This window comes from Diospyros lotus, chromosome 1 (assembly GCF_014633365.1).
Source record: "Diospyros lotus cultivar Yz01 chromosome 1, ASM1463336v1, whole genome shotgun sequence".
Classification (NCBI taxonomy): Eukaryota; Viridiplantae; Streptophyta; class Magnoliopsida; order Ericales; family Ebenaceae; genus Diospyros; species Diospyros lotus.
Window position 1 is genome coordinate 22742536 of NC_068338.1, and position 60948 is coordinate 22803483.

Genomic DNA, 60948 nt, shown 5'->3' on the forward strand with positions numbered 1-60948 from the left:
TGGATGGTTTAAGTTCCTATGACCCATTCTTTTCTGCCCCTATGAACATATTTTCTTAATGTTTTAAAGAGGGGCTATGTAATCTTAGAAAAGTAATAGATGTCTATTAATGACCATTCTTGGCTCAATTTCAATGATACAAATCCAAGATAAGTCAATAATTGGGCACTGGATCTCTTCAGACTTGGAGAACATGTGGTGTTAGGTCAGGGTTTCGATAGTGGGTTCTGAAACCAAAAATTATTTACATATTTTGTGCATTCAAATTCAAGAAGAAAAAAACCATAACCCCTAATTTCTCTATGATTTTTTTCTTCATTTCTCCAACTTTTCTTTAATATCTCAGGCAACTTTTTTTTCTTCCTTTAAAATCTTGGGAGACTATTTTCCATGTTCTTTTTTTACTCCTCCAATTTATTTGCTCTAAGAACCCATCAATCCAATTCCTTTACTCCAATAATCAATTGCCAAATAATTGGAGAAAGAAGAAGAAGAGAAAAAAAAAAATGTAACATCGGTGCCTATCGTCAGGTTGGGCAGCTTATTGGAATTTATCATCAATAATGGGTTTCGATGATATTTTTTTTTGTTTTCTTTTTCATTAAATTTAGATTTAATATATATTATTTTTTAATTAACTTCATTTAATTAAAGTTTAAGTAATTGAGTTATTATCAAAAGAAAAAAAAAATTATGGCGATTGACTATAAAATTAAAAAAAAAAAACTTGTGGTGGGTAGATATAACTATTGATTGAACCTCACTAATGCTAGGGTTTAATGGCCGACCACCATAAATTTGTTTTTATAGATTTTAATTTTTATATTATTACGAATAAAAAGAAAGAAGACTGAAGGATTAAAAAAAATAGACTAGTCATTTCACTATTTTTCTTTTAACAACAAAGGAGACTGTTCTAATTTTTCAAAGTAAAAGGAAAAGTTTCTTGAATTTCATCAAACCTCAAAAAGATATAAATGTAATTTATCCTTTTATAAATAATAAAAAAAAAGTAAATTACATACACACCCCTATGATTTAATGCATTTTCCCCTATATTTTAAAATTAGCCCTATTTCTGTGGTTTCAATTATTTTCATGTATATCCCTTTATTAGTTTTAACAACTAACACTAAACAATATATCCAGCTTTTATCCCACTATGTGGGGTCGGCTACATGAATTATGTATTTTCATGTATTTATGTCTTTTGTCATATTTTCATTTAGGCTCATATACTTCATATTAAACTTTAATGTCTCTCCCAAAATTTTCTTGGGTCTGCCTCTACCTCTTTTTTTAACTAATTGTTCTATTTTACCAAGTCTCATCACAGAAACATCTCTTGGTTTTCTTCTCACATGACCAAACCATCTTAGTCTAGCTTCTCTCATCTTTTCTTCAATTGGCACTACTCATACCTTATTACGAATAACCTCATTTCTAATTTTATTTTTTTTTTGTGTGGCCGCATATCCATTTTAGCATTCTCATCTCCGCTACGCTCATCTTTTGTTTATGCTGGTATTTGACTGCCCAATATTCTGAGTCATACAACAAAACTGGTCTTATAACTATCATATAGAATTTTCTTTCAATTTTAATGGGATTTTACCATCACATAACACCCTTGATGCATTTCTCTATTTTAACCAACCTGCCTTAATTTTATGTGTGATATCCTCATGAATTTCTCCATCTTTTTGAATCACTGCTCCCAAATATTGAAAATGGTCTTTTCTTTGTATGATTTGGTCTTCCAATTTTATTATAACATCCTTCACAGTTGCATTCTTACTAAATTTACATTCCATATATTCTGTTTTCCTTCTACTTAATTTAAATTCCTTAGATTCTAAATTATTTCTCCACAACTCAATCTTAGTGTTCACTCTCTCTTTTGTTTCATCCACCAACACTATGTCATCTGCAAATAGCATACACCATGGCACCTCTGTCTAAATGTGTTTAGTGAGTTCATCCATTACTAAAGCAAATAAGTATGGACTTAATGCAGAACTTTGATGCAGTCTCATTACAATTTTAAATGGTTCAGTATCTCATCCGCATGTTCTGACCCTTGTCTGTGCACTGTAATACATGTCCTTAAAAGTTTGTATATAGGCTATTCAGACTCATTTCTTCTCTAAAATCCTCCATAATACTTCTCTAGGAACCCTATCATAGGCCTTTTCTAGATCTATAAACACCATATGTAGGTCATTCTGATGATCCCGATACCTTTTCATTAGGTGCCTTAGTAGGTATATAGCTTTCATTGTTGACCTGCCAGGCATGAAACCAAACTGATTTTTTGAGACATCTGTTTCTTTTTTGAGCCTCTATTCTATTACTCTATCTCAGAGTTTTATGGTATGGTTCATTAACTTAATTCCTTTATAATTTTCACAGTTTTGAACATCTCTTTTGTTCATGTATATAGGAACTAAAGTACTTTTCCTCCACTCATTTAGCATATTTTTTTATTTAAGCATCGTGTTAAATAATTTCATCAGCCAGGAGATGCCCTCTTCTCCCATGCATTTTCATGTTTCTATTGGTATATTATATAGTCCCACTGCCTGATGATTTTTCAACTTTTTTAATGCTTGCCTTATTTCTTTTGAACTTATGGGTCGATAAAATGTATAGCTTGCATTCCTTTCGGAGTTATTAAGATATCACAACCTAACTCTTGTGTCCCCACCATCATTGAATAATTTTGTGAAATAATCATTCCATCTCTCCTTAATCTCTCCTTAATCGCTCCCTCATTCACTAATACATTTTAATTTTCATCTTTTATGCATTTCACTTGGTTTAGATCCCTTGTTTTTCTTTCTTTTGCTTTAGCTAATTTATATATATTTCTTTCTCCATCTTTTGTATCAAGTCGTTTGTATAAATTCTCATATACTTTTAACCTTGCTTCACTAACAGCTCTTTTTGCTGGCTTTTTTGCTTCTTTATAATTGTTAGGTTTTCTTCATTGTTGCACTCATATACAGCCTTATAGCAAGTTTTCTTTCTAATTTTCAATTGTACCTCTTCATTCCACCACCAAGACTCCTTAAGATTTGAGGCTCTACCATTTGTCTCTCCAAGAACTACCTTTGCCATGCTTCTCAAGGCAGTAGCCATTTCCTTCCATATTTGGTTTGCTTGTCATTTTCCATTTCATTCCCTTCTATCCCTTAATTTTTCTTTGAAGATTAATTGTTTCTCGCCTTTTAAATCCCACCACCTAATTCTTAGATTTTGTTTTATGTGATTTTTTTTTTCTCTTCTAATTTCTTACTTGGATGTCAAGTACCAAAAGTCTATGTTGAGTAGTCACTCACCCGGTATCACCTTACAATCCCTACAACATAACCAATCCTCTTGTCTCATGAGAAAGTAACCATCGACTATAATGCATTGTTAACCATCAACTCTTATTCTATGATCTTTTTCTCGCCATTTTGAAAGAAGAATGCAACAATTGTGGGTTCTAAAACCAAAAACCATGGATATATTTTATGCATTCAAAATCAAGAAGAAGAAAAAGGAAAAAATTAAAAACCTAACCGCAAATTTCTTTTCCTTTAATTTCTATGCAACTTTCCCCTTCCCCCTAATTTCTTTGCTTTAAAAACCCATCTCTTAAATTTGTGTAATCAATGACATCTCATACTCAAGAGAAATGGTGAATTGGGTGCTTATAAATTTTAAAAATTTGTGAAGGTTTTAAAAAGAAACAACAAAACAGTGAATTTGGAGCAAGAGAATATAAATCAAAGTAAGCAAAAGACATAAAAGATCTAGAGTGGTTCAACTCAACGCAGCCTGCTCAACTACTCTAGCTTCCAACTGGAGATTTCAAAATCCACTATAACCTCCTACTTTATCAAGTAAGTCTTCTACCAAAATCGCTATAAAATACAACTTCCTACTTATACCCAAATAGGCCCTTTAGCATAACCGATATGAATTACAACATAATATACAATGAGAATAATTTGAGAGTTAACACTTTTGTTAAGCTCAAGGGTAAATTGTAATACTAGAAAATTTTTGTACTTAAATGTAATTTTTATTAGGGACAAAAGTGTAATTTTGCAAAGTTGTGGGGACTAAGTACAATTTTTGAAACCTAAGGACTTGAGGGCAAGGGTCCAAAGTGAAAGAGGGCAAAAGCTGAGGGGCTGAATTGTAATAAGCAATGTGAACACACTGCAAGTTGTCGGCTGACTGCCAGCAACAGACATCAAATCGATGTTCGGGAAGAGGTTTAGGGCCATTATGGCCTAAGGTAAGGTCACCGATGCAAAGGGGCAACCTGATTGGCCAAAGGAATGGCCAGAATGCCTATAAATAGTGGGATTTTGGTTGAGGTTTTCATCAAATTTTCAGTTGAAAAATCTGAGCATTTGGGGAGAAATTGAAAAAAATTGATAGAGGGCTTTTATTCTCCAAGAGAGGGAGAGAATTTCTGGAGAGTTTAAGGAATTTTGGTAATAGTTTTGAGGGTGTTTCGAAACCTCGCCGAAAAATCGAGTACTCGCTAGAGCTGAGAATTAATTGGCCAAATCGAGGGGGTTTTGGCTAGATTTTCAAGCCACTAGGGGGTCCATTGTGTTCGAAAGGAAGAATAGAACAAAAAAGAGGAAGAAAAACAAGGAAAACAAGCAAAACCAGTGGTCTGCCGGTGAGAGAAAGGTCAAAAAAGATGATCGGAGAAGATTCATGAAAAGCACGCACAAGGCGCGTGGGTGCGGGCGTGTGTAGGTGCATGAAGTAAAAGAAAAATAAGAAAAAATATAAAAAATAAAAGAAAAATAGAGGGAAAAAATGGAAAAAATTTTGAAAAAAATTCTAAAAATTAAGGAATTTAATTTTATTAATTTTTCCTGAATTTTGGTTAGAAAAAATATTAGGGCACAAGTCTCGAAGTAGGGCACGAATCTTGAGGAAGCTTAAATAGCTAGATCAAGATGGGTGATTTTTTCAAAAATTTATACGTGAAATGATTTACCTAAACTAAGCGTAAATTTCACAAAAGTAACCAAAATATATGTGATTTATGTGCATCTTGTCATGTGCATGTTATATTGTCTGGATAATTGTGATATTGCATTGGGCATGTAATTATTGGCATATTGATAATTGTGTCATCCATGTTAACTATGGTGGGATGAGATGTTGCTCTAGTAGCGTGACTTGCATTTCGCCAAGTGAGTTTTGTTGAAATAACCGTAGAAGTATGTTGTGTTGTGTGGAATTATCAAGATGACTGTCGAGGGTTCCATGTCGGGGCTAGAATGCTAACGAAAGCTACCCTAGGGTGTCAGTTAATTCATGTTCATATATCATATATTCATGAAAATTATTATAAACCCTTATTTAGAAGATTCATCTTCTAATTTAGATTTTGTCCCCAAAATATTCAATGTTTTAGGTGAGATGAGCAGTGAGAAAAAAAAGAGGATTACTAAGATGTGATTGTACTGGTAGACATGTAATAAGTCCTATACTCGTGCTAGGACAAGTTATGAGAATCTTGATAATAAGTGGCATGTTACAACTATTTATATGTTAATTTGTCTACCAGATATTGTAATTTTTATGGTTATTGAGAACAATATTGTACGATTTGATTTCTTTAGCGATTACAATATCCCATCAGGTTTTGATTCTGCTTTTGAAAGTATTTAATTTACCATTCCTTAGTTTATTATTTGGAATGCTAAATATATATGTTTAGGGATTTTTTTTTAAATATGGTATTTTGAGAATTTCAAGATGGTGTTGCGAGAAATATATATTAAAAAAAAATCCAGAATAATGACAAGCCTTGGGAGGGTGGGTTGTTATAGTTGGTATTAGAGTAAAACCCTACTTAGAGACTTAGGGATTAATGATTTCGAGACTTAGAAATTATTGATTGAGGATACTAATCGAGAAAATCATTTTGAATAACAAAATGGTAGGAAATTATCTTAAACAATTTTGGGTGACACACTAGACAAACCAGTTAAAAATGAGAGAACTAGTGATCAAGGACTTTTTCAAATTCCTTGCTATCCTTGAGGACATTATAGAAGATGTACCCCCAAGTAGTTATTAGAAGCCAAACCTGGTACACGTCCAAGTTGATTTCTTAATAAATCATCTTGAGGGAGATTAGAAGACTCTTGCCGAATGGATCGAACAACTAGGTAATTATGAGTCATTCTTCACCTTTTGTGAACAACTTCGCCAACACACAACAAAGATATACGAGGAAGTCTTAGAAGAATAGGCAAACCCGATGTTCAAGAAGATAAAAAAGATGATTGGGACCCTGATGAGATTGAAGAAAGATGTGATATCGAGATTACCAAAATAAGTTTGGATGAGGAAGATGATATAATCAAATCCTATGATGATCGTGACAGACTAACAATGGAGTCTGAAGAGGACCTGGCTGAGAATGACGCGTGGATCTTGAAATCGACTGATATCCGGGAGAAGAAAAAAACCAGAGATAGCCATAGAACGATCCCCCCTACTAGTTGTTTAATGCTTGTATTAGGAAATTCTGTTCTAAGTGACTTTTTGAGATTCATGTATTACACTTGGAAGACGACTTGTGTTGAAATAAAAATTTCTTTTTGAAGTGAAAATTTTCTCCATAGACTTGTGATCTCATCTTTTCCCTTACAGATGGTAACCACTCGACAAAGAGGAAACATGGTTTCTCGCACTCTTAACAGAAAAGATGAGGATGGCAGTGATAATGAGATATATCACTGTAATCACAACGGTAGCAACAACATAAGGAGTAATGGGCAAGCCAGGGAATCTACTGTCAACGAGGGACTACTGGATAAGATGGAGAGAGTCTTGAAAAACCTATTGACCTATGTAGCCAGGGAAGATCCAACAGCACATATGATAAATACGTTAGAACAAAATAGAAGACAATGACCACCCATATTTAAGGGAAGAGCAAGTGACGACCCTAGCATAGCCAAATATTGTCTAGAGCAAACGGAGAAATTACTCCAGTACTTGCAATGTAGTGACGTAGATAAGGAAAATTGTGCCACATTTATGTTAGAAGAAGAAGCGGGGAAATGGTGGCAAACTACGGAGCGAGCCCTGTAGTGATCACTTTCCAATTCAGGACAAGGGTCGAGGTCAAGTCAGGCTCAAACGGTGACATGGGAGACATTCAAAGAAGCCTTTAATGCCAAGTATTTTTCTCGAAGTTAGAGAGAGAAAAAAAGTTGAAAATTTATAAAATTGAAGCAAACTGATGAAATGACTGTGATTGAGCATGATACAAAATTTACCCAACTTATCAAATATGTGCCAATGTACGAGGCGGATGAATAGTAAAAGGCACAAAAGTTCTTATCCATACTACGAGTGGAGTCACATCAAGCTCTGAGTACTTGGGCCATCGACACTTACGGGGAAGCATTGAGTAGGGCCTTAACCACAGAAAGAAACCTTAAAATGGGGAAAAAGAATTTTAAAGGCAATAAGCGGTGCCCTCGTTGCAAGAAGAATCACCTAGGGAGAAAATGCTCATTAAGGCCTATTAACTACTTCATGTGTGGGGAAGAAGGACACATGGGGAGAGAGTGTCCTAAGAAGAAAGAAACGCCTCATGTAGGAAAGCAAAGGAAAATCATATGTTTCAAGTGCGAGCAACCTGGACACATCACACAAGATTGTCCGAAAAGGCTAAGAGTCGGGAAGACTAAAAAGATGGAATAAGCTTGTGGGACCCACCAGGGACATGTTTTTAACCTGGCAAAGGAAGATGCAGGGGCAGATCCCATAGTCATACAAGGTACACTCTTCATACTAAAAACCCCTATACATGCATTAATTTTTCCCGAATCTATGCATTCTTTCATTTCACATGCATTAGCTGGGAGTTTGGAGATGGAAACTAAACCTTTAGAGTGTTTGATGATTATCTCAACTCCTATGGGAAAAACCGTGGAGACCTCGAGGCTATTGAAAATTGCAAAGTCAGCCTGAGTGGTGTGAGTTTCAAGCTGGTTTGATACTACTAGATGTAAACGACTTCGATGTCATCATATGAGTGGATTTTCTGTCCAAATATGATGCCAACGTGGATTGCCGGAGAAAAACGGTGACTATAAGAAAGCTTGGAGGAGAATTGATCAAATTTTAGGGACATGGTAACCCCGAGGAAAAGAAAATGATTTCAACACATAAAATAGTAAAATTAATGAATAAAATGGCATATGGATACCTAGTTAGTGCTCAATTAGTGGAACATGAGACGCCAAGGGTCGAGGAAGTGTGAGTAGTACAAGAATTTGGGAATGTGTTCTTGGAGGATCTACCAGGATTACCACCACCCAAGGAAATAGAATTCTCTATTGAGTTAATATCCGGAACCTGACTCATATCTGTACCCCCATACCAAATGGCACTAGCAGAATTGGGAGAATTGAAGAGTCAATTGTAGGACCTGATTGATAAAGGATTTATTAGGCCAAGTACGTTACTATGGGGTGCACCGGTGTTATTTGTAAAGAATAAAGACTAAAGTTTGAGAAAGTGTATCGATTACCATCAAGTAAATAAGGTCACGGTGAAGAATAAGTATCTACTTCCACTAATCAAAGAATTGTTTGATCAACTACAGGGAACGAAAGTATTCTCAAAAATTGATTTGAGATCCAGATACTACTAGCTGAGGATTAAGCTTGACGATGTACCAACAACGACATTTTGATCTCATTATGGACATTATGAGTATTTAGTAATGTCGTTCAGACTTACCAATGCGTTAGCCGCATTTATGGATCTCATAAATAGGGTATTTCAGCCTTATCTGGATAAATTCATAATTGTGTTCATTGACGACATATTGGTGTACTCCTTGGATAAGAATAAGCATTAGGAACACTTGAGGATAGTATTGGAAACTCTTATAGATAGCACTAATTGTTCGTCAAATTCTCCAAATGCGAGTTTTGGCTATCCCAAGTGGCATCTTTGGGACATGTAATATCGGCCGAGGGAATCGCGGTGGATCCAACCAAGATAGAGGTTGTTCAAGAGTGGAAGCACCAGACCAATTTAACTGAGGTGCGAAGTTTCCTAGAGTTGACAGGCTATTACCGAAGATTCGTAGAGGAATTTTCAAAGATAGCTGCACCCCTGACAAAACTTATGCAGAAGGGAGTCAAATACGAATAGACTGTCGAATACAAGAAAAGCTTTCGAGAGCTTAAGGCTATGTTAACCTCAACACCTGTCCTGGCATGCTGGGCCTAGCATGCTTGTGGCCGGCAAGCAAGCACACATGGGCGGCACGATTGGCACGGTTAGCCCACCAATGGGCTAGGTCGCGGCCTAGCACATTTAGAACGTGCTGGGGCTTCTTACATCCCTAGTTTGACTAGGGTTTAAAAGATTTATCCATTTTTGCCTTATCCCGCTTTGCTTTCTAGAGAAAGGAAGTGATTTTTGAGAAAAACCAAGATAATTTCCAAGAGTTGGATTAGATCTTACATGGTTGATGTAAGGAGATAAAAAAGGCATGCTCATGGACATTGATTAAATCTTCTCTTTGGTGTGGATCACTTATAGAGGATGGGCAATGCCTTGTGGCATAAAGATTTAGCATTTCTTGTGTCGAGCAACCAAAATGTTTGATTTTTCGTTATATGTGTCTTGAAGAGATTATATATTTGCAAACTATATTTGGTCTTTTTGGGTTTCAAGATTGGCCAAATAGTTTGATTGATCCAAATTTTTTTATAATTTCCGTTGTGTTTGGATCTAAGAAACCCAACAACTAATCATTGAGAGGTTTTAATGCCTACAAAAACTAGTCGTTAAAGCATGTTAGTGAAGAAACAGTCAACAGTTTATCAAATCAATCGACAATTTTTTTCGAAAAATCTAAAGTAAACAATGGCTTTGGACAAACAATCGACTTTTAGAGAAAAACTGTTGATTGTTTCGAAAAAAGTTGACGTTATACAATGGCTTTCGACATTTCTTGAACTTACGTAAAAACAACCGAGATTTGAAAAATGTCTTGTCGACAGTTCAAGAGAATGATTGACTGATTTTGCTGAAAGGCTTAAAGCGATTAACAATTTTGGCACAGAGGTTAACAGTTTAGGCTTGTTTCGATAGCTCATTTTCAAAAGTATAAAACAATCAACTCTTTTTTGCCTTTTATAAACCTAATGTTTAAAACATTCGACTATTTTCTAAAACGATTGACTCTTTTTGGTTTTTCATACATCTAAGACTTAAAACGGTAGACTCTTTTTGACCTTTCATAAAAAAATACAAAGAGTGATTAATTTTTTGAAAATATTTTAACACTTTACTTTTTCTAAATTATTTGACTTCAAAATAAATTATCTTTAAGATTCTAAAATTGTCTTTCAAGTTGAAAATTCATACCCCCAAAAAAATTGATTTTTCATTTTTAAATTCAAAAAATATAAAAATTTTAATTATAAAAACATCATCAAGAACAAAACACCACCATCAATCCAATTTATTTGCTCGAAGAACCCATTACCAAAGAAATTGGAGGAAGAAAAATGCAACATCGGTCCAACGAATCACCAACAACGATAGGTTCCAACTGACAATATATTTTTGTATTTTTCTTAAATTTAAATTAAATATAGTTTAACTATTTTTTGATTAACTTAATTTAATTTAATTAAAATTTAAGTAACTAAATTATAACAGAAGAGGTGTGTATGTAATTTACCTTAATAAAAATATATTTATATTTTATACAATAATAAAAATAATTTTATTAGTAGTACGAGATGAATGAATAAACATGACTAGTTGTAGCAAATTCTACCTATTGAAATTAAAACTTGTGATTATTGTTCTTACTTAGACATTTATGAGTGAAACATAAAATATGTTAATTATTTAAGTAAAAGTTATTAAAGTTTAACCCTCACAAAAGGTAGAATCCTAATAAAAGATAAGATCAAACTAATAGATAATTTTTTTTGTGCTTATCAAAGTTCCCATAATGCCCTTTTCACAACTTTTGTATTCCAAATATGTCCCTAATAATTATTTTTAATATCTATCTATCTATTCCAAAAAAATCACATCAAAGTAAAATTACACATGTGAGGTTTAAAATCAAACAAAAAATATTTTAGAATTAAAATTATCCCTTATTCAAAAAACCATATTGATCAAAAAATTTGAAGATGGCATAATTTTAAACTATTTTTCTATCATCCCAAGATGAAGACATTGCATTTGTGTCTTGGTATCAATCTTCTATTAACAAACTTATAACTAACTTCACAATGAGGAATTGAACTGTACTAGCTATGAAGCTAATGGTTCATCTTCTCACCCTCTGGTCTTCATATTTCAGCCTGATTTTAGAGTAAGAAGAAAAAGAAGAAGAAAGATAATTGTTGCAAAAATGTCTCATCAACTGCATTATGCAGATATGGGCTGCTGACATGTGCATGGGAAGTGGTCAAACTGAATATGCCATGTATTACCAAATCTTTAGGAAGTTGGTAGTGGGTTAGTGATGTTTGTTTTTTGGCTTGTTAATATGAAGATCATGCCTAGTAATTAGGAGTCATTTAGTTTTCTGTTAAAACTATTTTGTATTTAAGGAAGATGTATTGAATGAAATAGTTGCACAACTTTTTCAGTTTCACATTCTCATTGTTCCTTCTTAAGACATTTGTGTTTGATTTTATGTGATTCAAAATGTGTTTTGTATTTTATCAGAATGTTGGCATGCTGTTACATGATATTGAGATGCATATTATATTTGTTTTTAAATATAATCAAGTCTCATTATACTTGCTATTAATATAATGCATGTTATTATTTGTTATGGGCTATTGAGTTTTATTATGAGCTGAGCCCATATCTTTTCGAAGTGTTTGTCCATTGCTGGCCCGAGCCCATTTTTTTGGTCCATTTAGCATTGATATATAAGTACTGAGAGATGCCCTAATCGCTAGAACTTTCTGATATTTGTCTTGTGCTCTCTCTCTGAAAACCCTAAATCGACGATTCTTGAAGCGAGACACATATCGTGAATCTTTCGTTTTGGTCTCTGTTTCAATCGGTTGTTTGGTTACTTCCATGGTAAGATTTGACGGTAAGAACAATTTTATTGCTTAAATCTCTATGTCGTTTTAATGCCTGAGGTGTGAGATGTTGTTAACTGATAGAACATATACTTATTGATCGTGAGATCGGTATAGAATAGATCTTTCTTGATCTTGTTGTTTTGTTTCTGTTTTTTAGTTGTATTGCAATATTATTTTTCTTTTTGGTTTATGATCTTGTAATCTTTTGTAAACATTGAGATCTAGTGGATTGACTAGAGGCGGAGCCTCTATCGTGAGTAGGATCTATTGATCCGAACACGTATATCTTTGTGTCTTGTGTGTATGGTTTCTGGCTTTAAGATTTTTGGTTATACTGTTTATCGCGCTTGATCTGTGTTTGGCTGAGGAATCAGGTTGTTCAAAACCTACAAGTGGTATCAGAGCCACGAGGTTCTAAGATCCCGGTCAAGCTGTCTCAAATCCGAAAGGTAAAATCTCAGATCTGGTAAGAATCTCAAAAACTTAGGGTTTCAGATCTCGTACTCTTTTTACCCTAACTTTGTCTGCAATAAAACTTGCCTATTTTAGTCCATTAGATATTTGTTGCATGTCCTAATCAATTTTCTTTATTCTTGATCTTGAATAAGTAATCTGTTGTTTACTTTATTCTGAAATATACTATTATATGTTCTGGTTTGTATTTGAAAATCAAATTAAGGTTTAATTAATTTCTGGAAAATTAAAATTTTCAAACCTCTGACCTGCTTATACTTTAAATCCTGTATGAATAATCTCAGAAAATTGAAATATCTTCTGTAATCTCCATTCTGTTTTATTGATCATATAAATGGCTCCATCTAAGTTCGAATTAGATAAGTTTGATGGTAGTGGTGATTTTTCGTTATGGCAAAAGAAAATGACTGCAGTATTGGTTCAAAACCAGTGCTCTGAAGCACTGGATGAACCTTCTGCAACTGAGAAAGATAAAGTATAATCCCTTTCTACCTCTAAAATGCGAAAAATGGATAGATTAACCTATAACCTAATAATTTTAAATCTTTCTGATAAAGTCCTTAGGCAGGTTAACAAAGAAAATACTGCCTTAAAGGTGTGGAATAAGTTAGAATCTCTATATATGACTAAATCTTTAACAAGTAAGATTTATTTAAAAGGAAAATTATTTGGTTTTAAAATGAATACCTCTAAATCTCTAGAAGAAAACCTAGATGACTTTAATGTCATTGTAATAGGTCTAGAAAATATAGATGAGAGTATTTCTGAAGAAAACCAAGCTGTAATCCTTTTAAATGCTTTGCTTGAGTCTTATAGAGATTTAAGGACTGTAATGCAGTATGGTAGAACCTCTTTATCCTTAGAGGGTGTAGTGTCTACCTTAAGATCTAGGGATCTTGAAGATGATAAGAAAGATAAGAAAATAAATAGTGCTAAAGGCTTGAATGTAAAGGGAAATTGGGAGCAAAAATCTAAGAATAAAGGCAAAGGGAATTCAAGGGGTAAAAGTAAAACGAGGTCAAATTCAAAGTTTAGAGGATTTAGTAGGGAATCCTCAAAAACCAGAACATGTTGGTATTGCAAGAAAGAGGGTCATATAAGAAAAAATTGTTTCAAAAGGAAAAAGGATCTAGAAAAGAAAAACTCTAGTAATCAGGATGCAGCAAACATTTCTGATAGATATGATAGTGCAGAAGGCCTAATTATGACATAACATACCATAGGTGATGAGTGGATCTTAGATTCAGGTTGTACCTTTCACATGACACCTAGAAGAGACTGGTTGTTTAACTTCCAGCACATAGAAGGTGGTAAAGTCCTAATGGGTAATAATCAATCCTACAAGGTAACTGGTTTAGGGTCAGTTAGGTTTAAAATGTGGGATGGAGCATATAGGATTTTAGATAATGTGAGATTTGTGCCAAATCTTAGAAGAAACCTTATTGCCCTAGGTATGTTAGACTCAAATGGGGGGTCTTATAAGTCAGAAAATGGAGTCCTTAAGGTGTTTAAAGGATCCATGTTAGTTCTTAAGGGAATTCGTAAGCAAGGACTATATGTCCTTCAAGGAGAGTCTATCTCCGGTTGTGTTGTAGTTTCATCTTCTGAAATTGATGACACTGTGTTGTGGCATAGGAGACTAGGTCATATCGGAATGAAAGGTTTACTAGAATTAAGTAAGCAATGAATCTTAGATCCTAGGAAGATAGGTAATCTAGACTTTTGTGAGACATGTACTTTGGGCAAGTCTCACAGATTACAGTTTGCTGCTGCAACTCACAAGTCCCAAGATGTCCTTGAGTATGTTCATTCTGACCTTTAGGGATCTCCCCAAGTCCCTAGCTCTCTTTCAGCCGCCCAATATTTCCTTTCCTTTATAGATAACTATTCTATGAAGGTTTGGGTCTATTTCCTTAAGTATAAGAGTGAAGCCTTTGCTAAGTTTAAGGAGTGGAAGACTTATGTAGAGTTGCAATCAGGAAAGAAAATAAAGACCCTTAGAACAGATAATGGCCTGGAATTCTGTAATCAAGAATTTTCAAATTTCTACAAACAAGTAGGCATTGCAAGGCATAGAACTTGCAGTGAAACACCTCAGCAAAATGAAGTTGCTGAACGCATGAATAGAACCATCCTAAATAAAGTTAGATGTTTTTTAAAAGACTCTAACTTGCCCAAGAAATTTTGGGCTGAAGCAATTTCAACTGCCTGTTATCTTATAAATAGATCTCCTTCCTCTTCCATAGAATTTAGAACTCTTGAGCAGTTGTGGAGTGGGAAAATCCCATCCCTTAACCACCTTAGACCTTTTTGATGTATAGCTTATGTCCATAAGAAAGAAGGGAAGTTAGACCCTAGAGCCAAAAAGGCTGTATTCTTAGGATACCCTCAAGGGGTAAAAGGATACAAATTATGGCTGATTGAGGAAAAGAAAACAGTTATCAGTAGGGATGTAGTATTCAAAGAATTAGAATACTATACCCCAAATAAGGTGGAAAATCCCAAGGAAAACCAAACTGATAAGTTTCAGTTTGAGGTGAAAAGAGATAGAATAAATGATAGTGAAGAAGAGTCTAACCAAGAGAGTCTTCAAGAGTCTAGCTCCCAAGACTTTGCTGAAACTGAAATGGAGAGTGAGGATAATGAAAATTCAGCTAAAATCATTCCAGAATTGGATGATTATGTCCTATCTAGGGATAGGGTTAGGAGGGAGATTAAACCTCCTACTAGGTATGCTCATGCAGATGTAATTGCCTATGCTCTTAATATTGGAGATTCAATAGAGCATAAAGAACCTCTTAGTTATCATGAAGCCAGCTCCAGTAAATATAGAACTAATTGGTTAAAGGCAATGAAGGAAGAGATGGAATCTCTTCAAAAGAATAAAACCTGGATTCTTGTAAATAAACCTAAAGACCAGAAAGTTATAGGTTGTAAATGGATATTTAAAAGAAAGCCAGGTATCCCAGGTGTAGAACCAGCTAGATTTAAGGCTAGGGTAGTTGCCAAGGGTTTTTCCCAAAGAGAAGGCATAGACTACCATGAGGTGTTCTCCCCTGTAGTAAAGCATACCTCTATAAGATTAGTTTTGGCCTTAGCAGCCTTAAATAATCTAGAGCTTGAGCAATTAGATGTTAAGACTGCTTTTCTCCATGGAAACTTAGAAGAGAAAATATATATGGATCAGCCCATAGGTTTCATAGAAAAGGGTAAGGAGAATAAGGTTTGCTTGTTGCAAAGATCTCTATATGATCTAAAGCAATCTCCTAGACAGTGGTATAGGAGATTTGATGAGTTTATGCTCAAAGAAAATTACACTAGGTGTAACTTTGACCACTGTGTTTATTTTAAACAGCTTAAAGAAAAGCTATTTATATATCTCCTTATATATGTAGATGATATGCTTACCGCATGTAAAGAGAAAGGAGAAATAGATAGATTGACTCAAGCATTAAAATCAGAATTTGAAATGAAAACCCTAGGAGCAACCAGGCGTATCTTAGGGATAGATATAACTAGAGATAGAAAAAATGGTACTCTGACCTTGTCCCAATCTGGTTATTTAAGAAAAGTGATAAGTCTCTTTGATATGGATGGATGTAAACCTGTCACAACCCCTATTCCTTCCCATTTTAAGCTTCAAGCTGTAAAAGGAAATTTGCCTAAGGAAGAAGCTGATTACATGAAGAAGGTTCCTTACTCCAATGCAATGGGAAGCCTCATGTATGCCATGATAAGTACTAGGCCTGATATAGCCTATGGGGTTAGCTTAGTAAGTAGATTCATGTGCAATCCCTCTAAGGAATATTGGTCAACTGTTAAGTGGGTTCTTAGGTATTTAAAGGGGTCAGTTAATAAGGGTTTAGTATTTAGATCAAATGCTGAAAATTCCAACAGCATTAAGGGTTATTGTGATTCTGATTTTGCAGCTGATTTGGATAAAAGAAGATCCTTATCAGGATATGTTTTCACTTTGGGTGGAAATGTGATAAGTTGGAAAGCTAATCTCCAACATATAGTGGCTTTATCAACCACTAAGGCTGAATATGTAGCATTAACAGAAGCTATGAAAGAAGCCATCTGGTTGAATGGAATAGTTAGAGAATTAAGTCTAGGTGACCAAATTTCTAAAATATACTGTGATTCCCAAAGTGCCATTCATCTCTCAAAGAACAGTGCGTTTCATGAGAGAACCAAGCACATAGATGTGCATCTTTATTTTGTTAGAGATATTATAGCAAAAGATCAGGTAAAAATAGAAAAGATTTCTACTTTAATAAATCCTGCAGATATCTTAACTAAATCAGTTCCAGTAGTTAAGTTTGAGCAGGCTTTGGACTTGCTCAATATTCTTCCAACGTAGCTATGGAAGATTTGCAAGGGTCTCTAGTCATTATCCACAATTTTTAAAATCCATTCTTGAATCAAGGTGGAATTTGTTGATTTTATGTGATTCAAAATGTGTTTTGTATTTTATCAGAATGTTGGCATGTTGTTACATGATATTGAGATGCATATTATATTTATTTTTAAATATAATCAAGTCTCATTATACTTGCTGTTAATATAATGCATGTTATTACTTGTTATGGGTTGTTGAGTTTTATTATGAGCTGAGCCCATATCTTTTCGAAACGTTTGTCCATTGCTGGCCTGAGCCCATTTTTCTGGTCCATTTAGCACTGATATATAAGTGCTAAGAGATGCCCTAATCGCTAGAACTTTCTGATATTTGTCTTGTGCTCTCTCTCTAAAAACCATAAATCGGCGATTCTTGAAGCGAGACACATATCGTGAATCTTTCGTTCTGATCTCTGTTTCAATCGGTTGTTTGGTTGCTTCCATGGTAAGATTTGAAGGTAAGAACAATTTTATTGCTTAAATCTCTATGTCGTTTTAACACCTGAGGCGTGAGAGGTTGTTAACTGATAGAACAGATACTTATTGATCGTGAGATCAGTATAGAACAGATCTTTCTTGATCTTATTATTTTGTTTATGTTTTTCAGTTGTATTGCAATATTGTTTTTCTTTTCAGTTTATGATCTTGTAATCTTTTGTAAACATTGAGATCTAGTGGATTGACTAGAGGCGGAGCCTCTACCGTGAGTAGGATCTATTGATCCGAACATGTATATCTCTGTGTCTTGTGTGTATCGTTTCTGGCTTTAAGATTTTTGGTTGTACTGTTTATCGCGCTTGATCTGTGTTTGGCCGAGGAATCAGGTTGTTCAAAACCTACAATTTGTTATGCTTTGTCTCTATAAAAATTCAACAAAATTGGTATTAAAGCATATTTCTTGAGGGATTTGTGAGTATCCTTAATCAAATGAAGGCAGATAAGACATTCTCAGTTGAATCACTGGTCTTTGATGATGACAACTATCAAGCCTAGGCTGTTAGAATGGAAGTTCATTTGGATGCTTTGGATTTGTGGGAAGTAGTTGAAGATGACTATGAAGTTCCTCCACTACTTGTGAATCCAACAGTTGCTCAGATCAAGAATCATAAGGAGAAAAGGACCAATAAGTCAAAAGCAAAAGCTTACATGTACTCTGCACTTTCAAGCACAATATTTAATAGAATCATGAATCTACAATCAACAAAAAAGATCTGGGAGTATCTAAAAAAATAATACCAAGGCAATGGAGGACAAAGAACATGCATGTGCTAAATTTGATCAGAGAATTCGAGATACCAAGAATGAAAGAGTCAGAATCCATTAAAGAGTACTTTGACAAGCTGCTCGGTATTGTGAACAATGTGAGACTGCTTGGTAAGGATTTGTCTGATGAGAGAATTGTGCAAAAAATTCTAGTTACATTACCTAAGAAATATGAAGCTAAAATCTCATCTTTAGAAGAGTCAAAGGCTTTGTCAAGCATTTCTTTGGCAGACTTGGTGAATGCATTACAGGCACATGAGCAAAGAAGGATGATGAGAAAAGAATTCTATGGAGAGTGTTTTTCAAGCAAAGACACAGCAATTAGGAGGAGGCAAAGAAATGAGGAACAATAGGAGGTAGAACAACAAGAAGCCTAACAACAATGCTGGCAACGACAAAAGCAATGATGGAACTTATCCACATTGCAAGAAGACCAATCATCCGCAAAAGAAGTGTTGGTGGAGGCCAAATATTCAATGTAGAAAATGTGGTTAGATTGAGCACATGGAGAAGATTTGCAAGTCATAGAAGCATGAAGAGGAAGCAAATGTCGTTGTTGAACAATATAAGGAGGAGCAGTTGTTTGTTGCATCATGCTTTCCAACAAAGAATAGTTGTAGCGACTCTTGGCTTATCGATAGTGGTTGTACAAACCACATGACAAATGATCGAGAGCTTTTTAAAGAACTTGATAAAACTGACATTTCCAAAGTCAGGATTGGAAATGGTGAATACATCGCAGTTAAGGGCAAAGGAATAGTGGCTATAGAGAGTCTAACAAGTTTGAAATACATTACTGATGTTTTATATGTTCATAACATTGATCAAAACATGCCCAGTGTTGGACAATTACTTGAGAAGGGCTTCAAAATATTATTTGAAGACCAATGGTGCAAGATTAAAGATGCAGAAGGCAAAGACACATTTAAGATAAAAATGAGAGGAAAAGCTTTTGATATTTTACTCTTGTGAGTATTATTTTGATAATGACAAATGATATGAAAAACAAAGTATATAATATTTATTCAAAAATCAATTTCAAAGCATGATGTCAAAAGTTTGTTCAAAAGAGAAAAATCCATATATGACATTTCAAGGTATGCATGATCTTTCAAAGTATGTTTAAAAGAAAATTCTTTATGAGATTGATCTCAAATAAATGAAAATAGGTGATCTTTCCAAAAAATCAAATTCAAAATGGTCACCAATTAGGAGCAAATTTCTCTTAAGAAAAATTTCAAATCTGTTGATAAAAGTTTCAAAATTTAACTTAGCATCTGTCGACTAACTTAAGCCATTCTGTTGACTAATAGAATGCAAGTTTTTGATTATGTCGACTAAGCTGAGTCTCTGTCGACTAATAATGTGTTTGTTTTTTTGAAAATTTTTTCTAAGCCTTATTCTGTCGACAAATCCCTAGGCTTTGTCAACTAATTGAATCAATAAAATGATTCTGTTGACAAATAGTATCAATATGTTGACTAAGTCTAGTATTATTGCCTAAATCTGTCAACTAACTTGTTTCATCTATTGATAGTTTGTATTGTAAAAACTTGTAACGACTAGTTTTTGGATGCATTAAATGTGACCCAACCACCTCCAATGGTCTGATTTTTGGATGCATTCACCCACAACTATAAATACATGGATGGTGGCTTATTTAAAGGGCTTAGAACATTTATTGCTCAACTACCAAGTGCTCAAAGCTTCAATGTACTTCAAATTTTTCTTTGTTCTCTCTTGTTTCTTTGTAAAGGCTTTATATTCAAGTGTTTATATTCATTCAAACCTTTTATTCATTGTTGAGAGAATTTGTAACTAAGAGTGTTAATTCTTAAATTCTCTATTTCAATTTATATTGTATCTTCCTAACAAGAGCTAGAGGGCCTACATTGTGTAAGAGGAATTGTATTTTTCCTAGTCATTGGACTAGAGGACTTACTTGATTCAAGTAGGGGGTTTCTAGTGGATTCGTTTCAAAATCCTTAGTGAGTAACTAAAATAGTGGATTAGGCTTGGTAAGCCAAACCACTATAAATTCTTGTATCTCCTTGTTTTATTTTTCTTTCTTCAAGCATTGCAAGTTGGTATTTTATTTAGCCTATATTTAAATCACTAATCTATTTTTGGATCAAGGATTTTTCAAATTCAATCATTTTTTTAAATTAACCTAATTCATCTCCCTCTTGGGTATTGGTGCCATTGCTATATAATTATATTACCTTTGCCCCAAATCTATTGGAGGAAGGGCAGATAGCCTTTCCATGTAACACAAGCAATGCAGAATTATGGCACAGAAGGCTTGGGCATTTTCATCATGATGGACTTCTTTAATTATATGCAAAAACATGATATGATGAAATGACTGCTACTGCTAGAAGAAAGTGTGGTAGATTGTGTAGCTTGTCAGTATGGCAAACAAGGCAGAAGTCCCTTCTCTCAAACTGTATGGAGAGCAACACACAATGTAAGCACCCCCGCCCGGATATGCCAACCACCTGGTCTATCCGAACGAAAGCGCTTACATAAAGGAAGAGAACAGACACAAGACAAAAATACCCTGGCATGCATACATAGGAAATACGACAGCGAAAGCAAAAACAATAAAAATGCATGCCCACAAGTATCCCACTGGAACAGCGGTCACGGAGTATATAAAAATATATACAAACCCTATGCCAATAAATAGGAGTTACAAGGAACAGCCTGGCATAGTCAAAAATAAAAGACAGGCACTCTAACAAAACATCAGAGATGACGGGGGCAGATAACTGTACACCCTACCAACATGACTGGCTGCTAGGTGGTGCGGTCCTCGCCCTCGGCCTTCGCCTTCCCTTTACCTGGAATGATGGAAAACAAGGTGAGTCGCAAGACTTAGCAAGTTTATATGAAAATGAAGGCTATAACAAGAATAGAAGAGGAGAATCACCCCAAATATAAACCCACATGTACACACAAGCCATGTGACGCAACAAAATAATAGTGCCGCGTAATAAAAGCATATACCGATCCTTGGGGCCCACATAAGACACATGGTACCCAAGTCCCATACCAACCTACTGCCGCCCTAAAACGCAACATAAATCTCCACAAACTTGTGCGCACTGTCCCAGGTCGGTACTCCCGTCACCCGTATCCCTGTCGGTACTCCCGACAGCCGAGCCATAGGCTCCCTCGGAACGATACTCCCGTCCGAGAACTAAATACTACCAGTAACCATGCAATGCACATAAAATGCAATGGCGTAATGAGCATCAACGTGATACATGACGCTTATACATCCAGGCATCAGGCCATGCTCCGCCCATATAGTAAACCACACGCGATGCATATGCCCGTGTTGGACGCAACATAACCAAGCTAGAATGTCCATGACCAAGCATAACCAAATCATGATAATCTCGACATGCAGCCCGTACCCATGTGCACGCCAAACCATGCAACAAGAATAAAATATACCCAGACATGCTATAATCACATAACGGTGGAGCTAGTCAGCAGTGTCTGGCACTGGTCAGCGGTCTGTGACTAGGAGAGACCAGCTGACGGCCTAAGATAGACCGTACAACAGTCACACCGTCACCGAACAGCCGATCCTTGCCCCTACTGCACAACCACTCTAGCCAATAAACAAACAAAAATCCAATAATAATACCCGACAGTTAAGAACCTAGCCCCGGGTGAGTACGGCATCATTCCCATAGATTTGGGGGTGGTACAAACCCCCGTAGGCAATCAACGAATAAAACCCTCGAAACCAGGTTAATAAATTAAATTATTAAAACACACCGTTTAATATTCCATAATTTATTAACAGCCAAAACAAACGAAGGGAGGTCAAATAAATTGACAACGAAAGAATCGACAAGGTGGGTATGAAGAACTTGCCTTAACGAAGATATCCTTAGGTTTGATTCAACCCAACACGATAAAAATTATACACACTACAATATCCCAATTATTTGCCAAAATTAATAAAATTGGTCTCTAAAAGAAATTCTGACCGCACAGAATATTTATTACTAGCTTGGCTACATACCTGGCTAATTAAATCGCTGATTAAACTTGATTTAATCTGAATTTAAGCCCCAAACTCTCCCACTTTTACGTTCACGAGCGCACTGAAATTTCTCCAAAATTGTTGGCTGTTCATATGCAAAAAGAAGCACCCGAATTGGGCTTAAATTCGACCAAAAACAAGCGGAGGAGGTGCGGCCACGCGGCAGCGTGCGGGCCAGTCGCTGGAGGCCACCGTCATTACCGAAACGACGTCGTTTTGACGTCCAATAGATGAAATAAATCAGCCAAAATTCCAGCCTCGCGCGCGCACGCCCGCAATTCGAACCCACGACCTCGCCCACGCCCTCCTCGCGTGCGCCCGCTCGCGCCTTCAACTTATATATAACTTATGTTATATTTAAGGTGATTTTTAGGCTTTTTCTGCAATTCACGCCAGCACCCCCAAACTCCCACACAACCACCCCCTATAATATTTACACTAACGCCTGAAACTTCTAAAAATCACACAATTTGATTTATTTTAATTTTTTTCTTATTCCAGAAATATTCTAAAATAATTAATTAATTGCCCTCATTTCTTATTTCCTTAAAAGCACATAATTTATTTTTTATTTAATCACAACAAGTTTTTATAATAATTCTTTTAAATTAAATTACCCCAAAATTAAATTAAATTGCCATTTACGGGACGTTACAAATCCTCCCCCCTTAAAAGAATTTCGTCCCTGAAATTCGTACCTGGCTAGGCAAATAACTGAGGGTGAAGTCGCCTCATATCCTCATCTAGCTCCCAAGTAGCCTCCTTAGGGGTATGCCGCTGCCACTGGACCTTCACATAGGGAATCGTACGGTTGCAGAGCACTTTCTCTTTCCGATTCACGATACTAGCAGGCAACTCGGTATATGACGCATCATCTCTCACCACAAGTGGGTGATAATCAATAACATGCCCGGGATCTGCCACGTACTTGCGAAGCATGGAGACATGAAAGACATCATGTACGTGGGCTAACTGAGGGGGTAAAGCTAACCTGTAAGCCAATGATCCGACTCGCTCCAATATCTCGAACGGTCCCACATAGCGAGGACTCAACTTGCCAGATACTCCAAAGCGTCGAACACCCCTCATCGGCATGACTCGAAGGAACACATGATCACCCACATCAAACTCCAAATCCCGGCGTCGTCTGTCAGCATAACTCTTCTGACGGTCCTAAGCTGCCTTCATCCTAGCCCGAATCAACTAGATCTTCTTTAACGTCTGCTCTACCAACTCCGGTCCAAGTAATGCTCGCTCCCCAATCTTAGTCCAGCAAAGCGGTGATCTACATGGTCGCCTGTACAACGCCTCAAATGGTGCCATCCCAATACTGGCCTGGAAGCTATTGTTGTAGGCAAACTCCACTAGCGACAAATGATCATCCCAGCTCCCATGGAAATCCAGTACATAGGCACGGAGCATGTCCTCCAAAGTCCGTATGGTCCGCTTCGACAGCCCGTCAGTCTGAGGGTGGAAGGCTGTACTGAAAGTCAGCTGGGTCCCCATAGCACTCTGTAACGCCTCCCAAAATCGTGAGGTAAACCGAGGATCCCTGTCTGACACACTACTGGCTGGCACTCCATGCAGTCTCACCACCTCATCAATGTATAACTTGGCCAGTCGATGAATAGGATAGGTTTTCTTGACAGGTAGAAAATGCGCTGATTTGGTCAACCGATCGATAATCACTCATATCGAATCGTACCCTCGGCTAGATCACGGCAATCCCGAGACGAAATCCATAGTTATACGCTCCCATTTCCACTCCGGCACAGATAAAGGTCGTAACAATCCCGCGGGCCTCTGGTGCTCAGCTTTAACCTGCTGGCACACTAAATATCGCGATACAAACTCTGCTACGCTCCTCTTCATGCTGCTCCACCAATACTGACGCTGTAAGCCCTGATACATCTTTGTTGCTCCATGATGGATAGTATAGGGAGAACGATGAGCCTCCTCTAGGATCCTCTGCCTGATATCACTGTCACTCGGCACACAAATCCGTCCATGAAACAATAGCAAGCCATCGTCCTTCTGGCTATACCCTAATGGCCCAAATCTCTCCATATCAGCCATGATCTCGCCAAGCTCCACATCCTGTCGCTGTCGATCGCGAATCTGATCCTCTAAATCTAAATGGATACTCATGGCAACACAATAAAGTGTAGGATTGTCTGATGCCACTGAGATAGTAAGATTACTCATCTGCTCCAATAAGAACTACTCCTGCACCATCATAGCTGCAACTGATGCTTCATGGCGGCTCAATGCATCTGCAACCACATTAGCTTTACCTGAGTGATAGAGGATCTCGCAATCGTAATCTTTAAGCAGCTCTAACCATCGGCGTTGTCTCATATTGAGTTCCCTCTGTGAAAAGAGGTACTTAAGGCTCTTGTGATCCGTGTAAATCTGGACTCTCTTACCATAAAGATAATGCCTCCAAATCTTCAAGGCAAATACCACAGCCGCCAACTCCAGATCAAGTGTAGGGTAATTCTCTTCGTGCTTCTTCAATTGTCTGGATGCATAAGCATTCACTCGGCTGTCCTGTATTAAAACGCACCTTAACCCTGCATATGAGGCATCACTGTATACAGTAAATAACTCACCACTCCTGGGTATCGTTAGTACTGGCGCCGAAGTCAAACTCCGCTTCAACTCCTGGAAGGATCTCTCATAAGACTCATCCCAAATAAATCTGGCGCCTTTCCTTGTCAACTTCATCATGGGTGATGCAAGCCGTGCAAAGCCTTCTATGAATCGTCGATAATACCCAGCAAGGCCAAGAAAACTACGAATCTCCGTCACTGTCATCGGTCTCGGCCAATCCATCACGGCTCTGGTCTTCTCTAGATCTAATGAGATACCCTCACCTGAGACCATGTGTCCCAAGAATACCACTCGGGTCTGCCAAAACTGACATTTAGAAAACTTGACATACAACTGCTCCTCTCTGAGCTTCTGCAGAACCACGCTCAGATGCGCCTCGTGTATCTCAGGGCTCGGTGAGTAGACTAGGATGTCGTCAATAAAAACTATGACAAAAGAATCCAAATATTCCTTGAATACCCTGTTCATCAGATCCATAAACACTGCAGGGGCATTAGTCAGCCCAAATGGCATGTCCACAAACTCGTAATGCCCGTAACGTGTACGAAATGCGGTCTTCGCAATATCCTCATCTCTAACTCGCACCTGATGATAACCTGACCGCAAATCTATCTTGGAAAATACCGATACACCACGCAACTAATCCAATAAATCATCCACACGGGGTAGGGGGTACTTATTATTAATTGTTACCTGATTAAGCTGTCGGTAATCTATACACAGTCGCATAGACCCGTCCTTCTTACGCACAAATAATACTGGGGGCCCCCATGGCGATGTGCTCAGTCGAATAAATCCCCTCTCCAAAAGATCTTGCAACTGCATCTTGAGTTCTTTCAATTTATTAGCAGCCATACAATAAAGAGTCTTAGAAATAGGTTGCGTACCTAGCATTAGATCAACTGCAAAATCAATCTCCCGGTGCGGTGGTAGTCCCGGCAACTCATTTGGGAACACATCTGGAAAGTCTCGCACCACAGGATAGGCAGCCAACTCCTTCTTCTCCCCAGCTATCACAGTCACAAATCGAAAATAGGCCCCACACCCACGTCGTATAAGCCTCTCGGCATGCATAACCGATATCATCGGCGTAGTCACCATTGGCTTCACACCCCGGTATGTAATAGCTGGTCTCCCCGGACACTCAAATGAAATCACCTTCCGACGACAATCAACTCGAGCATAGTGTCGTGAGAGCCAATCCATACTCAACAGTAAGTCAAAATCCTAGATCGCCAAAACAACAAGATCCTCCAAAAATACCTAGTCGTGAATCCCTATCTCACAATCCCTAACCACCTCACTCCCCATCAACACCGTCCTTCCCGGTGTCGAAACAGATAAATCATATGGCAAGGGGTTACACGGGATCGGGATCTTATGCAACAGATGGGGTGCTATGAAAGAGTGGATAGAACCTATATCAGATAAGGCACGTGCATCGTGACCATGGAGAGAAAGTATACCTTACACCGTATCACTGCCCTCAGCTGCCTCGGCTGCTGTCACCGCAAATGCCTTCCCCTGCATCTGAACTCTCTCTGTGGGCCCTGGGCGCTGTGCTGCTAGTAGGGGTAATGGTGCTCCTGGACCCTGCGCTCTCGGTGCAGTCTGCCTCTGCGCTGGTCTGGGCCCTACACCTCCCGTCCATGGCCCTCCAATCTGTGCTGGCTGGGTGCACACGTTCGCCCGATGACCCCTCTATCCACAACGAAAGCAAATGATATCCTGCCCTGTGGCCGGTGTGCTGGTGGGGCCGGTGTAGCCGGTCTAAGCCCTTATGGATAGTCCCTGTTCAGATATCCCGGTAGACCACAACGATAACACACGTCCCGACGTACATCCCGGCATTACCCCTGGTGTCTCTGCCCACACTGCCAGCATTGTGGAAGCCCTGAACTCTTACTGCCCGCATCCCGCTTTCTCTTCTTACTGCTACTCCTTGTGTCCTTCATGACTGACTGATCCGATCGAGCCTCCAATCGGTCCCTCTCCACTGCGTGGGCTCGCTGAACAGCTGTCGAAAAGTCGGGTGCCTCGATACCATCCATGGCGTGACGAATCTCTAGTCGTAACCCCCTTTGAAACTTGTTGACTCTGCGAGACTCAAGGGTCACTAACTCTGGAGCATAACGAGATAACGCCACGAACTCAGTCTCGTACTGTGTAACTGTCTTGCTCCCCTGCTATAAATCAATAAACTCGAACACCTTCTGCTCTCTGACCCAAGCCGGTACATAAGTCTCATTGAACGCCGCGACAAACTGTGCCCATGTCGGGCCCCCATCACCATATCGTTGTCTAGTGGTCTCCCACCATCGCTCGGCGTCACCTTGCAACAGAAAAGTCCCCAATCGAACCCTATGGGCCTCTGCACAGCCTATAGATCGTAGATGCTTCTCCACTGCTAATAACCAATCCTCGGCCTCTGTCGTGTCGGCGCCTCCACTAAACACTGGTGGACGTAGGGCCATAAAATTTTTAAGTAATGCGGCACCAGAACCTGTACCCGTCTGTCTGTCTCTCATCTCCTGTACCTGTCGTCGATACCTCAGGAGTAGGAACAAGATGCTCTCTACCTCGCGCCAGCGGTCTACCACTACCTCTTCCACGACGTGCGTCCATGAGTCCTACATAACCAAGATTAATTAGAACGCATTTCGAAATAACAGACACGACCTAACACTCTAACTCTACCTAACAACCTTGGTGTACAGTTACTTGTCCCCTAAATTGACTCAATGACGCTCTGATATCAACATTGTAAGCATCCCCGCCCGGATATACCAACCACCCGGTCTATCCGAACGAAAGCGCTTACATAAAGGAAGAGAACAAACACAAGACAAAAATACCCTAGCATGCATACATAGGAAATACGACAGCGGAAGCAAAAACAATAAACATGCATGCCCATAAGTATCCCACTGGAACAGCGGTCACAGAGTATATAAAAATATATACAAACCCTGTGCCAATAAATAGGAGTTACAAGGAACAGCCTGGCACAGTCAAAAATAAAAGACAGACACTCTAACAAAACATCAGAGATGACGGGGGCAGATAACTATACACCCTACCAACACGGCTGACTGGTAGGTGGCGCAATCCTCGCCCTCGGCCTTCGCCTTCCCCTTACCTGGAATGATGGAAAACAAGGTGAGTCGCAAGACTCAGCAAGTTTATATGAAAATGAAGGCTATAACAAGAATAGAAGAGAAGAATCACCCCAAATATAAATCCACATGTACACACAAGCCATGTGACGCAACAAAACAATAGTGTCGCGTAATAAAAGCATATACCGGTCCTTGAGGCCCACATAAGACACCTGGCACCCAAGTCCCATACCAACCTGTTGCTGCCATAAAAGGCAACATAAATCTCCACAAACCTGTGCGCAATGTCTCGGGTCGGTACTCCCGTCACCCGTATCCCTGTCGGTACTCCCGACAGCCGAGCCATAGGCTCCATCGGAACGATACTCCCGTCCGAGAACTAAATACTACCAGTAACCATGCAATGCATATAAAATGCAATGGCGTAATGAGCATCAACGTGATACATGGCGCCCATACATCCATGCATCAGGCCATGCTCCGCCCATATAGTAAACCACACGCAATGAATATGCCCGTGCTGGATGTAACATAACCAAGCTAGAATGTCCATGACCAAGCATAACCAAATCGTGATAATCCCGACATGCAGCCTGTACCCATGTGTACGCCAAACCATGCAACAAGAATAAAATATACCCAGGCATGCTATAATCACATAACGGCATAGCTAGTCAGCAGTGTCTGGCATCGGTCAGCGGTCTGTGACTAGGAAAGACCAGCCAACGGCCTAAGATAGACTGCACAACAGTCACACCGTTACCGAACAGCCGATCCTTGCCCCCACTGCACAACCACTCTAGCCAATAAACAAACAAAAATCCAATAATAATACCCGACAGCTAAGAACCTAGCCACGGGTAAGTACGACATCATTCCCATAGATTTGGGGGTGGTACAAACCCGCGTAGGCAATCAACGAATAAAACCCTCGAAACCAGGTTAATAAATTAAATTATTAAAACACACTGTTTAATATTCCATAATTTATTAACAGCCAAAACAAACGAAGGGAGGTCAAATAGATTGACAACGAAAGAATCGACAAGGTGGGTATGAAGAACTTGCCTTAACGAAGATATCCTTAGGCTTGATTCAACCCAACACGGTAAAAATTATACACACTACAATATCCCAATTATTTGCCAAAATTAATAAAATTGGGCTCTAAAAGAAATTCTGACCGCACAGAATATTTATTACTAACTTGGCTACATACCTGGCTAATTAAATCGCTGATTAAACTTGATTTAATCTGAATTTAAGCCCCAAACTCTCCCACTTTTACGTTCACGAGCGCGCTGAAATTTCTCCAAAATTGTTGGGTATTCATATGCAAAAAGAAGTGCCCGAATTGGGCTTAAATTCGGCCAAAAACAAGAGAATGAGGCGCAGCCACGTGGCAGCGCGCGAGCCAGCTGCTGGAGGCCACCGCCATTACCGAAACGACGTCGTTTCGACGTCCAATGGCTAAAATAAATCAACCAAAATTCCAGCCTCGCACGCGCACGCTCGCGATTCGAACCCGCGACCTCGCCCACGCCCGCCTCGCGCGTGACCGCTCGCGCCCGCACATGCCTTCAACTTATATATAACTTATGTTATATTTAAGGTGATTTTTGGGCCTTTTCTGCAATTCAGGCCAGCACCCCCAAACTCCCATTAATCACACAACCACCCCCTATAATATTTACACTAACGCCCGAAACTTCTAAAAATCACACAATTTGATTTATTTTAATTTTTTTCTTATTCCAGAAATATTCTAAAATAATTAATTAATTGCCCTCATTTCTTATTTCCTTAAAAGCACATAATTTATTTTTTATTTAATCACAACAAGTTTTTATAATATTCCTTTTAAATTAAATTATCCCAAAATTAAATTAAATTGCCATTTACGGGACGTTACACACAAGCTTCAACTGGTTCACACAAATGTTGGAGGACCTCAGAAAACATCATCTTTAAATAACAGTAAATACTATATTGTATTTATTGATGATTATACTAGATTTTGTTGGATTTATTTTCTGAAGTTAAAATCTGAGGTTGATAATGTATTTTGGAAATTTAAAGTATGGGTAGAGAATCAAAGTGGTTCCAGAATATAGGTAATAAGGTCAGATAATGAGAAGTAATACATTTCTGACAAGTTTAACAAATTTTGTGAAGAAACTGGTATTGAGCATCAACCTACAACACCTTATACTCTATAGTAGAATGGAGTAAGTGAGAAAAAAAACAGAACTATAATGAAGATGACAAAGAAATTGTGGGCAAAAGCTACAAACACAATAGTTTTTTTGCTAAACAGACTATCAACCAAAATTCTATAGAAGAGAACTATTGTAACATATTTTTTTATTAATGAGATAATGTGTTTAATGAAAAACCAAAATTAGATCCAAAAATTCAATGTGTTGAAATCATGTTTCGAAATAAGCATCCTTGGTTTTGAAACATGAACATATGGTTTTAGTTCGAAAATTCAAAAGTTTAAAAAATCTAAAGTTTGTGCATTATGTTTCAAAACTTGTTGTCTATATTTTGAAAACTCACTAAAAAATGTTTCTATATATGTTTCAAAATTAGCTTGATAAGATTTCAAATATTTTCTGAGTATGTATGTCATGTTTCGAAACTTGAATGTTATGTTTTGAAATATCTTTGTAATGAATGTATTTTGAAATGAGGCTTTGGTCTATATTTCAAAACATGCATGCTAGATTTCGAAACCTCTGTCGTTTCTGATAGCAAGAGCAAGAAAATTTGAAATATATTTTTTGTTAAATTTTGTTAAGTTGTATCTAAAAGCAATCAAATCTCTTAATTCCATTTTTGTGAAAGCAAATTCAAATTTAAAATTGTAATCATTGCATATTTTGGTAGGTAAATGTTTTGTATTGCATTAAATGTTATCCTAGTTTACAAGGCTAGCTGTAAAGTTGGATATTTCGGAACATAGAGTATATGTTTCGAAATCTCAATGCAAATTGGGATGTTTTGAAACCCGATTAGTTGTGTTTCGAAACTTATTTTAAAATTTCGTGAAATCTTGTCTCTAACGGTTAGAAACGATCAAAATTTTATATCTTTATATAAATAATAGGTGTTTGAAGATAAAGAAATTATTGAAGTGAACAAAAAGCATTTATTGAGCTCCAAAAAGAAAAATGCTCATACATTTATTGTGCATTGAATGTGTAAAGGAGAAACAAGTGGAACCAAAAAGTCTCATTATTTCTAGCTCTCCTTATCTCAAGCTGATATAAGAGATTTGTACAGCCATCAGTAAGGTATTTATTGATATCACAGTTGTTTGGGCTATAAAATTAATTTATCTTATTTACCATTTGTTGTGAGGTTTGAATTTAGCCTTAAAAACTCATTGTATGTAAAGATTTTGGGATGCATCTTGATAAAACCCTTGTTATTATCTAGTGATTGGGATTGAAAATCCTTTAAGTAGGAAAACTTGAAGATAGTGGACTAGGCTAACTGCCGAACCACTCTAAGATACTGTGTACTCAAATGTAGTTTTCGTTTTGCTATTGCTTATTGTTCAAACTCTTAAAAGAATTTTTGTCAAGTTAAAAAGAACTCTGTTTATTCAAAATAAATGAGTATTTTTTTTATATAAACATTATTGTTTACTCATTCTTAAGAAGATCATCTTTTGCTAAAATTGATATTTCGAAATACAAGATAAAAATTTCCAAATAGCTAAAAACAAAAACGTATATTTCGAAATCTGTACACTATATTTCAAAACTTGTTTAAACAGAAACTTTGATTTCAAAACATAATCAGAATATTTCGAAACCTACGATTCCTTCATTATACAGTATTCAAAGAAGTCAAATTTTTTATCCATTCTAATTCACCCCTCCCTCTTGGGATATAAAATGTCGTTAATCAAACTAACAAGAACCCCATTTGAAGCATGATTTGGTTATAAACCAGTCTTACAACATTTAAGAACCCTTGGTTGTCTATGTTTTTCTTATGTGCCATAGGTAAAAGGGACAAACTAGACAAGAAAGCAGAACTAGGAGTCTTTATTGGATATAACGGCTTATCCAAGGCTTATAGAACTTTCCAACCACAAAATGGAAAAATTCTTATAAGTAGAGATGTCAAGTTCATGGAAGATAAACAATGAAACTGGAAGGAGTCAGAAAAGGAGCAACACTTACAGTTTCAACATATTCCTAAGGATGACATAGATGATGTACCAGTTAGAGGTACAAGAATATTCTTTGATATTTATGAAAGGTGCAACCTTGTTGTTTTTGAGCCTACAGAGTTTAGAGAGGCAGAAAATGACGACAAGTGGATTGAACCGATAAAAGAGGATATCAGAATGATTCAAAAAAATGACACTTGGGAGCTGGTGGACAGAGCTCAACACAAAAAGCCTATATGTGTCAAATGGGTTTACAGAACCAAACTAAATGTAGATGGTTCTATAAACAAATATAAAGCCAGACTAGTTGTGAAAGGGTATGCTCAAGTGTTTGGAGTAGATTTCTCTGAGACTTTTGCTCTAGTAGCACGACTTGATACAATCAGAATGGTACTTGCCTTGGCAGCACAAAAGGATGGAAGGTTTATCAGCTGGATGTAAAATTTGCATTTTTAAATGGTTATTTGCAGGAGGAGATCTTTGTGGTGTAGCCAGAAGGTTTCCAAGTCAAGGGACAAGAGGAGAAGGTTTACTTGTGTAATACCAGAAAATTCCTTGAGGACTTAAGTGCAATTTTTATTAGGACGTAAGTGAAATTTTCTCAAATTTTGAGGGCTAAAGTGTAAGTTTTCAAAGTTGTGGGTTGAAGTGCAAACTTGGAAAACTTGAGGGCTAGGGGAATTAGGGCCAAAGCGCAAAGGAAGCAAAATTGATGGACCAAATGGCAAAGGTAGGTGTGAAACCTACCATGGCCGTTATGGCCGCACATGGCCGCTAGACATCAGGTTTAATGGTCGATCAGAGGAAAAGATAAGGCCATCATGGTGTTAGGGATAAACTTAAGGTCGTGGGGCGAGTTGATTGGCAGAAGAAACGGCTGAAAATGGCTATAAATAGCCGGACATGGCTGAGGGTTTCTTCATCAAGTTTTGGATTTAATTTCGTGTGTTTTTGGAAAAATCGTGAGGATTTGATAGAGCGCTTTTGTTCTCAAGGTAGCAATGATCATTTCTAAAAATTTTAGGGCATTTTAATGTCATTTTCAGGGGGTTTTGGGGTATGGCTAGAAAATCGAGCTTCGCTGAAGCCAAGCTTTAATCGACCATTTTCGGGTATTTGGGCTGAAATCTTGGGAAACCAAGGTTGCCATCGTGTTCAAGAGGCTGAATATAGCAAGGGATGAGAAGAAATCAAGGCAGATCAATCCCTGACTGAAGAGAAGGCTGCCGGGGAAGACACGTGGCAAACATGTGAGAGGCAAGTGGCCGGACGCATGGCAAGCGCATAAGGTAATGAAAAAATGAAAAAAAAAAAAAGGAAAAAAAAAGGAAGAAAAGGAAAAAAATGGGAAAAAAAATGTGAAAAAATTATAGAAAATTAGGAAATGTTGTTTTATTGATATTCTGAAAATTTTGGCCAGAAAATTATCTGAGCACACATTTCGAGGTTAAGACACGCATATCGAGGAAGCTTGAGAGACTAAGTCAAGGTGAGTGAATTTTCCCAAAAATGTACATTTTGTCATATATGTACATGTTTTGTTGCATCGATGATTGTGATTTTTCATTTAGCATGATGTTGTTGGCACTTGATACTTGTGTTGGGGTGGGATGTTGCCCTAGTAGTAGCCACATTTCCCCAAAGGTGTTTGTCGAAAAGTCGCAGGAGCATCCCGGGCCGTGTGTGTTTGTCGGATGACTGCCTCGGGTTCTGTGCCAGGCTAGAATGTCGATGAAAGCTACACTAGGGTGTCTGTTTATTCATGTCCATGCATCATACATTCATGAAACTATTTTAAACCCCCACTTAGAAGATTCATCTTCTAATTTGGACTTTTGTCCTTAAAATATTTCACGTTTCAGGTGAATCAAGCGATATGAAGGGAACAGGAATGGCTGAAGCGTAGGTTAGTTTCAATTCCTGATGTTCCCTAGGTCTAAAATAGTTTTATATGTTATTGCACCTATTGGATATTATAGTTTATTGGTTGTTGAGAGCAGTAGTGCACAATTGTGCTTGTATTCAAGCGGTATGAAGGGAAAATGAATGGCTGAAGCGTAGGTTAGTTTCAATTCCTGATGTTCCCTAGGTCTAAAGTAGTTTTATATGTTATTGCACCTATTGGATATTATAGTTTATTGGTTGTTGAGAGCAGTAGTGCACAATTGTGCTTGCATGAAATTATGATATCTTTTAGGTTTTGGTTCTAGCTTCTGCAAGTGTTTATATTACCTTTCCTTAGCTTTCATTTGGAATGCTGAATATATTTATGGGGATTATATATTGAGGAATTTGTGATGAAAAAATAAATCCCAAGAATAACGACACATTGGAAAGGGCAGGTCATTACAACTTGTTAAAGAAAGCCTTGTATGGCCTTAAACAAGCTCACAGGCCTGGTACAACAATATTGATAAACACCAACTAGGTCTTGCCTTTGTAAAAAGCCTAAGTGAAGCTACATTGTATGTAAAAGAAACTAATGCTAATTTGATCATAATTTCTATTTATGTTGATGACATGCTTGTGAGGAAGAGCTAATAAAGGAGTTTAAGGCCGAAATGCTCAAAGTATATGAGATAACAGACCTTAGCCAAATGTCGTATTTTTTGGGAATGGAGATGAAGCAAAATCAGGATGGAGTCTTCATATGTCAAAAGAAATATGCAGGAGAAATACTTAAGAAATTTCATATGGAAGATTGCAAATGCACAGTACCCCCCATGGGTGGATTTATGTGTGAGCTGCCCTGACAGCTCATTATGAAATTTAAATTTTGAAAGGTAGCCCACAATGAAATTTAAATTTTGAAGGTAATTTTTTAGTCCAACTTCAATCCAGCCCACCCTAATTTTTTCCAGCCACCTCAACCTAAATTCCTAGATCTGCCCCTAAGTACCCTAATGAATTAGAAGGAGAAATTTAGCAAGGATGATGCATCAGACAAAATTAATGAAGGTCAGTACAGAAATTTGATTGGTTGTTTGATGTATCTTACTACCATCAGACCAGACATTATGTTTGCAGTGAGCCTACTTTCAAGATTCATGTATTGTGCAAGTGAGGTGCACTTTCAAGCTACTAAAAGGATTGTCAGATATATCAAGGGCACAGTAAATTATGGTATCAAATATTTCTACTGCCAGGATTTTAAACTTCATAGTTATTCTGATAGTGATTGGGCAGGTTCAATTGATGACATGAGAAGCACAACAGGTTTTTATTTTAACTGTGGATCAAGAATGTTCTCATGGTGCTTAAAGAAGCAAGATGTGATAGCTCAAAGCAATGCTGAGGTTGAGTATGTTGCAGCCACTGCAGCTATGAATCAACCACTTTGGCTAAGGAAGATACTTGCAGACTTACACATGGAAAAGAAGGAACTGACACAGATTCATATAGATAATTAAGCTGCAATTTCAATCTCAAATAATCTTGTTTTTTATGGTAGGACTAAACATTTTAAGATCAAGTTATATTTCTTAAGAGAAGTGCAAAAAGAAGGTGAAGTCAGTTTGCTTTATTGCAAAATTGAGAATCAAATTGCATGTGTTAACCAAGGCCTTATCCAAAGCTAGATTTGAAGCTTTAAGAAGCAAACTAGGCCTCTGCAGCTACTGAGGCAAGGAGTAGTGTTGCAAAAATGCCTCATCACCTGCATTATGCAGATATGGGCTGCTGACATGTGCATGGGAAGTGGTCAAACTGAATATGCCATGTCTTACCAAATCTTTAGGAAGTTAGTAGTGGGAAGTTAGTAATGGGTTAGTGGTGTTTGTTTTTTGGCTTGCTAATAGGAAGATCATGCCTAGTAATTAGGAGTCATTTAGTTTTCTGTTAAAACTCTTTTGTATTTAAGGAAGATGTATTGAACGAAGTAGTGCACAACTTTTTCACTTTCGCATTCTCATTGTTCCTTCTTAAGACATTTTTTATGCTTTGTCTCTATAAAAATTCAGCAACAACTAAAATATTTCTTTCATAAACTGTGCATATTTAGTAAGTAGTAACCATTTGCTTCTAACTTATGCCCTCTACTGCAAGTTTACATTCTGTTTCAAGATGCCAAACCAGTCCAAAAATGAGCCACGCACAAGCTTGTCGGGGTACCAATGGTTCGCGACCATTGCCAGCCTGCCTTCTCTGTTCGTTGCATTTCTGCCAACTGGAATGAGTGAACAATGTTAGTGACGTTTTCGTTCTCACTCACTTGGGTTAAAATGTTTTGTGCTTTATACATGTTCTTCCCCTAAGATATTTTGCTCATTTTCCCTTTGATTTTTGGGTTTGCAGGAGGCATTCATCTCTATGCATGAAGTACACATCCAGCTATTGTCAGGTAAATCATTTTGCACTCTTTTGTATCGAGAATTTTCATTTACAGCACTCTCTAGTTAGCAAGTATTATGTCAACTGAGCTAGCTTGCATATTCAAATGGTACTGATGTTGGTAATTTGAAAAATTAGAGAAACTATTATTGGATAGGGTTTGTGATGATTGCTTACTCTGCCATCTCTAAGCTCAAAAATCACCGAATCTTCTAGAAAAGGAGTTGGCCGAATTGGTGAAACCTGCGAAAATAAAAAGTGCCACCATTGATTTAAGGTTGCCGATATGCTAAGACGAGGTCAATTGGGGCTAACCTTTGAGTCGCAGTTTTGGTTGAGGCTCTCTTTAATTTCCTCCAAGGTATCTGCAACATCTTCACCAACACAAGTTTCAGCCTCTCCAAGTTTTCTCTCAACTTCTCTTTCCTCTTCAAGAAGGTTGTTTTCCATCTGTGGAAAACCACAGTTTTTCCACTTCCATGTTGTCTTATCCAAGTATCGTAGATACACATTACCATCTGAACCAATCAGAAAAAGTTGATTACCCTGAAAACACGGTCCTGGTGAACCAACCAAGGTCACACTTTTGTGTGGTGTTCCATGTTCCACCCAATTCCAACCGTCCATTGTGTTCCAGTGATATTCAACCAGCCCACCATCCTCAGAGAGCATGAAAAGAGAGCCTGTTAGTGATGACGATGACGGCGACCTCATGGCTGTTCCAGGCAATCTTCCCAGAACCAAGTGCGGGGATTTGCTGTGCTCGTGCCATTTTTCAGTCACTTTGTTATACTGAAATAGCAGACCGTTCCTTCCTAGAACGAACACTATGTTTTCCCTGAAAACTTCCTGATCCACTATAGCTGCAACTTTGATGTTTGGAGGATTTCGGCAGTCTTTCCATTTGAACTTCTTCAAAGCAACCTACAAAACGGTTTGCATCGTGTTAGTCCAGCAACATATGTATATTTGTTTCAGGATAATTGTAAAAGGTATTAATTTAATTATTGTAATCTTAATTTTTTATAAATATTTTATTTATACATATTTAAATTCCTTACTAGCTACATTGATATGGTAATCCACGCAGCTAGTGTCTATCGCTAAAAACACCACAATGAATAACTGTAATTATGCAACACGCAATAGATTCAAAATGGGTAAATGATGCCTAATCCTATGAATTTAACCTAAAAAATCTTGTTTATTTTCTGAATTTGAAGTTTCACTTTTGAAACTTCAACTAAATCTCAAAATTAGAGCTTAACTTAACCGAAAATTTTCCAGTTGGATACTTCAAAAGCAGAGTTTACTGTGCTCAGTTTTTGGAACATACTGTAAGCTGCAGGAGTCTTCCAGTTTTGCTCACAAAGAACAGTGCATCTTCTGCCGTCACTTTTATAGCATTTCCATGTGATCTATGCCATGGTGGACCTCCAATAATCTGCCTTCCTCTCCTCATAGCAGTGCAATTTATCCAAGCTAGTTTGTTGCTGCTTCTTTCTCTGATGAGTAGGCTGCCTTGCTCATCAACAAAAAATAAACTTCCATTGTAGTCTCCCACTGCACCTCTCATTGGCACTGAATGTTCATGCCTCAGCCATAGCCACGCATTTTCCACATTAAGATACTCGAGAGACAATCCGCTATCAGTAACGAAGAAAAATGACCCACCTCCTTGCATCCTCCTCAGGCGGTAGTTCATGTTAATCCAATTGTCTGGCATATTATAGCCATCTGGGGATATAATTGAATCACTACCTGATGAGGCTGGAGATAAGTAATTTTGTTGTGGTTTGGTACTCTTTCGGACTCTTGCCATTGATCCTGCATTATCCTTATAACTAGGCTCGTCTTTTATGCCTCTGATGCAGTTCAATGGGCCAGGTTCTTCAGTGCAATACTCTGCATTCCATCCTTCAGTCTCTGGAGAATCTAATATTGACCATATATACTTGAGTGATGCTTTTCTTCGAACATTAACCTGGTAAGTTGGTCCAATATTTTCTCCACCAAGGCCTGAAAGATGCAATTCTGCAAGTCTACCATCATCCAGGGCGAAAATTATTCTTCCAATTTGAAGTGGGAGCCCTGAAACACCTATTTCCACCTTTGCATGTGGGGGATGCATATGATTCACCCAATTCTCTGAGATTTGATCGTCTTGAGCAAATCCTGTTTTCATGAAAACACTTGGCATTTAGAATTCACATGTTTGATCTAAACCAACTAGCTTATTTTCTCATAAGGACAATGCATTACAAATTACATGGGAAGATATTCAGTTACATAAACTCTTACATGTCTGCCACTCATAAATATAATTTCACTTACTTAGGTTTACCAAATTCCTTATTTCATTTATGTGCATTTAGAAAAAAACAGATAGACGGGTAGCTTTCAACTACTTGTTTCATGTGAGATGATGAGACAGAACCAACAAACGCCATAATCTCACATGGAGATTCCAATATCCACTCTGGAATTTCTTACTTATTAAGGAGGAAAAATGGTCAATGACCAATAACAGATCTCCACTTTGGTTCTCAATTACCATTGTAGGCTGCAGTTAAGAAGCGCCTGAGAGAGACATTGTTGCCTACCCTGGAATTGCAAGCTATGACTTTGTAATTAGACGCATACAAAAGGATTTAGCTATTTGAGTGACTCTTACCAAGTTGTGGACTGATGATTTTCCTTGTAAATTTGAGTGATGCTTCATACAATTTGATAAACAAGAAGCTACTTCATTTGAAGGATAACTTGGACAGTCATTTAAACTATGTAATGAATGGATTTCCTGATCAGAAAGCTAATGAACAGAATAATATAGCAAACAGAAGGCATCCTTCCTGAATTTTGGTTCAACATATTATGGCTTTTATGGAGGTTGGAAGTCAAATTGAGATACAAAACGTGAATTGGAAGGCTGCATTTCTGAATAGTGAATCCTATCATATTCTAAGATAAATAACAATTTGATAAATAGCATAAAAATATAAACTAAAAGATATTTACACCTATAACATGAAGAAAACACTCAAAATAGTAATTTTTTTTTCCTGTAAATCAAAATAGTAATTTTAACCAGAGCTAACAATACTGATATCCTGTATGGCACTAAAATAAGCTACCAAGGTTTCCAGGATTAACCAAAAAGTCTTATATAAGTCATAAACTCATAAATCATAAGTCTTGTAAGCTTTCTCTCGAGATAAAGCACTCAACAGTACATTTTCATGGAGAGAAACCATACGGCTGGGCAGAGAGCAAAACTGTTCGTGTGCTGCATATTTTTTTAGTTTTTGATCCACAAGACCCTATTTGACCTGAAAATTTTAATTCTAAAAGCCCAATAGGACTGTTTGCATTAGGTTAAGAAAAAAAAATGAAGAAAACTGAGTCATTTCAGATTTGGGTCACACAAATCTGACCAAGTCTGTCGTGACCCAATGCAGAATTCCACTGCTCTGTTCATTTCTTGAAACGCCTGAATTGTGCAATTCACCCAGAATGTCTTGTATCATATGATACATGCGATTCAAAGCAAAATCCATTTCACTCTTTGGTTTGTATCAATGGCGATGAGTATCAAACTAAATTCTATAATATGTATTGTGTATTGTTGGATACTAGCAATGCTAGATGGAGTCCATAGTAGAGTAGTAGTGGTGATAAATAGCTCAAGCAACCACTTTAAAGATTTATTTCAAAACAAGCTAGGATCTGACATTATTATGAGCTAATAAATTATGGATTATTCACTGCTATACAATTCATAATTTAACTCACCTGAATATTTTGGTACTCTATACTCTGAAACAGTTCCAGAAGCTGAAGTGAGAAACAAGGAGTATGTTTTTTCATTTAATTCATCTTGCAAAACTTGGGTGATGGAAGAAAAGAAATTATCTTCTGGACTTCTATGGACTATCCATTTCCACTTCCTTTGGTGCAGTTGTCTCTCAGCCAAATTACCACCCTGCATATCCACCAGGTTTCTGAATAAAACGGATAACAATTACGAAGCAAATTATGATGATGACTATGGAAAGAAGTTTCTTGTTTAAGACGAAGTGAAATTAGACATGTTGGTGTGAATATCTCTAACATAGACCTCAGGAAGCAGTGGTCGCACCAGCTTGATCAGATATCACGGTCCTTTGTGAATCCTAACATTTGAACTATTTCTTTTTCTTTTTGGTGAGAAAAATTTCTATTATTTTAAATATGTCCAATTTTAACTATAATTTTCTCAAATTATATGCTGCAAGTCAGTGGTTTAGTAAGATCAAATGACATGGAACCTTAGTCAAAACAAATAGGGATACAGAATGGGGTCCAGTAAGTCCATATAGAACGCATCCTCTTGATGGTAGCAGAGAAGTATCCTCCGCTGTTCCTTCCCTCCATATGTGCTTCTTCCATGATGGCTTTGAGCTTCTGTCATATTCGTAAAGATCTCCTATTGAACTGCGAGCAACATTCTCATGATTGGTTTACAATGGTAACTTGCAAATCAAGAATGAATGAAAATGCCATTTGCGTCATGGAGTTGTGCGTGGAATCCCAAAAACATAACATCTCAAGATTATTCATGTTTCATTAATGCAGAGACGGAAGAGAGCTCAAACTCACCTAATGACAAAGACCACTTCTGTTCTATCTGTAGCAGCATCAGCTATTGCTGCAACATCTGCACCTCGAGGTCGGCCATGATTTACCCACCTTACACAAACCACCAGATGATCATCAGGACCTCTACGTGAAACTACCTTCATTACATCATGTGGACGCCAATAGACAATACTGTTAGTCATAGTAGCATTTTCTGATATGTAAGTGAGTCTTACCTCGGAGGCTCAATCCCACTAAGTTCTAACAGTGACCCATTATTTGTGCAGAAATAAACTCTCCTGGTAGTGAGGCGGCAAAACCAAGGTCTCGTTAGCAGAGATTGAACTCGACAATTCAGTTTCTGTTGTAACGTAACTTGACTAATGTCTCCCACACATATTATCCATTTGGGAAGAAAAATACATCTACATATATGTCTAAGAAAATTACTCACACCCCATCATTTGAAACAACTCCAGACTTCAACTGGATATCAGAATTTTGTTCCACTCTTTTACTTGTCCCCTGGTTGACTGCGAATTCAACCCAAATTGGCTGCAAATTCTCGCTCAGCTGCATCTGAAAGAGGAATAAATTCGAATTCCAACTCTACTCAGTACAAAACCATCTTCAACTAGCACACCAGGAAGCAGTGTATTTACTCAAACTTCAACAAGGCAAAGAAAAGAGGAACAGGGGAAAGGGGACCGGATAAACAGACTTCAACAAGAAAATTTTAAATTGGTACGTACTCACCCAGAATTTAGAAGTACAACAAAACAATACTAAGCCTTTACCCCACATTACAGGAATGCTAGCTTTCCTATCATTTCTATCCATGGCTGTATCTTTTGTAAGACCCAGATTTTTTACGTATATAGAAAAAAACATCTACATATATATGTCTTCACTCCCCATCATTTGAACAATTCCAGACTTCAATCTTCTGTAAGACCGAGAATTTAGAAAATTTCACATTAATATTTAGAGTTTAGGAGTACAACAACAAATCAATCTTTTATCTCACTACCTAGACTCGGCTACATGGAATTCTAACTTTTCGCCATTTGTAATTATGATCTTTATCTTCTATAAGACCCAAAATTAAGAAATAATGATAAAAAAAAAACAGAAAAAACTGTAAGGCAAAACTTCAAACAAGTACCTGATATAGATAGCCGGCTTCTGATAGAGCCAGAATCGTGTGATTGACGAGAAAAACAGAGTTTGCAGGGGCAGCCGACGCCGGCAAATCATGGGGCGCAATCACCCACTGAACTCCATTCCAGAACCTCTCGTAGATGGAGCCGCTTGCCCCAGTTACCCAGACAGAAGTATCAGATATCTTGATCAGAGAAAACCTCTTTCTCCTCTGTTGGGAGAGATGAAATCCTCTTTCTTTGGCCTTCTTCTTCTCCAAGGGCTCGATAGAACCAACTTTGGTACAGTCGTCGGCAACGCAGGAAACAAGATCGAAAGGAAGCTGGACTTCGACCCAGCTGCTGGATTGCTCCTCGAACTCCCAAAACTTGTGGGTCATCTGCTGGAATTGGCGGCCAGCTTGCAGAACAGGAAAGTGGTGAAGGCAAAATGATGATGAAGAAGCAGAAGCAGAAGAGCCAGAAACGAGAAAGTTGCAGAAAAAGAAGAAGAAGAAATCGGATACCAAAAAGAGAAAGATGGGCATGGTATTGGAGGGGAGAGAAAAAGAAGGTTCCTTGGACGGTTGGTGGTTGGTTTGTTGTACCCTTGGGTCTGGAGTGACCCCCCCATGGGCCATGGCATAAAAGGCCACACACAGAGAGAGAGAGAGAGAGCAGGAGGAGGTTAGTGGAGAAGAAGCTAACTGGTTCAGGCCCTGAGATTTATTAGTTAAAGGCAGCTCTGGTTGAACAATGCAATTTTCGTCAACTCCCATTTGTTAATTTTGAACAGATTTCTGTGTAGTGCGTCTCCTTGGGGTAAGAAAGCCAAAATCCCCATGTGCACGTGGATACCTTCCATTTTATGTTAGTTCTCTTGTCAAAGTAATCTCTTTCCACTGTTGACCACTGTTGAGTTGTACTTTGATTCCCTCAATTCTAAAAATTCTATGCATCGCACTATTTGTACAGAAAAAAATTTATGATATATTATGATATTTTGATATCAAAATATCACGATATATCATAATTTTTGTTCACCCCCTTCTCTTTCTCTCTCTCTCCTTTCTCTCTTCTCGCCCACCTCACCCTCGCATGTTCTCGCCGCCTTACCTTTCTCACCGCCTTGCAATTCTAGCAGCCTTGACGCCTCACTTCCTCACTACTGTATCCTTTAGCAATCGACAATCACCCAAATCAACCAAAGATGCAGCGAGCTGCAACGGTTGGCAAGTAGCGAGGGCGAGGGCAAGACAGGCAAGAGAGAGAGAGTTTTTGGTCTTTTGAGTTTGGATCATTTATCATAGGGGCAAATTGATCATTTCATCATTCTCTAAAGCATTCTGTACAAATAGCATTCTGTACACTGCCTTATGAACAAATAGCATTATCCAAATTCTATTTGCACCCATTCATTTTGCTCTTCATAGTCACCTTTCAATATACTCGAAATACCCTTATTTGAAAATTTATTTTTACCCTCACTATTGCAGCCACTTTCTCCCTTAATGAATTACCCACCAGTCGTCATACGCGGCTGCCCATTCACGTCGAAGATGATGTGGCCAAGAATGTCGGATATGATGTGGTGAAGATAAAAAAAGAATGGTAATACAACCATGGAATAAAAGAACAATTGCAATGCATCCGAACATATACACAAACACACACATATATACATACACAATCACACAGACACACATATACATATATACACACATCCGAACGCTTACACAAACACACACACACACACAGTTAGAGAATCAGAGATGGCCAAGGAAACGATCAAAGATCGCCGAGGAAGTGACCATACCTATTGGTGGCGACCGCCCTTCATGGCCCTCCGAACCCCCCAGCCGGCGACCATACCCACCAGCGGCTACCACTATCAAGGCTGAAACCTGAGGTTTTAGGCGCAATGGGGGCGACCATACCCGCTAGCGGCGACCGCCCTTCATGACCCTCCAAAGCCGTTGGCGACTGTGATGTCGCCTTTAATTTTGCAAATGTGGCCCACTCCCACACCCACACAGCCTACCTTTGATTTTGCGATCTTTTACCTTTTATGAAACTCGTCATCATCGCAAATATTGGCCATCAATTTGAGCTGTTGGGGTTTTAGGATATGTTTCAAGGATGATTGTGGTTGTGTGTGATGGTAATATAAGAGGGTATTTTTGAAAAATATTGACTGCAAAGAATTATTAACGTGACTGCAAAGAGTAATAATAATCTTCTTTTAATTATTAGAGTAGTCGTTTAGATGATAAAAGGATATATTGTTCACTTAGAGATTATATATTTCAGTCACTTGAGTTTTAATATTTTTTTTTGTTGAGTTAATTTGTTTTATTTAATTCTTAATTAAGTTTTAATAATTAATAAAAACAATATTTTATATCTAATTATTTTTTATTAATTTATAAAATATTTTGGCATAATATATGTATTATCAAAATTAGTATTTTTTATTAAAATTATTTTTCAAGTAAGTAAAAATTCATAGAAATATTTTTTTTTATAAAAAATTTGGACCAAAAAATAATTTTTTTTCACTGTTACTACAGTATTTCGCAGTGCACTATAGTAATTCGACCACCATGAACACTAATTTGACTGTTGTGAATAGTAAATTCGACTGTTTTTTAATAATATTTTTCAGAATGTCTATAAATAGCCTCAAACTCATTTTGGAGATTAATTCATTGCACACATTGTACATCCAAATCACCTACAAGCTCTCAAACAAAAATCCAAGCAATTCGAGACTCTCAAAGCTACATTACACATCTATCAAAGAGCTGCAATGCAAGTGAAGAAAAAAATATCACAAACCCAAATTCGATATTTTCCATTCAAACCAAGGTTACTTATTTATTTAATTATTTTTCATTGCCTTGTATATTTGTTCTTAATTGCTTATTCATTTGTGTCTAAGTATGGACAAATATTTGTATTCGTATAAACTTTTATTGTAGATTGTATTGGTCTCCAAGAATCATTTAAAAATTTAGGTATATTTAGTTTCCAATTTGAGGTAGAGAAAAAATTTGGTGTAGTGGTTTCCTAGAACCGTAAAAAATTTAGGTGCATCTAGTTTTCAAAATAAGTTAGGAAGAAAACCTTGATATTAGTGATTTTCCTAGAACCTGTTATAATTTAGGAATGCATTTAGTTTTTAAGGTGACATAGTGTAGAAATCTTGATGAAATTAGTGGAACCCAAATGGTGATTTAACTTTAGGAGAGTGAAATAGATGTATCGGAAGGCACCAAACTACTATAAATTATTTTGTACCTCATTTATTTATTCTTATTATATCTTATGACTTGCAATTTATTAATCTCAAACTCACATATATATAGTTACAAAATTTTAATTAAGTAAATTATCAAAAATTTTAAACATTCAATTCACTCTCCTTAAGTGGCCATATCCTAACAAACCTACATTTTCTAAGTCTTAATGTGGTCCTTTCTCATGTAAACATCTAAATTTATGTGATGAATGAACTCATAACACTATCACATAAACATCGATGTTTCTTGATGTGTTCAACCCCAACCAAAATTAGGAGAGCGTTTAATGAATATGATCTTATATGATGTTATTGTATATAAGGTTTATATTCTTTTATCTTTTATACTATATTTAAATAGAGAGATTTCAAAGCTAAGAGTATTTTTTAAAAAAAAAATTAACTCAAATTTTAGAATTAAATAGGCCCTAATATCTAGATTAGTGGCTTTCATTTTTTAAAAAATTAGAAAAAAAAATCTTTTAGTTATTTTGTAGTTCATAATATAAAGTTAAAAAATAAAAAAATAATTTTTTAAATTAGAGATTCCTCAGAAAATTATAGTTAAAAAATTAAAAAATATTCTCTATAACTAAATAAAACCAGAATTTTTTAGAAAAAAAAATATAAAAGAGTAAAAAATTAAGGGTCTGTTTAATTTCAAAAAATATTTTCTAGTCTCCCATTTTAATTTTATAATTAATAATTTTTTAATATTTTATATCTCAAAAAGTCGTAACATTCATTTTCAAAAAATTCATAATAGATATATATATATTAAGAATTATAAGTTTTGATAAGACTAAGTGAATGTCAAAAATCAACTTCTTCTTAGTAATTATGAAACCTAAGACTTTAGGAATTTTAGCTTCTTGTCATATATTTTTTTTTAATTTGATGTTATTTATTATAATAAATTATTTATGATTTATAATTTAGACTTCATTAATTAAATCCTATAATCATGTATAAAAATTCATTATCAAACTCTTCCTCAACACTTGTTTTAGTTAACTAAAATTAATATTTTTGTTGACATTTAGATTTAATATTTTATAATTTTTGAAAAGTAGTTAATGAATTAAGAAGTATTGTTAATTTTGTCGATGTTAAAATTGAATGTTAACTTAATATTATCGTAATACTTATTAAGAAAAGTTTAGTAATTTTTTTTTCTTGTAAATAAGTATTTCATTGAACAAAACCTTAAAACGTCTAGGGTCTAATGTTAGGGTATATATACCCCAAACCTCACAACGAAAACTAAAAAATGATAATTCTAATATACTGATGTGCATACATTCTTCATAACAAAAAGAGAATATATACAAATGTTAAAGGAATCTTCATATGATTTTATTTTGAGTTTGAAACTCTCGATTTTCATGTCTTACCTCCCTAAACATTATATGACTTTTGATATAAATGCTAACATTCATAATACTAACACCCAATTACTTACTAAATAAAACTTAGAGAAAACCTCAATCATCTTTCACAAATTACCCATCCCTTAATATTTAAATATTTTTTATGTAAATGTCAATATTTATAATAAAAACACTCGATTACTAACTTAAAAATACTTCTTACAATAGTTAATTCATTAACATCCTTAAATATTATAAGGTACATTAGCATAAATGTTGATATTTATGATGAAGACGCATGACTACTCAAACTAAGTTCATGTATAAACAAACAAACAAACGGGCACTCTTAAACAATCAATATATTTACTTAAAATTAATTATAGTAAATAATTTTAAAAACCTAAAATTCCTCAAATAAATTTCTTTTTAACTTATAATTTTACAAATATTTTTATCTATCTATAAATTTGAGATAACCATCTTTGAGCGTGGTCTTCGGTGTTTATTCCTTCAATTATGTTAAAGAAAGTAAATTGTAAATGTGAGTCTTTGTCTTACTGCACAGGACGAGATCAAACTCCCGACCTATTAAATTAATATAAATATATTATTTATCCAATCATTCAATGAGTGTACTAAAGGTATCTATCTATAAACTTAGACTTTTAAGTATTTGTTTGTCAGATTAAAAATAAATAAAAATGAATGTCTTTGGATGGATGGTGAGGTGTGACACTTCTGACGATATTTAGGTATGAATTTGTGGATTTAGCTTAGGGACAAGATAATTGTGGCGGATTCTGCTTTCTTTGGTTTTATAAAGTAGGGATTATATTATATAATGTTTTAGGAAAGATGGGTCAAATGTTTTAAGGGGCCCCACCAGCTGGAACCCTAACTCTATTTTGGTGCCTATTGAGATGTGACCTTTTTGTGGGCGTGTTGCCTGACGTTGCCAATCGTGTAAATAAATAAATATTAAAAACTAGAGTAGCTAGCTAGGATATATATATATATATATATATAGTTTAATTTGGTCTTGGATAGGACCAACCAGTGTTTTCAGTTCTGTCCAGTCTAAGTTTTTTTTGGGTCTAGATTGAAATTTGCACACTTCCATGCCCTTTGCTATTTGGTCTAGTTTTTTGTGGGCGTGTTTTTTTTGGGTCTAATTTGGTCTAGCCATTGTTTTATTGGGGGCGGGATATAGAAATTTATGTAATTTTTTAAATTAAATTATTATTAAAAATTATTTTTATATTAAAAATTTAATTTTAATAATAAATTATTTGAGTTTTAGTCCAAGACAACTCACACGTGCATCTGTCCCTACATTTTTATCGTAAACCGTCATTTCACCATAGAGAAAGAAGAGATGGTTGCCTACAACCTCTTCGGTTGACTTTGCTCATGAGAAAGAAAGACAGTACTGTGGAGAGGATAGAGAAATGAAGATATAAATATGGGAGTATTTGGATATTTATAAAAAAATTTACAAAAGTTTTTATATGGTGGGGGAAAATTGAGGAGGGGTAATGAAAAATCAAGAAAGATTAATGTTATTTTAGAAGATGCGAAAATGATTGATGCATTTTTATCGAACCTCATGAATGATTTGTGAAATTCGCGTAATCATTTTTGTAGTTTAATGCAAAAGTTTTAGTGCCCATTCTTTTTTAGTGTAAATTTTTGAAAAATGGATACTTTACTTTCTTTAAGATTTGAGTTAAATATATAAAGTATTAAGAGGTTTTAAAAATTACTATTTTATTACGTTAATTTTTTTTTTTTTTATGAAGATGAACCCACAACTATGATCGCATTGACTAAATTTTAAGTATGTGTAATAACCTGTAAATCACACACAAAAAATAAATCAAACAAAAATTGACGAGTTCATAATTTAGAGAAGTTTGATCCTTCATAGTTAGTGTGGATAATATATTTGCTTGACCACCGAGTCAATTCATTAACTTTTAACTTAATTACATGGTAAAGGAAAACAAAAATTAATTGGGTCGAGTTGATTTAAATCTATTTCACTTTGTAATTAAAATTAATATTATGTCTATAATTTCAAGCACAATCATAATTCATTTAAGCAAGATAATATAAATAAAAAAACTCAAACTAATCGAATCCACTAGCACTCTTAAGAGGTTATGATGGTATTGATTAGAGTCCAAACATCTCTAAAAGCTCAACTATACTTAAATTTTTGGGTTTTTATTATCTATAATTTGTGAATCATTGTATATACTCGGTGAATTGCTCGACTTACACCAAATTACTCGGAAAAAAAATTAACATACACAAATTCTCATTGATAGTATAAGAAAAATAAAAAGTGAGCGAAAAAAGTTGATGAAGTAGAAGTTTATTGTAAAAACGATAAAAGAAATACGAGTAAAAAAATTAAAATAAAAAGTTAAACATGTTGTTAGGCATGAGATAGAGTGGGACCTTACAAAAGATATAGTTTTAAGATAAAAGATAATTAAAAGTAAGTTAATTGAAAAAAAAAAATAATGCAACTAATAGTGTGAAATGAGAATAAACAATAGAAAATGCATGTGGAAGTGACTTAAATCATAAAAAGAAGTAGACCAAAAGAACATAAATGGTAGGACCCTAGCTAATTAAATTAAGGGTAGGCATGTGTTTGTTGGGAGGTGGAAAAATGTGAAGGAAGTATGTCATTTAGTGGAATTGTATATATATGTATGTATATATATGGTAAGAAGATACCAAATTGCAGCAAACTTAAGGCATCGCTAGTCTCTAGGCTGAAGTCATTAGTGTTGAAGGGGACATACGAATGAGACTTTGATATTAGTGAGAAGAAAAAAAAAAATATGATTGATGACTAGCAAATGATATCCCTCCTAATGTGTCCATTTAAGTGTGTAAATTATTTTGTTCAATAAATTATATTACAATTTGGCCTCATTTTATTTGAATAAAGGAATACAATGACCATTTTATTTTTTATTCTTTTTTTTAATTTTAGAAAAATAAAAAAAAATGAAAAAGTGATGAACATAATAGGTCCATCACCCACATTCATTTTGAACCCTTATTTGAGTTCGAAGACGAGAGACAATGAGAAATAGAATCAAGTTTCTAGTAAGATTGTCAGGGTTCACTTTCAGATTATCCGTTAACATAGAAAATTCGAGAGAAGGTCCATAAAAAATAGATACAGATACAAATATTACTCAAAATTAGCCCATGAAATTGCTTTTCTGAATTTACTCACTAATAATAGGAGTCAAAATAAATTATACATTCATTACATCATCATTTAGGGCTTACCGCCCATACATTTTCAAAATGAAAGGTATCAAAACTTTAAAAACAAAATAGAACCCTCTAATCAGGCCATCAAATTGCACCCATGAATTTTTTAAATCGGGACATCTTTGTACACATCTAATCAATACTCGCCCCAACATCTATCTTCCACTTCCGTGGAATGACAAAAAAAACAGAGTGAGCCACAAGGCTCAACAAGTATAGCAATTGGAAGTATCCACAGAACGATACACGAAGGCATGAATAACTCAGAACCAGAGAAAAATATTACCCGACATCGAAACACCCATTGGGCTTATGCCTTCTAGACTGGACAACAACATCCTCAAAGAACACACTTTCTTATGCTTTATTAAAACTCATATTTCAAAGTAAGCCATAAGGCTCGACAAGTATACATATATAACAACGGACACAAAAATGAAGGGATGGATAGCAAAAATAGAGTACGCCCAACTCCTCAATACAACACAATTTAAACCCATCCTTCAATTCTCATTAATAATATAATTCCATAAGCAAACATATATTACAACCAATGGAGCAATAAGGTTAAGGCAGGGATAAATCAAAGTGAAATAGACTCGACTTCCCAAGTACGAGCAACATTTCCCATTAGTTTCCATCATTTAAATCATTCCCATGCCATTGCCATTATGCATTTTATGCACCGTTTCACTTCTCATAAATACATAGATCTCTATATATCGCATTGACTCACATAGCCTTCCATATACATGGATCACATTGGCTCTCAAAGCCTTTTATGCACATGCATGAATGCATATATATATATATATATAATCAATTTGTCACTCATTGGCTTGAGCATCGACTACCGGGCTATATGGTCACCTCACCCGCTTCAGGCGCTCTTTAAAATATTTATTTCTCACAATAGGGTACATAGCTGCCGTGCAAAATAATAAGTGCGCAAATAATAATGTCATGCAATGCTCATGAGATCTCATATAAATATAACACATATGCTCCACTATAAAAATGTACACATCATGAACATCATGCATATTTAAACATTTCAATAACATATTCACTTATGAGCCCATTCATGCACATATGCATATCTTCAATCACATCATTTTATGGCAACTCCATTTTTTTTTAAGGACAATTATTCATCTAGAGTTATCAATGCATCTCCCATGAGACTCTATGGACATATCAACCAAGGATATTTCTTAACAACCTCCCAATTGATTATTATTATACCTCATTATGGAAGTCAATTATATTTTTATCTCATGAATCCCATGTATTTACATATATATATCTTCAAACACATCTTATTATTTTAGAGGATTGAGGGATATCAAAAGAAGCATTTAAAAATAATTTACTTTAACACTATTACTTAATTTGGATTAAAAAAAGGCTTAACCAACTCAAATCATATCCAAAATATATGACATTATATATCAAATCAAAACCCTTGAAGTCTATATCAAAAGTTATGGCCAAAACAGCGAAACATACGCAGTGTAGTTAAGTTGTGATCGAGTCAACTCGAGGCAAATCCGAGTCAACTTGACCTCTTAAACGAGTCGACTTAGTCGAGAACGAACAAAAAAGGCCAAAAAATCACCAAAAACACTCAAAATGGACACCAATCACCCCAAAACTCTCATTTTAACTTCTTAACCCACAATGTCATTCCATGAAAGAGAAATGAGATGAAATATACCCCATAGAGACTTCCAAGGAGACCCAAAACCATCTCAAACTAAGAAATTAATACACACTTACAACCAAAGGAGAGAAACCATTATACCAAGAATGATTTCAACACAATGAAAAAGACAACATCTTGCATCAAATGAAAAAATAAAGAAAAAAAACTTGCACAAAATAAGATTTAAAGTGCAAGTAGAACTTGCCTTGGGGATCGATCCTTGCACCCAAAGAAGAAAACATCCAACTACAACCTTTCACTTCAATCCTTAATTCCACGAAGAATAATGGAAGAAGAAGAAGAAAAAAAAAATGAAGAAAAGAGGAAGAAGAAGAAGAAACTGCTCGAGAATGCAAGAAGAGAGAACAATGAGAAGAAAAATCAAGGGGGCAAGGAAAAGCAAGGGGGATGGCCTTGCCGTCCACCCCCATCTGCCCCCAACAACCCATCCCCCCCTCTCTCTATTTTTTTCCCATTTTACCCTCACTTACAACACATACAACCCACAATATCTAAACCCATTTTTGCCTTTTGCCATTTTTCTTATTTCCTTCTTATTTTCTTTATATCATCATTTACGAATTTCCACCATTACCCTCAATTTTTTTTCTCTTTCAATATATTCATGAAACTCAAAATGGTCATTTTCCTTCTTTTTCATTTCTTTCACATTTTCTTTATCCCATTCATTTGTGAAATCCCCGCATTATCCTTACCTCTTTTTCACACACAACATAAACATAAACCCTCTTTAGACTTTTCATATACCATTTCAACTTTTATTAAATAAATACACAACTTTATATACATGGGCTCAAGGCCCATTTCATTAGCCCAACTCAAAGGACATTAACATATCCTTAAGCCCAATGGGCTTCACAACATTACAACCATTGAAATATACAAAATCTTCTCTTGGGCTCAACCCAAGTTTCCAAAGCTCAATCCATTAATCCAAACACACAACACATTACTACATGGCTTAGGCCCAAATGAGCAACCCAAACCCAATTAGGCCCACACATCTTGACTTCTCAACATTTCTAGACCCTTGACTTCTCTACTACATTTAATCTGTAATACCCGGGAAGTTATTAAGAGTATAATTGATTTTTAAGGAAGGGTATAACTGGAATTAGCAAAAGAATAAGGCTATATGGCACATTAACGCAGTTTTAGACGATCAAATCAGTCGGAGGGAGTAACCCGGACCTTTGATAGCTAAATAAAATTGTACAGTATCGACAAGTGATTCGAATTATGATTTTTAGTGATGAAAGAAGTGGGATCGGGAACAGTTTTCGGTACAGCTGTCGACCGGGCTGAGAAAATCGAATCAACGTAGGAAACGTCCAGAAGATCAACGGAGCACGTCAAGGACTAGTATTTAATGTGAAGAACAACCCTTAAGCGATTTTAGGTTGAATCAAAAGGATTTAAGGTCAATTTGACCAGTTGGGCCTAAGTGCAGTTTTCTAATTTTGCCCGAGGGAGGTCAAAACGATAATTTTTCAGGAGTTTCGAGGGCCTAATGAGATGTACTAAACTTGCGGGACATGGTGATATAATTGGATTTAATAGGGGTGCTTTGGAAGGGGGCAGAAATGTCATTTGGAAAGTCAAGGGGGGTGAAAGTGCAAATTATCAAACTTGCATAGTATGAACACAGCAACCAGATTTCGGCCGCCGCAAATCTTTGCACGAGGAGGCCGATCTCGGTGAAGGGATGGCCAAGGGTGTAATACCCCATGTTTAGATAAGGTTGCCACATAATTTTAATAAGTTTAGAATACCGAAAAATTGATTTTATAGCAATTTCAAGTACCAAATCGACTGCAGGGAATGGCTCGGAGTAAAATTGTCTAAAGAAAATTATATGGTCTCGACGAGCGTTCCGATATAAGATTTATGGTATCAAAAGAAATCAAATCGGGAACAGATTTCGGTACAGCGAAAATACAGCTACTAATTAGGCTGTAAAACCGAATCATTGTAGGAGGCTCCCGAAAAATCAATGGAACCCTAGGGGGCTCCGATTTTGCTTAACGAGCAACCCTTCAGTGGTTTCAGAATGAAACAATAGCACGATAAGGACGCTGGGGTGAAATCATTTATATCGAGTAAAATTTAAGTTATTAATTATGGATTTTTCACTATAAAAATGTAAATTAATTTGAGGATTGAGGGCATTGTTGTAATAAAGAAATTGTCAAAGTGATATTACGATAAAATGGGGGATTAAAGTGTACTTTCTTTTAATTTAAAGTGTATTATATAGATATAATTATATATATGTGGGTGTGTGCGCTCGCGTATCAGTGTGCGTGTGAAGCTCTACAAATCCAGTCATGCTCTGCAACCAGCCGCACCTCTGCAAAATCGGTCGTGATTTGCGCAAGAATAGAAGATTAAGCCAGCGAGATTTGAGGCGAGATTTGTGGGGTTCTTCTAAGATGCGTGGCGGGCAAGCATGCAACAGTGTGTATATCTATATGTGCACGTTGGAGAGCAAGCCGAGGCTGCCTATAAATAGGCAAGAGAATCGGCCGATTGAGAGGCAAGCAAATGAGAGATCGAGAGAGAGAGAGGGGGAGAGATTGGAAGAGAGCTCGTGAGGGAAAGCGCTGGAGCCGAGGGGGCCGCTCAGAATGGCCAAAGTCGGCCATGGCAGCAGCAGCGAAGCTGCTGTTCGGCAGCCATGGCCAACGACCAGCAAGCATGGCGGAGGTTCGAGGCGAGATGCAGCTCGCTGATGGTGGCGCGGTGGTCGTCGGAGGCTACGGAAGCTCGAGACGCGGCCGAAAGTAGCTGAGCCGCGGCCATGGCAGCCATGGCCGCAAGCTCCAGCAGCCAACGCGAGCAGGGGAGGCTGCTACGGGCGACGACAGTGAGCGGCTGGCTCGCGGTGATGGCGAGCTGGTGCGGCAGTGGCCGGGGAGGCCGTCAACGGCGATCAAGGTGGCCGACGGCCGCGGGAAGGAGGGACGGCAGAGCTGTGCGCGTCCATGGCGGAAGAAAGAAGAAGCAGAGGAAGAAGAGAAGGAAGGGAAGAAGAAGAAGAAGAAAGGAGAAGGAAGAAGAAGAAGAAGAAGAAGAAGAAGAAGAAGAAAGAAAAAGAAAGAAGAAAGAAAAGAGGAAAGAGAGAGTTGCAGGTTGCAGGCGGGCGCGGGAGGAAGAAACAGAGGAAGAAGAAGAGAGGGAGAAAAAGAAAAAGAAAAAGAAAAAGAAAAAGAAGAAAAGAAAAGAAAGAAAAGAAAAAAAAAAATAGAAAAAATGATGGGAAAATTCTAGAAAAATCGTGAAAAATAGGAAATTATGTTTCGGTGATATCCCGGAGATTTTGGTGAGAAAAAACGGCTCGGGCATGCTTTTCGAATATTGCACGCAAATCGAGGAAATCGGAGATGCTAAGTTAAGGTGAGTAAAATTCTCTAAAAAATTTCAAAAATTTTAAAATATTATTTTATGAATTGTCGTAGTGAAATATTTGAGAAAATATTCCTAGAAATATTTAAATTAGAATTATTGAGGAAAAATAGGAAGAAATAGAGAGAAAATTAAAGAAAATGCCAGAAATTATGGAAAATAGGATTTAATATTTATTCAAATACTTATGGTGGTTAGGATGCTTTGAGGTCAAAGTTGAGGTGTCTGGTGCGAATTTTGATGTTAGCACGCAAATCGAGGTAAAGTTCGAATTTCGAGGTAGCCCGATAAACTCTAAAAGGTAAGTGGTACTTTCTCAAAAATGTTTTCATCATATTGACATGCCCTGATATGTATCCATCACGTAGACTGCATACATGACTATGAAATGCATAAATACACGTTGATATCATCGATCACACGCATATGAGGCCGTAGGGAGTACGAACTGGCACCGCTGCCTTACCAAGGGTGCACCCATACACCCCGGCTTCGAAAGAGGTGGTCGCTAAAATGGTAGGTAGCATGAGGGGTGCAGTTGACACCTACGATGAAAGACATTGCATACACTCATGACATGGCATTATGTACCCTTACTTAGATGGTTCATCATCTAACTTGGGTTCGCCCCTGGAACATTCAACGTTCCAGTTGGGACTTGCAGAGATGATTCCGAGATTGGTGATATGTGGTGACGCGAGACGTCGAAAAGCGAGCAAATGTACCATGTTATGTTAGTAGTCTAAGAATTATGTATATTGTATTTATTGTCAGACGCTTATGAATTAACTTTGTAATGAATGTCATGTCTAGTTATTATTATATGAGCAGGTTCGATTCAGCTTCCGCTTTGCATTTATTTCTAGTGTAGATATCTCGCACTAGATAAGGTCTTAAGGAATTTTGGGATAATGTAAAGATAAATAAATAAATAAATAAATAAATAAACCAAATTTCCTAAGGCATAACACGCCCTGAAGAAGTGGGCTGTTACAAAGGGCGACCTGGGGGAGGTGGTAGCCGGCGCGAGGATGCTTGGTGACCAAGTTATGGCCGGTGATTGGCCGGATTTCGACCGATTTTTGGGTATAAAAGGGGTCGAGGGTTTCGGATTTTGGGGCGTGAAATCGACCTTGTTTTCGAATGATTTTGGGAGAGTGGTTAAGGGGTTTCTGATCCTTGTGTCAAGGAGAAGAAAATGGGAGTGTTTTGAAGCATTTTGGATCAGTTTAGAGGCCAAACGAAGCTTGGCCGAGAATGGGTGGCGGACCGCCTTCCGCCGCCTGCAACTGCCCGTTAGGGGCATTTTCCGGTGGCCTTTCGGCCTGAAATTGGTGCCGTTGGGATCGACTTGCAAAGGGCTTCAAGGGGGTGCCCTTATTTCGGCCATCGGAGCAACCGTCGGAGACTGGTTCAACGAGGAAGAAGGTGGCGCGTGCAGTCACGCGCCAGCCTCCACACACACCCACGCGCCAGGCGCGTGAGGGCGCGTGAAATGGGAATTTTGGGTATTTCTTCTTCCAGTATTTTTAATTAATTATTTTAGGATTTATTGTGTTGAAATATTTCAGAAAATAGTTGAATAAATAATTATTTTGGAATTATCGAGGAGAAAATTGGGAGAAAATAGAGAAAATTATGGAAAATTGAGGAAAATGGATTTTAATGCTTCCTTAATTAAATATGGTGTTTAGGAAGTATTATGGTTCGAGGTTGAGTATAAGTTCAAGCATTTGGGATTTGGCACACAAACCGAGGCATTGCACGAGGATCGAGATGATCTAAATACATTCAATGTGAGTGGTTTGATTCCAACTTTTCCTTGTCTTGGAAGTGTTTTTAGGTGCTTGTGGTGGGTTCTAGCGAGCGGTTATACCTTCCTAGACATAAACTGTTTTACAAGGCTTTTGCTTATGATCATTGTGTCGATATTTGCTACATTGCATTAACTGTTTTATTTTAAAATGTTGGTGCATGGCGTGTAAATTTTCATATCATTTGGGGTCAAGTTTAATTGCATCATTGGGTCCGTATGGGGCGGGATGGGGTCTACTTGAGATTGGGACAATGTTAATCCAGGTGAACGGGTGTCACACTGGGGCACTCGAGGGAATAATGTTAAACCAGGTGAACGGGTGTTACGACGGTGCACTCGAGGGATTAACGTTGGACCAGGTGAACGTGTGTCACAGTGGGGCATTCGAGGGATTAAGTATGTCAAGGTGATATCTCGAGTTAGACGTGTCTTGCATATTTACGTTTGTCTGAGTATGCCATGCTCGTGTGTCTCCCATGCATTGTATGAACTGTTTTATGCCGTCACTTGGATGTTTATCATCTAACTTGGGCTATGCCCCTGGAACGTTTAATGTTCCAGCCAGGAACTGCTGCGAGGGCAAGGATGTGGCCGGTTGAGGGCCAATGGTGCTTAGTTGTTAAGTCGTTGTAACGTTTGGAGGATTTAACATGCATTTCAGGTTGTAAATGAACAGTTGTATATAGTAACTTTATCATTTGATCTATATTACGTATTTTGCTATAGAAATAAAATGTAAGAACTATGGTGTTTTGGTATTAGTGCATCCGCTGCGTTGTATTAAGACTCGTTTAGTTTAAGATTATTGATCTTGATAGTTAAACGGGCAAGACTGGGGTTCGCGGGGTTTTGTTTCTGCATGTGAAGATTGTTCTTGAAATACCGCGCGTGTTGAATTTAAAGGAAAAAAAAAAAGAAATCCCGGGAATACCCTTATAGTGACATGCCCGGCGAGACGGGGTGTTACATAATCTCCCATTGACTTTTCAACTTTATTCTTCTTTAATCATTTCACATAATTTTCATGAATTAACATTTCATAAATTTGCATTTTTATAAACACATAAAATATTTTGGCCCATTTAATTTGGACAATACTTGAAACATATCACACATAATAAAATCACATTTCTCATAAAATCCTAAACCCATTAACGGGTCATTACAAAGATTCTGTTGAAAACCCCATCAATACCAATGAGGTTATAGGTGCAATGGGGTTTTAGGTGAAATTCCATTGAAAACTAAATTGAACTCACATTGAGGGTTTAAGCCCTACAAATTGCTTTCAATAATGAAAATGGAAAAATGCATGACACTTTTAAATTATTTCAATGTAATTTAATAGGTTTAATGTGATTTAATGAAATTTTATTTTAATAATACAAATAAAAAAATAAAATAAAATCCAAATAAGAATTGCATTGAAAAAAAACCTCAAATCATTTACAACTTTATACTAGGCGTTGTGGGGGTGCTATGGAAAAATCAAACCCAAAAATTCAAAAAAAATTCAAGAAGTATCTAAGAAGGTTAAAGATCTGAATGACCCCAAAGAGTCTTCCGAGCAAAAGTCTCCTAAAGACTTTAAAGTGTCTTCAGGGCAGCCATACCCTTAAGCTCACTAGACCCCCTAAGCACAAAACTCATCTGAAGAGTCTTCTGGACCAAAGTCACCCGAGGACTCTGAAAAGTCTTTAAGGAAGCCATGGCTTTGCTTATAAGTCATTAAGCCCAAGACTCACTCCAAAGAATCTTTTAAGCCTTAGTCTCCCAATGACTCCAAAGAGTCTTCAGATGGACTTATCCAAAGGATACTCTTCAGGGGATTTCATCCCCAAAGACATATTCAGGCCCTCCAAAGTTATCCGCACCCTTCTTGCTCAAAAAAGTCTTTCAGGTCATCTCAGTATGCCAAGTGTCACAGGCCCTCACCATCAACGCGATTCAGACCCAAGTCTAACACTTCAGATCCAAACCCATCAGAAAACACTCATCTGAGGCCTTATACAACATACATATATATTATTTTGTTGCATGACACCATCTTACTTAGGCATCAAAGGCCCATGTGGGAGAGTTTCTCGCATGCCTTCTGACTGTTCTTGTGTTGCAGATCCATTAGAAGACTCCAAAGCTTAATACCTCCCGGAGACTCTCAACTCTCCCAGAGCCTACCCATCCAGAGACTTTCTCCACAACCAAGCCATCCGAAGACTCGAGTCATCGAGGAGCAAGTCTCCTAAAAACTCACAAGACATTTGAAAACTCAGGGTATCCTATTTGCTCTCCTGAACAATGAATTGAGCTTCACCCTAAGGATCATGCTCTCCCAGACAGCGGATTGAGTCACGTTCTAGCTAGATGCCCATTGGCACCCCTTGCCGGGATGAACCTTACTCCCCATTTCCTTGTCGAGCTCTAACAAGCTGTTTTCTATGGCATATAAATTTAATTGTTGTATTCCAGCAACAACACTAGGACATATTTTGAGCATTACAACCAAAAAATATATATATACATGAAAAATGGCTCTATACTATCATTTTATATTTACATTCCTCCTAACATAGAAATACATATATAAATGTTAAAAAGAATCTTGAAATAACTTCATTGGTTCCGAAAATATCAAACAATCACTTCACTAAATATTATGTTGGCTTTTGATGCAAGAGATTAATGGCTAGTTAACGACAATACTCTCAGGGGTGTTTGTTAAAATGAGTAAAATAAGAGGCATCAAGATAAAGTTAGAATGTTTTTTGAACCAAGATATGGAATTGTCAAGATAAGATTGGGAAGCATTTCAAAATTTCTATCAGACTATTTGTTAAATTTTTTGGAATTCACTTGTACTTTTTATTTCCATATATTTGTTATTGCATATGATAAACATCAAAATAAGAATGTTTTTTAACCAAAATATCCCTATTACCAAATTCATTCAAAATTGTTTATTAACATTAACAACAAATTTATGATTAAAATAATATTTTATAATTAATATGAATTGTCAAAAAAAAATAAAATTAATGTTTTATTTTCTAAATCCATGTTCAAAAATAGATTTAAAAATAGAAATAATTATTGTTCAAATTACAATAACTCCACCTACATAATTAAAAATGGCCAAAACATATTTTCATAATAAAATATAAAATTAAATAAAATAATTTAAAAAATGGTTAAAGAAATTGTATTAGTTAATAATATATATATATAAAAAGAGAAATTTAAATTTTAAAAATCGATGAAAGGAATAAAGTCATTTAAATTTTAAGAATTGTCAAAACATATGACAATTTAAAAATATATTAAATAATATTAATTATAAGACGTAAAGGAATAAATTCTTTTAATAAATTTAAAATTTTAAAATATATTAAATAACATTAACTATCCTACAATGGACATATAAGTAATTGAGACTATTGTACGCCATTCTCGCTTCACTCCTCGTGGGCTAGGTTCAGTCTAATGGGTCGGCCCAATCACCCAGAACCTAGAAAGTCCAGGCGACCTCGTCAAAGGAAGTCCATACACCACCGAAACTCGAAGCCCGTAAAGCAAACGGTAAAGCCCCCTAGCGAGCTCTCAACGATTGACTAACGAGCTCCCAATAAAACCCTCAGTTCGCTGGACCGCCCAGGTCGCTGGCCTAAAACCGTCAGCTCGCACAAGTG

The 60948-nt window shown here is 36.7% G+C and overlaps 1 protein-coding gene across 1 annotated transcript; it reads right to left on the reverse strand.

Moving 5' to 3' along the window:
- Positions 1 to 36102: 36102 nt before the first annotated feature.
- On the reverse strand, positions 36103 to 43088 carry LOC127792604 (uncharacterized). The gene is made up of 10 exons (XM_052323172.1): positions 42368 to 43088; positions 41657 to 41781; positions 41439 to 41501; positions 41224 to 41313; positions 40893 to 41058; positions 40378 to 40567; positions 37922 to 38760; positions 36901 to 37509; positions 36763 to 36828; positions 36103 to 36421 (listed from the first exon to the last, which is right to left on the reverse strand). Exons 1-10 carry the CDS (start codon positions 42980 to 42982, stop codon positions 36314 to 36316), a joined length of 2871 nt encoding a protein of 956 aa, XP_052179132.1. The 5' UTR covers positions 42983 to 43088; the 3' UTR covers positions 36103 to 36313.
- Between the last annotated feature and the right edge of the window lie 17860 nt (positions 43089 to 60948).

Coding starts and splice junctions, on each gene's coding strand:
- LOC127792604 (XM_052323172.1), bottom strand. CDS start 42,982: ATGGCCCATGGGGGGGTCACTCCAGACCCAAGGGTACAACAAACCAAC. Junction 41,502..41,656: donor GTTGTTTCAAATGATGGGGT/GTGAGTAATTTT, acceptor CCTCACTACCAG/GAGAGTTTATTTCTGCACAA. Junction 40,568..40,892: donor CCCTATTTGTTTTGACTAAG/GTTCCATGTCAT, acceptor GTGGATATGCAG/GGTGGTAATTTGGCTGAGAG.